At 29.1% G+C, this 72,089-nt stretch overlaps 3 protein-coding genes across 3 annotated transcripts; 1 reads left to right on the forward strand and 2 right to left on the reverse strand.

Annotated features, from left to right (window-relative positions):
- Positions 1-21,780: 21,780 nt before the first annotated feature.
- LOC103501442 (phosphoinositide phospholipase C 2-like) lies at positions 21,781-26,119 on the forward strand. Its single transcript, XM_008465017.3, has 9 exons — positions 21,781-22,354; positions 22,619-22,815; positions 22,902-23,037; positions 23,142-23,399; positions 23,487-23,725; positions 24,491-24,608; positions 24,899-25,051; positions 25,148-25,234; positions 25,378-26,119. The coding sequence occupies exons 1-9, from the start codon at positions 22,037-22,039 to the stop codon at positions 25,669-25,671; spliced, it is 1,800 nt and encodes a 599-aa protein (XP_008463239.2). The 5' UTR covers positions 21,781-22,036; the 3' UTR covers positions 25,672-26,119.
- Positions 26,120-35,676: 9,557 nt separating this feature from the next.
- LOC103501443 (putative serine/threonine-protein kinase-like protein CCR3) lies at positions 35,677-38,523 on the reverse strand. The gene has a single exon (XM_008465018.3). The coding sequence runs from the start codon at positions 38,191-38,193 to the stop codon at positions 35,782-35,784; it is 2,412 nt and encodes an 803-aa protein (XP_008463240.1). The 5' UTR covers positions 38,194-38,523; the 3' UTR covers positions 35,677-35,781.
- A 16,941-nt stretch (positions 38,524-55,464) lies between these two features.
- LOC103501444 (uncharacterized) lies at positions 55,465-58,945 on the reverse strand. The gene is made up of 6 exons (XM_008465019.2): positions 58,357-58,945; positions 57,527-57,655; positions 57,319-57,439; positions 57,127-57,208; positions 56,025-56,178; positions 55,465-55,907 (listed from the first exon to the last, which is right to left on the reverse strand). The coding sequence occupies exons 1-6, from the start codon at positions 58,633-58,635 to the stop codon at positions 55,779-55,781; spliced, it is 894 nt and encodes a 297-aa protein (XP_008463241.2). The 5' UTR covers positions 58,636-58,945; the 3' UTR covers positions 55,465-55,778.
- Positions 58,946-72,089: the final 13,144 nt, after the last annotated feature.

The raw sequence follows: 72,089 nt of genomic DNA on the forward strand, positions 1-72,089 counted from the left end.
TCATTGGTATTCCCACATTGATTAATTTTAATTGTGGAAGCTCCTTCTTATACTCATTGGTTGATATATTTAACTTTATGTATATTGTTTATTAATATATTAAATATAACAAAAAAATGATCATTCTTCTCAACAATGTCATCAACCAAAACTAAAGTCTATCCCCTTCCCTTCCATCTATTGTCTCATGTATATAAGTATAATGGCTATGAACAAAACATTTACACAAAAAAGGTTATGGGCATTCTCATATGTTAGCCAGGTTATGGGCATTCTCATATATTAGCGATTCTATCAATCTATAGAACATAAAAAGTCGGGTAGACATTTTGTTTTAAAAAAAAGGTCACATATTATACTATTTATAATGTTACAATGTAAATAGCTTAAAAACATACCGCATCAGTAATAATGTTTGTGTCCTCAATCACGATTTCGCACATGTATCTCATGACATAATATCCACATTCAACAGTACCTACTTGTAAAGAACATTATAACACAAAACCAAATAATGCATATCAGATTATGTGCTAAATTAAATTGTAAACAATTTTATAAATATATTTACCTTTACCGCTTTCCAGAATGTTGTTTTTCTAGTCTTTTTCAAATTCTTCTGAGATTCGAAAATCTTCAAGGCCCTACATTTCCTAAAGTATAGTATAAATTAAAATGAACTAATTTCTTTAGCAATTAAAAAAAAAAAGAAACATAAACATAGTTAGCTTACATATTCGTTACGTATTTAATATCATCTCGGAAGCTTGTTCTCAACGAGTCAAGATGGTACACCACATCATCATATGGATTAATGACTACTAATGACCAATGATCCCTAAATGAATTATATATGCAAGTAATTAGTATTTTGGTACTAATGCAAGTTTAAATTGACAAAAATTATACTTATCCAGGAATACTTACCCAGGATTTTAAGGAGCAACAACCAATTGATCTTGTTTGGAAGTCATTAATCTACTACAAAGGTTTCGAGCTCTAATCTCTCGAGTATTATGGCCAGGTGAAATAAGAGATGGATCTACAAAAACGTACTTTAAAACCTTCTTCAAATCAATAATGAGTGAGTATAAGTAGCTACAATAAATTAATTGCATACATCAACCTACTACAAATTAAAAAGTGTGAATATATATATATCATAAAGAAGTAACATTTACTTACATAATATAAGCCACCATTGATAAAGTCTTAACTTTTTGCATGTTGCAAAAATCAATAACATCTTCTGCCAAAACGTAACTCTTTCGAGGTATACCAAATAACTCAAGAGGTAGTTGAAATGAAAAACTAGATCCATCAACCATTACCCTTTCAAAGAATATACTTCAATTGTATTGGTAGATTGGATGGTTCACTAGTAACTTCCACCTTTCTTTGTCATCAGCCTTGAAGCTTTTATCTAACACAAGTAAGTAACAATATAAGAACTCATATACCTAAAATTGTTTATTTACAATCCACCTTCACATTTACCTCATTATTTGATATCGATGGCCTAGTAGCAATCACTTCCTCCTCTTCTGTGACCTTCTTCTTTGATGTAAGAGATATCGATGGTACACTAGTAGCAATCCTTTTCTTCTCTTTTACCACGTTTTCTAAAACTTTCTCCTAAATCCATCAAGATTTTCAAAAAACAAGTAAATCATATAGCTTCACTTTGATAAACAATTAATATTGTAACTTTACTTTAGAAATAAACATTTTACCTTCTCCTGGACTTTACTCTTAGAGCAACTACCATGTTCTGATGTTGGGATGTTTTGAACTTTTTGTTCCAACTCTCGAATACATTTACGAAGTGCTTCATTTTCATCAATAATTTGTTGGGTTGTATCCACCTTGTTTGACTTTCTTGGCTTTGCTTTATGAAAATAAATAGTAGGTGTAATGAAACCACTCACACCACGTACTAGACTACCATATTTTGGAGTACCCAAAGCTTGAGACAATGTATCATTAGGTGATTTATCCAAAATCTCATCCTAAAAAAGATTAACTATGACCAATAATACTTTAGAAGTATATTCATATGATTTGGTGCAAATGTAGAATTGAGAAACTTATTATTTCATTGGCAACTTGTTATACATCTTCGTTTATGTATCTTCCATTTTTTTCGTCCGAGCTTTTTTCCACATATTAGCCCGTCCAAAATCCTGTTCTTCGAAAGGACCTTTTTTCTGCATATCATTAAGCACGCGATAGTTAAATTTTAGAATATCTGTAAAATACAATAACATTCTTAATTACCATATCCTCGACAAGATTCGCATAGCCTCGTCTTGGTATATAAGTATATTTACTCCTCTTTCTTCGATCTTGTTCTTTCCTTCTTACTTTCTATACAAATTTTACGTAAAAAGATTAAAATAACAAACGTGGTTTATGCTATGATTAATTTGATTACAAGACAAAAGGTTAATACCTGAAATTTTGGAGACATTCTTCACCTGACAAACTCTTGCTAAACAGGTGTATCAATTATGAGAGAATACAATGAAGGTGGATCTATCAAGAATTGTGGTTCATCTATAAAATGGATAATATAATGTGTCATCAGCAAACTCTTGAATTGACAAAATGAAACTCCAGTCGTTTTCATAATGACCTTCTTACTTCGACCATCAACTACGAATGCTCCCTAGACAAACCAAACAATGCGTAAGAAAAAAGAACCTATATGTATTAAGTATCAATATATGCATGATTGGCTACCATAGTTGTAGGATAGCCACAACATAGTACAACTAAAACTATACAACAAGTGTATCAATATATGCATGATTGGCTATCATAGCTTCAAGATAGCCACAACATAGTACAACTCAAACTAAAAAGTAAGTGTAATATTTGCACGATTTAAAAAAGAGAAAAGATTATTACATACCTCATCCATTTTGCATATTTTTTTCTTTTAATTCAATCGACACTACCTTCCAAAGTGCATGTGTAATGGGGATGTGATGATGCACACAATATCCAATGAAAGATTGTAGCTTGTGCCCATTCTCGCCAATTGGTACTCCATTTTCGTTGTAATCAACTACCGTTTTCTCCTTCATACTCATAATTCTTGTAACATCATGCATCAATGTTAGTCCTCTTGTTTTCTTCTTCTCGTTCTTTGATGAATCAACTTGTTTCAATTGATCCGTATGTGCATTATCCAAACCTATTTCAACCTCGTCCAATCCAAGTATTAAGTCCCCATCAGTTGGTAGTTCCATTGTATAAGAATCAATCTAAGAAAAAAAATAAAGTTTAGTTAGCTAAGTGTAAGATGCAAAATATTCATAAAAATTAATAAGTAAAAACTCACCCAAACATTTACTCATTAGCAATCCATGTGCCTTCACAATTAGCTCGTACATATGTAGGAGTGTTCTCGTTTAAATCAAGTCTAGATTCAATATCTAATGTAGCTTTAGGCATTCCTTGACAATTTAGAACTGTATATCCAAGTTCGTCATCATTATATTGATCATCGAAATCTCTTTGTGGTGAAGTAAGAACAATAGGCCACCGACTATCACTTGGATGCTCAACAAAAAATACTTGTTTTACTTGGGTTGCAAGTATGAAAGAATCGTTCTTATGCTGTACTCTACTTAAGTCAACTAACACAAACCCAAGCTCATCAGTTTTGATGCCACCACTTTTTTCAACCCAATCACATTTAAAAATGGAAACCTTTAATAAATTATAATTAAGTTCCCAAATCTCTTCTATCACACCATAAAAGGACATTTCTCTGATTATAGGATTTTTATCTTTTGAGCTACATACATGCATTGTTTTTACAACTAAACTCACTCCACTATTCTGTACAGTTTTATTTTTGTCATGCGACTTTGTGTGGTAGTAACATCCATTAATAGCGTAACTATTGTAAGTAGTCACAACTGGATTAGGGCCATGAGAAATCCTCCGCAAGTTATCTGAAACCTGAACATCTCCTGTTGCAAGTTCTGTTCCAACCTAAGTGACAACGACTTGGACAATTATAATATAAATGAGAAAGGATAATGTTACATACCTAATTTCATGTTATACGTACCTTTTCTCGTAACCAAGATATGAAGGTTCGATTGTGTTCATCTTGAATCCATTTCTGGTTTTTTGATCTACTTTGGTGTTGTCGTTGCAATGTGATCAAATGTTTCCTTTTGAAGTGTAATTACTTTTAGTTTCATGAATTTGAATCAAATAAATGGATTATAAACAAAAGAACTTACTCTATATATGGTTGCACATCAGCAGTATTCTCCAAAACATATCGATGAGCTTGATGTAAAAGCTCTCGTTGAGGTATGCTAGTAACTCCACTTGACAATGGTCTACCAAGTTCTAAATTTTCTGAATTGTCTGAATCGTCTCTTAACTTTTCACAACCAAGTCCAATAGGATCTACTCCACATAAAAATTCTGAACAAAATTCAACAGCTTCTTCTAATATATAACCTTCAGTAATACAACCCTCTGGACCATGTTGATTCCTCACAACGTTTTTTATAACCTTCATGAACCTTTCAAATAGATACATCCATCGCCAATAAATGGGCCCACAAAGTTTTACTTCTCTAACAAGGTTGGCAGTAAGATGGACCATTATCGTGAAGAATGAAGGAGGGAAGTACTTCTCTAGTAAACATAATGTAATCAAAATGTCTTCTTGCAGCTTCTTTACTTGTGTAACATCTATAACTTTGTTACATATAGAATTGAAAAAAAGACACAGACGAGTTATAGCATATCAAACATGTTTTGGAAGCACAGATCTGATGGCAACAGGGAGCAATTGTTGTAAGAGGACATGACAATCATGAGATTTTAGACCATTCAGTTTTGAATCTTCTATTGACACAAAATTCCTAACATTGGATGAGTAACCCCGAGGAACTTTCATTTCTGATAACGTCTTCAAAAGAAACTGTTTTTCTTTCTTAGTAAGTGTATAACAAGCAGGGGAAATGAAATTTTTTTTAACCCATTAATAGGAGTAAGCTCAAGTCGAATCTTCAAATCAGCTAAATCACATCTAACATTCAAACTGTCCTTAGTTTTTCCTGGAATATCGAGAAGTGTACCTAAAATATTCATGCAAACGTTTTTCTCAATATGCATCACATCTAAACAATATCTAACATGAAAATGCTTCCAATAAGGGAGTTCGAAAAAAGCAGACCTCCTATTCCAACAACTCTTAGTACTTCCTTTAGAGTGTTTTCTTTTCTTGTTTATTTTTCCTTTTTGAAAATCAAGATCTTTAGTTTTAATACAATCTCCCCAGACAAAGTTTCAAGAATACTTTTAAGTTTACGCGGACCATTAAACGATTCTTTTGATGATGAAAATGATGATTATGTGGTAGAAACTTTCGATGCCCAAGGTATGCCATTCTTTTTTCCATATTTCAATCGTATTGAAGATGTGTGATCTCCACAAATTGGGCATGCCTTATACCCTTTCACACTACATCCACTAAGATTTTCATATGTTAGAAAATCATTAATCGTCCATAATAGAACAGTTCTTAGGTTGAATAGTTCCTCATTATAGGCAACATAACATTGCACACCACTTTACCACAAAAGTTTAAATAATCAATCAATGGTTATAAGTATATCCCAATGTCATCTCCAGGTTGTTTTAGACACAAAATCAAAATTGATAACATCATGAACTTTCGTTTCATACACAACCATGGGAGAAGATTATAAATCACCATCACAACTGGCCAACAACTGTACTTAGAGCTCATATCACTATACAGATTTATTCCATTTGCTGACAACGCTACACAAAGATTCTCAGGTTCATAACTAAAATTTGGCCACATGGTGTTGACTAACTTCCAAGCTGGAGAGTCAGCAGGGTGCCGTAATTTATCGTCAATTTCTCTTTCATTACCATGTCAAGTTAAATTTTTAGCACATTCAACACTTCTAAACATCCGTTGAAATCGTGGAATAGGTAGAAAGTACCACATTATTTTAGCAGGGTAAAGTTTATTACCACGTTGTTTTAATAAGCTTATTTTATTAAGTTTATTTTAATAAATTTATATAATAAAAGGATGGAATAAATAGTATTTTTATACTTTTTATTTTTTTTTATTTAACATTTTCAAAACATTTTTAAATAAAAATGTAAACTATACTTGTCGTTCTTTTCACGTCAAGTGAATATTACCTATACTTGATGCGACCACAATGTCAAGTAAACTCTGCACTATACTTGACGTTAATAAACCGTCAAGTACAATATATACTATACTTGACGCGAAATAAAACGTCAAGTAAAGCTAATGTAAAATAATTTAAAATTTTTATTTTTCTTCAAACTATACTTGACGCGTTTTTCGCGTCAAGTAAATGTCCACTATACTTGACATGGATACAACGTCAAGTAAACTCTCCTTTATACTTGACGCGGAAAAAACATCAAGCAAAAGCCAACGTAAAATAGTTCGAAAATTTTCGTAAAAACTCCTCTTTTTTTAGACTATACTTGACATTTTTTAGTTTTTCTAATAAAAACGTCAAGTATGTAAAAGTAGCTAGTGTCAAGTAAAGTAGATTTTGTAGTAGTGTCTGCACAATTCACAGCAGAGCCACGTAACGTTTTAAAGAGAGCGCGTTCCGCGACTTAGCCGTCTAATAACTTCGTTTCTGTTTTGCATTTTCTATTCCAGTGTTGATCTAGCTTGCCATTGTTGTTCTTATTTCTACATGAAGTTCGGTGAATGGTGACCAAGCCATGAGTTAAAAACCGAAGTGCACCAATACTTACAATAAAATTGTATATATATATATATATATATATATATATATATATATAATTAGTTTAGTTTTATTTTGTTTGATTATTTTTTTGGAAAATTCATTTTTGTAACCACTTCTAGAAAGAGTTTTGTAAGCACAAAAATTATTATATAAATTGAGAGCTGGTTGCTACTCTTAATTCTAATATATTAATATAACTAAATTAGAATATTATGTGTTAATATTTTACATATTTTTAACTCCTAATCAAGGGTCTAAACCTAAATGAAAACACGTGGAGGACAGCTTGATGAGAAGCAAAATAGCATTAGATGCTGCGACTTTTATTTTTATAATAAATATGCTTCCTCATATAATACTTTCATACTCACATTGCAGCCAACTGCCTAATAATCACTCTTTTTATCCATTCTAATTTTAAATGAGAAATAATTACATAAATGTTTTTGTTTTTTAATTAGTTGAGTTATAATTCCTTTTTTATTTTTTAATTTGAAAGAAAATAAGTTATTGTGAATTCAAATTCCTTTCAACTTCAACTAGGAGGACAATGTAAGTTTCTAATATCTTTTTTTCTTTTGCTTCTTTAGTTTTAATCCTATTTCATTTTATTTTAATAAACAATAAGTTTTTCTTTTCATTCTTATTATTCCATCTAACTCATGTACTCTCAGGTTCATATTTTATTTATGCTTCATCAATACTTATATATGTGTATGTATGTATGCTTCCTTTAGCATTTTACTTTGTATCTCACTCCTATAATTGAGAGTCTTTTTTTTTTTTTTTTGACTACTAGGGGTGGTTTGGGAGAAGGAAAAGAATAAGGGGGAAATGAAAAAGAAGAATTAGGATTATGAAAAAGAAAGTATTATAATAATTCTTGTTTGGGAGAAGGAATAAGTGGGAATGAATATGACAAATTTTTTTATTATTTTCTTTTTTTTAAATTAGTACGAAAGTATTTTTAAAAAAAATTCATATTGTAAATCCAATATACAAATATTCCTATTTTATTTACTAAATTTGATTTTTTTTTTAATCAAAAAACATGTTCCATTAGTTTCTGTAAATACGATGTCAATTTTGAACATTTTATACGCAAGTTTTCTGTGCCAAAAAATTATTTGATACGTTACATGTGAAAGAAATTACATGTATTTTCTTTAAATTGATGTTGTAAGTGCAATATCGAAAAATTGTATATCGTTAACAATCAATTTAAAAAACTTTGTTATTATTTTTTTTAATTCTTACAAATGTATATTTTTTAAATTGATATTATAAATCAAATAAACAAATATTCATTTTTTATTTACCAGCATTTGAAAATTTTATTGGAAAATATGTTTCATTAATTTTTGTAAATATAGTGTAAATTTTGAACGTTTTGTACATAAGCTCTCCGTGCCAAAAAATTAATTGATGCATTGCATGCAAAAGAAATTACATGTATTTTTTTTTAAATTGATGTTGTAAGTGCAATATCAAAAAATTGTGTATCGTTAACAATCGATTTAAAAAATTTAATTGTTATTTTTTAATTCATACAAATGTATTTTTTAATTCGTATTGTAAATCCAATATACGAATGTTCATATTTTATTTACCAAAATTTGGAATTTTTATTGGAAAATATATTTCATTAGCTTTTGTAAATACGATGTTAATTTTGAACGTTTTGTACGCAAGTTTTTCGTGCCAAAAAATTAATTGGTGCGTTACATGCGAAAGAAATTACTTGTATTTTCTTTAAATTAATGTTGTAAGTACAATATCGAAAAATTATGTATTGTTAACAATCAATTTAAGAAAACGACGACCAACGTAATAGCATTGAAACAAAATGAAATATAGGAAACAAATGTTTTTCTTTTTTAATGCAGTTAAACGATGAGTATCAATTATATCGTACAATTCTATTTTGAAATATAGTATTAAAATAATAAAAATATTAATAATAACAATAATAATAATAATAAATTTCTTAATTTAAAATGATAATTATTATTATTATTATGGGTCTTTTCAAAAATATAAAAAAATCGTAAAATATTTACACTCTATAAAACAATTTCCTTTTCTTTTCCTTTCCTTCTCCCAAACAAGTCCTAAGGGTATTATCGGATTAAAAAAAAATAATAGATCTCATGTAGCAAGGGCTCTTTTTAATAAATCTTATTCATTTTTTGTTTTGACATCTTTCTAAATGCAACTCTAAAAGTTTCTATTTGATCAATATCCCAATAAACAATTGGTTTATGACTCAATTATTAAATTGAATCTCTCTTGGGCCAATGATGAAATAGTAAAGCTCCTTATTAAAGACCCAGAATCAGCACTTAAGGAAACAACCTCTCTACTATCCCAAGAAACATGTAGGAGTGAATTTCATCATCATGTACCTTATGTTCTCAACTATCTATCTGATCTTACCCTGAAATGGGAAACTTGTTGAGCTAGTGTTGTTGAGCTGCTCTCACCTATGTAGATCTAAAGATAATTTCGAATAAATAAGAGTTCACAGTTAACTCAGAATTAAGATCAAGTTACCTAAGTCATAATATTTGAAATAGTTAATTTCAAACAGTAAACGATGTTATAAAGTAAAAGTGATTATTTCATGACCCGATCTTACACAATCTCATTGCATGAGATGTCTTATCTCACATGTCACCACATGAACGATTTAGGATCACATCGTTTGTACTAAATTAAATGTAGTGTGTTGTATCTACATTGTCTACAAAATAAGACTCTTCTAACCTTATTTTTATATTATAGACTATGTAGACTATAAACTCGAACTCGATCCACTTTTATGTCATCACTTATAGTTCAAGTGTTCATACTATAGTCAAGGAACCTTAGCTTACTGGATTCATAACTATAAAATACAAATCATATATTCAATAACTATTTATCAAACAATACTTCAATAACAACCTTATTGAATAACAAAAAAAATATTTAATATTTACAAATCACGAGTTTTAGGACATAAAAGCCAACAAATTGAATTAAGAATATAAACTTTTCTTTATCGTTCATTGGATGTGATAATTTAGGTAAAAGTTATTTTAATATTTATAATTTTAAAGATAGAAAATGATTTCAAACTATTATTTGTGGTTAGAACGAAAGTGATTTGAAATAAAGTCCAATAAGATTTTTTTGATTGAAAATCCACAAATGAAAAGAAAGTTTATTTCACTTTACTATTTTGCCTTTAGAAGATTATGGGTAATAACTTATTTTAATAAACATTGATGATGTTTATATCAAATTAAACTTCATATAATTATAAAATACATGTATAGATATTATACAGTAAAAGAAAAGGTTATTGAATTAATCTTACAAATGTCATTACATTGTTAAAGAAAATTTAAGAAAAATGTTTAAATTGAAATAAACCAAACAAAAAAAAACAAGAAATTGAAGACAAAATTCTCCCTCGGTGTTGCCTCTTTGTCAACAAATCTGAAAAAACATGGTATATATATATATATATATAAAAACAAATTTTAGAAGAGATAATTCAACAAGTACAAAAGCAATTCTGTTTATATTTTCGAGGATCTCCATGACTTAAGAGGAGAAAAAAAGTAGAAAAAGAAAATTCAAATAAGAGGAAAATAATTATATTGGAGTCTATGGATAAAACCAAATATGTTATATAAAAAAGATCCTGGGTAAAATTGTAAACTAATTTTGGTACATTTCAAATTCATCTAAATCTGACCAGAACTAGAAATTTTTTCTTAAATTCATGATTTGAAATCCAAACTTTATCGAAAAATTGATAAAAGTAGTACAATTTTTGTTTTATATTTCAAAAGTAGCATACTTTGAGAAAATGCATAATTTTGTTTTTCTCGACCCATCTTGGCCGACCTAGACATCAAGATTCTTCACAAATTTTAAGAAACTCTATCAATGTAATTTCTAGGTCCATCTTGGTTGAGATCAACACGGAGATTGTGCGTCTTTTTTAAATTTGAAAATAAAGAATTTATCAAATGACCAAAATACCCTTGAAAACCTGAACATTAGATATTCTCACAAAACACTAAACCTCATACATTGTGCTCATTTCGACCGAGACGTAAACAAGTTTGCTCCCAAAATCGAATGAATTTCTCTGATTTTCACTACGCGAAATTTGAAGAAGTCATCATCGAACTTAAATCTCTTAGGGTGAAGTACTTTGAACAATTCCATAGTTTAGGGTTTAGTTTTTAGTTTATGTTTTCAGTTTTTAGTTTGAAATCAAAGGCAGACGGGGGACTTTGTAGTTGGTATTATGATGTAGTTGGATGTAAAACATTATTTTAAGTTAATGCATATTGGTTTCCTTCGATGAATCTCGGTGTTTAGGAAAACTGTCTTTGGACACACTTCTTGGATGTAAAGTTGGTGTTCAATGGACCTTTGTGCCATTACATTTTATTGAGAGAGCACTACTGCAAAAACAGACTCTCTTGACAGTTTTAAACTGTCAAGAATCATTATTCTTATTCTTGACGGTTTAAAATCGTCATTGAAGCCAATGTCAAGACTGTTAAAGTTCTTGACGGTTGGTAAAATCGTCAAGAATAGTGAACGTTGACAGTTTTAAATCATCAAGTATATAAATTTTCATGATAGTTTAAAACCGTTGAGAGTACAAATGTTCATGACATTTTAGAATCGTCAAGAATATGAGTATCCATGACAAAAACCGTCAAGAATATGAATATTTATGACATTTGATAACCATCAAGAGTACGCTTTTTCATGACATTTAAAAATCGTCAAGAATGCAATTGTTTATGACATTTTAAAACCATCAAGCATTTTTCTATTTTTAATTATAATTCAATTATATTTTTGTTTTTGTATTATGCTCCCATTTGTCCTGTATAGCGGTCCAACAATTGTTCCATAAATACATATAAACGACAATATTCATCAAATATAAAACCTTTCACCATATCATTTCCAAAACTTTGCAAATATTCCTATCATTTACAAAACCAATATACAATTCCATCAAAGTTTCAAAATGGCTACAACAACAGAGTTTCATAACAATTCACCTATCATCACCCCTCCATATGAATAATTCACCTATGAACAAATAACCTATCAACAAAGTTTCAATATGGCTACTACAACAAGAGGTTTCAAAAGTATATCCATCAACCCCCTCCATATGAACAAGTCAAAAAATGCCACAACAAAAAGTTTCCTGCTTCAAAATCACAAATAAGTCGCAACCATATATATGAACCCAAAATATCAGCCAACTCAACCCGCACCTCATCTAACTCGCCCTGTGAGTATGGCTTTCGTGTATCAATCTGTAAACATGAAAAATAAATGAATTAATATTCATGAAATTTATTATACCCACAAAAGACCAAAGTTGATGAGCTTCATATATCATCATCTTCACTTCTAGAGGTAAATAGGAAATTCTGTAGAGCATAGAGCTCCCACTATGAATAACAAAGGGGAGATACAAAATGACCACAAGAAATAACCCTTCTCCTTTTTTTTGTTTTTCCTTTTTTCTTTTTTTGTTTTTTTTTTTTTTTTTTTTTTTTTGGTAATCATCAAGAAGCTCTCCCTAATTGCATGAAGTGAAGTATGATACAAATATCGCAAACGCATACACTATTACTTCCTTAGAAACAATGTCGTATAATGAATTCCAAGCTACAATCCTAGATTTTGCAAGGGAAAGAAAACAACTCATCCTCACAATACGAAACCAAAAAGTGAGGAAAGTTCATTATGACCAAAGCTTTCTAAAATTTAATTGCAAGAAAAGAAAAGGTAAGTTTATACTCCACCAAAATTATAATTTATAAAAGAAAATAAAAATGTAGATCACAACCTCAGACTTTAAGCACTACACGAAATAACATATACGGTAGATAACGAAAAAGACACAACAATTAAGGTTTTTAATTTTTTTAACTACTCAGGAATGTATCTAATCCAAATACGCCTGACTTTTAAATAATTTGGATACAAAAACAAATTATTTATGAGGCATCAGTAGAAATTAAGAAAATCATCCCAAGTTTTCCAATTCTGCGTTCTCCAGTTCTATAATCATAGTTTCGTACTAACAATTGCATAGAGTCAGCAAGCTTACATGGATCCAACAGTAGGGAAAAGTGATAATCTGTTTTGAACTTCGAATATTTCCTCTTCCTTCAATATCTGACATTGAACATTACAAAAAGAAATGATTTCTCATTATCGATTAAAGGTAACAGTCGTAACTAATGAAGCTTAATTAAGTAATCCTCAAGTCAACTATTACCATATATAAACCAGTAGCATTGGAGTGTAGGTAAAAGTAATAGAAAATGTCCAAGCCATAAAACAATTAAAACTCAAACATAAGCACAGCCTACTTTAATGTTATGAGCTAGAAATCAAACGCAAGAATCTGTAACTCCTGATTCCACCTTCATGTCAGATTAATGATAGCCAAGCCTAGACAATGAGGTGGAGTTTAAGTTATTTAAGAGTTGATCATAGTTAGTTAAATAGTTAACAAAATGAGTTGCTTGTCTATGTGCAAAAAATTAAAGAGGTTTTTACATCATTTATTATTTTCACCTAAGTTGTTGTATTGATTAGTGACAAATCCAAGTCTAGAACCTATTTCAGGTTTCATAAACATAGAACAATTTCTAGAATATGATAAAGTTACACCTATTTTCCAGATAAAATATAGTGAGATGAAGAAAGATAAAATAGAGTGGATTAGGAAATCAGATCTTAAAAGTTAAAAATACAAGACATATGAAGATGCCTTACGCTTGTTGGGATATAAAACGAAATCTGGTGCCAAAACCTGCAACAAAGAGTTCACTCAAATCATATTGAGCCTACCATCTTCAATGGGTCACTTAGGATGGATGATGTATAAGGGAACAAACCAAGAATATTCCTTGCTACATGATCTCCGTCCCTACTGGATCAACAGAGTAGTGAAGAGGCACTGTCTTCTGGATGATTGGTTAGAATTTAGATTTCCACATCTACTTTTGAAAAGAAAACCGATTAGAACATATACTATAAATACAACAACTACATTTTCATATTCAAGCAACTTCTCAGACGATTCAAAGAAAAACATAGCTAATACACATAATTTGAGGTCAAAACATTAGTAAGTTTCGGTGCATACAACTATTTTTTATTTCAAAAAGAAAAAAATAAAATAAAAGAATTGGTAGAAAGTAGAATCAGGAGGCAGGAGAAGTTGTGAAACCCTGTTGGTGTATTAGAACTCAACAATGAAGGAAAATATTTTAAATATAACTCAACAATGAACTCAACAATTTTCATAAACAATATACCTCTCAAACGAAATAACGTTCAACATTTTCTCATTGATGAATGGAAAAAACCAAAGCTAATCCTCAAAACATCATCAACCGTTACAAATATGTCTTCAGCTTATTCATTTTGAAAACTGTCAAGAATTTTAAAAAATTACTCCCCTCCGCCTTTTCATAAAAATTCTTGACGTTTCAAAACTTCAAGAATTTAATCGATATTACTTGATGTTTTTAAAACGTCAAGGATAAGTACATATCATTTGACGTTTAAAAACGTCAAGAATGTCGAATTTATAAAAATTCTTGAAGTTTTTAAAAACGTCAAGAATTTAGTAGATAATACTTGACGGTTTTAAAACGTCAAGAAAAAATGCATATTACTTGACATTTCAAAACCATCAAGAAAGCTGAAAATTGACTACCCTCCGCCTTTCATAAAAATTTTGGACGGTTTTTCTTTTAAATCACCCCTTTCTTGACGTTTTTTTTTTAAACTGTCAAGAAAGACTCTTTTTCTAGTAGTAGAGATTGATGAGAAACGGGATAACATAATTAGTTTTAAGGTATACTGGGTGATAAGGTCTCCTTCGAGCGAGAGAATTTTAACATAACAACGAGGTTGAGATATAGGCCTAGACGTGAGGTTGAGTTTGAACAAGACAAGGTCCTTCAATTAAGAAGCTTTTATATTTGGGGGATGGGACAAACATGAATACCTGAGTTGGACAAAGATTATACCAACATAATACTTTATAACTTGGGTTGAGGAAGACATTTCTGTGTGATTCTAATTTAGTAGATGTGGCCTACAAAAGAAGAAGAATTTGGGCACTAGTGTAGTACTCGTTACAAAACCTTCGATGCTTATGTCAATAGGAGATTTTTTGGTTGTAGCAAGGAGTTTTATCGATAAGAATGGACTTTTGTTTTTTTTGTCACAATGATATATTTATAATAAAATTATGACCTAAGATGTTTATATCAGAGTTCTAAGTCAAATTGGGTAAATTATGATGTCAAATGGGTCGTACACATATCTAATATGTCCCATTCATCAAACGGGAATGTTCAACCTTAACCTCAACTTTGGGTTCAAATTAAGGAGGTTAGTTTTGGCATTTGACTCAAACTCTCCTCTTCTTAAGGTTCTCAAGTAGGTTGAAGCATGTCATATTCATTAAATGTTGAGGGTTGTTCTCAACCTCATTTTTTAATTTGTTGAGTCTAAGGTCAAGCAGGCCACTTTTCGCTTGACCCAAACTCTTCACTTCAATTTTTAATTGGGCCCAAAGATGTAGATTATGGCTAGAATTTTGACATTTTCTTGATTGGATAGTTTACGAACTCCATCAAATAGATTGTGTTATCTAATCTAAAATTTATGTTTTAGTTCTTCAATATTAATTAAATATATTTGTTTAAGTTCTCTAACTTTGTCTCTTGAGCTATTTGTGTGGTTGCTCCAGTAGTTATTTCAGATTGTTCTTGTCACAAAAGTTGTTATGGAAGTGGCAGATATGTATATTACTGCATAATATTTCCTTCTTAATATCTTATTCTGCAGATTCGATTAGCAGAGATGTTTTCCTTTTCAGTGCTATACCAATTTATTTCGAAGATTTTTTCTTCTTCTCCATGGTGTTATTTAAGCTTAAGAATCATCCCTTGTTGGGTTTCCACACATATTGTTTTATGAGTTTGATAACGAAGCTCTGATAGTCGACTTTTAACAATTTGCGTGTTATGTCTGAAGACGTGAGCCTTTCTTTGTGTATGGTGAAAAACTCCAGCACAATTTCAACTATGATTGCATTGAATCACAAACCAATATATACAACTTTAGAGGGAACCTAAAGTTGAATCATTCGAGAAGGATTTATAAGTCTTAGGAGAATTATAAGGCACATTCTCACGAGTACACTTAGAGGCTCAAACGAAGAGAATTCACAAGAAGAAAAAGGAAAGATAATCTCAATTGAGAGGGAGTACTTTTACATACTTAGAGGAGCCTAAGTTTACTTTACTAGCTAATATTTAGATTACTTAGGGAGAGCCTAAGTGCACAAGAGAGGAAAATTCTCACAGCTAGGAGAAGCATGAATGTTTAAATGAGTTAGGCTCTACGATTGTTATTGTAATCATCATTAACTACAGATAAATATAACGTTGTAATCACTTAACTTGATTATATTGGAGGATTATCTTTTATGGACACATTGTCCCCCAGACATAGATGTTGCATCATGAACTGGTTACCAGCTTTCATTTGTGATTTGTGGTTCTCTTGTAAATTTATGCTCGTCTCTGTAATTACTAGAATGCGTTATATGACATTTCTAATTTATGTGAAAGAACCGCATTCCAAAATTTCACACGTTGTAAATATTGATTTAATTAGTAATATTTTGATTTTTCAATAATTTTCTTTTACTGAAATTTTGAATGGTTATATTTAGAAGAATATGAAAGAGTGGAATGCATAGCAATTAGGATAGAAATGACAAGATAGGAAGCCACTAAAATACAAAAGTATAAGACAACTATTAGAAAAGTGAAATAAATGGAATATTGCACTTTAAAGAAAAAAATATGTTATATACAAATTTAACAAGAGTTCAAAGTTGTGATTAGAAGATGCCTTCAATATTGAAATTAGGTTAAAAATCAAACAGAATCTTGAAAATTCATTAGTGCAAAAAGATATCTTTGATTACTTAGATGCTTTCCTTGGGGGATATCTCAAAGAAATTCAATTACAAACACACACACACACATATATATATATATATATATATATATATATTAACAATACTTTAATGCTTCCTAGATTGCACCATTTCTTTTTATCTTTCTTCTATCACAAATAAAGAAATAAAAGATATTGGGAAAAAAAAAAAAAAAAGAATTTATCATCTAACAACTATAATTTAATTGTATGATGTGATCTATAATGTACTAAATATATATTTTTCTCTATTCTCTACATATTCATCTCATAGAAATCTTAATAGTCTCACATTAAATAAATGGCACTGAAAATAATATAGTTTTAAGAATATTAGTTCTCCTTGTTGGTAAGTTTGACTAATAGAACAGGATTTTTTTTTTCATCTCTTTTTACTTTCTTCAAACTTATATCATAAGTATTGTTTTAAGAATATAATTTTCGTTGCTAACAAGTTTGACTTATAAGTTTAGGATATTTTTTTTATTATTTTTTCCTCATATAAAAAAAATATTTTGATACATTTTGAGGCAGAAGCGTATTTGTGCATCACACTATAGTTATAAATACGAAAAAAAAATTGAAACAAAAATTTTTTATATGAAAAAATTATAAATAAGACAATTTAGTGGGATACGGGATATAATTTTTTTTTTTATAAAATTAAATTATAATTTTTTTTTTATAAAATTAAATTTTCTTTTATAGAAATTATTTTTCTATTTTAGCCCAACTTATTAGAATATAACAAGTTTTAAGACGATTATATTTTGTTGAATATACATAGGGGCTATAATAGCCCTTTCTCATACCCTCTTGTACAGAGATTTAAAACAAAACAAAAAAAACCTATATGTTCATTTTGGTAAGGTTGAAATAAAGAAAGGTGGAACATGTACGAGAGGAATTCTCCAGAGGTTATTCAAGGTTAGAATTATTTTCGTTCAAAGGCTCTTAACTGCAAAGTTCTAATGGGAGCTCATGGTGCAACGGTGGTACGTATTCTATTCTTACTTGCAAACATTATTTTTTTTAATTGGTTTTTGTGAATACGATTATATATAAATAGTTTTTTTTAATTTAATATAACGAGATAAAAAGATGTGGGCAATAATATACATTCACATTAACTGAGTTTATACGAGGTGACATTTCTTTTCTTATTTGAAGTATAACATAATGTAACCAATATTAATTCCGAAATACCTCCACAGAAATTTAAAGAAAAAAAACCTATAAACTATGAATCCATTTGATAAAAGTCTGTTTGTTCTTCCGCATCTCAATTTTGTAATCATGGTTCTAACGTTGGTTAAAGCTTGAATTCTCAATCCAAAGTCTAGAAACAAATTGATAAGATTTGAGTAGAAAAGTGTGTTGTTTTTTTTTTATTATTATTATTATTATTATTATTATAATTAAGTTTTTTAAAACGTTTTTTTCTTTTTTAATTTTCAGAATTTAATTTTGTTTTCTAAAATATTCTTAGAATGGGAAGAACATAAACAATAAAATATTGATATTCATTCTGGGTTGGGTTCTTACCACCAGTGATTGTTTTCTTTAAAAAAAATTGGGGATGCAGAATTTCATCCTTTAATTGAAAACAATGCAAAGTTATGAGAAATTTTGTTCAATAGAAAGCATGTTTTGGATAAAATGAAATGTGAAGGATGGATCCTTCTAAAAAGCAGTTTGATCCTAATATTCAAGCTAAGGTTTACAGAAGCGTTCATTAAATATATTAGAAAGATTTAAAGTTATTTGATAGTAACTTTGATATATATAAATAAGAAGGTTGTTATTAACATACCACCTTCCTAGAATAGAATCAAATCATAAATAACCTCATATCAATCTTAATTTAAATTTACTAAAATTCTAAAATGAAAGAGAGATTAAAAAAAAAAAAAAAGGAAGATGGGAAGGGATAATGGTGGAGGGAGAAAGAGAGAGGAAGGGATGAAGGATGAGAGAGAATTCATTTTTATTTTTTAATTTTAAAAATACGTAACCATAATTATTAATTATAAAATAAGTAGCTAATCCTAATCCACTAGTAATAAAAAAAGGAATCGTAGTCTCAATAATTAACTAGAAGGTCGTGATCAATTCACAAAGTTTTGTCAAATAAATATGTCTTAAATATCTTCAACAATTTAACGAAGATGTTCTTTGTTTACCTTCATATTTTTCCTCTAATCTTCTTCCTCTTTTTCAAACAATCTATCATAAATCTAACCTCCGGTTTGATATTGTTTTTCTTTTCTATTGTACTTTAGTGTTCGTATATTGTATTTTCTACCATTGTCACTAATTTAACATTTTATAATTTTTCTTAGATTTAATGAATTGCATTTAGTATATTTATATTAAATTTCTATATCCTACATTTTTTTAATTATAAGAATGTATTTTGACCGTATCAATATCTTAGCTTTTTAGAGATTGACATTATCATATATTATATTTCTTATTTGTCTATGCTTCATAGCCCATTGTTATATTAAAAAATTACCTTTAGAAAACTTTCACTAGAATTCACCCACTAATTTCAATAAATGTTAATGCTAAGTAAGCCACTAAATTAATTAAAATGAATATGATAGATCCAAAAAACTGAACCAATTATCAATTTAATTAACAACTCCAGGAAAACTTACCAACTAATTAAAAAAGGAAAAGAACACTAACAAAATTATACTAAATCTTTTGATTATCAATATTGAAAATTATAACATTTGGTTCCATTCTATTTGCTATTTGTTTTAAGCAAATTGCAACATATAGTGCCTAATCTAATTTATTTACTTTCCAAGTTTTAATTCATTTTTAGCTAAATTACATTTATGTTTTCTGTACTTTATATGGTACTACTCAACTCCTAAAACTATCTAAGTAAGTTAATATAATTTTGTATAATAAGTATGTTTCTAAAAATTGTGTTTTATACACTTTTCGAAACTCAATTTATATTTATATTGTATTTAATACCACATTGTCCTATTCAATTTTTCATTTTCTTTTTAATAAAATAAGAAATTTTGAAATAATGTTGATTTAGTTTCTACTATTATGAAATATATACTTTACTTCTTGCCACTTTGCTAAATTCTTCTAATCTAAATCAATCTATAAACTAAAAAATTTCATCATTTTCTTCGAACAAAATTTCTTAAAATCAACTAGAAATCTCATATTTCCCTAACAAAACCAACTTAGATTTATTTTGTATGGTTGATAATTCTCAATTATCACTATGTGATCTTCATAAGCTAAACTTGCAAACACCAAAATAATAAGAGAAGCATCAATTTTACAAAGTAAAAAAAACCTTCTCAACATCCACATTCATTTTTGCATTTCCTTTAAAGTATATATATTCACTTCTTCATACCCAGTTAAATTAAAACAAGTATTGAGAATCAAAAAAATCATGTGTTAGTTTGATATTTTAAAAGTAAAAAATTGTTTTCCAAATTCCATTTTGTAATCCACAATCAAACTCAAAAGCCCTTTGTTTAAATCCGAATAGGGTACATTCGAATTCTTCCTACTTTACTTCGATATCTGTAAATTTTAAACTATTCTTACCTCCAAATTATAGAAATGCTTCGGAAATTAGAAAAATCAAATATATATAAAAGGAAAAAAAAAATCACCTAAACAATGTCATATCACTTTTTAGTTGGTCAACTAAAAATCTAACATACAGATTGTTTAAAACTATTTTTCAACTTGAAGGATTAAAATATTTTTTCAAACTTCAAACACCAAATTAACTTCAACCAAAACCTCAAAAACAAAAATATATTTTGCCCAATCTTTGAAATAATTTTATAAGTTCGTGCAAAACACAAACTCGTAAAGTCCATAAACAAAAGAAAAAAAAAATAGTTTGATAGACTTTAATTTTCACGTTATAAAATTTAAATTATATTCATATAACCATATTTAATCAGATTAAAATATTATTCATGGAATGTTAAAGTGGCATTGCTCACATTAGATTATTGAACATCTTCTTCACACATCATATATTTAATATATATTTTAATATTTACCACAATTTTTTTTATATCCCAAGTTTGACTCTTTAAACCCTCTTTTTCAATACATTAATTCGAGTTTGTTTTTTAGTGTTTTTGGTAAAAATTTTACACGTTTTCTTTATTTATTTATATATATTCATGTAATCTCTTTTAAAACCACGGGTAGATGTTAATAGTCTTCTATCGATGTCTATTAGTAATACCGATTGATACTAATAGGAATCTATGTATTTATTATTGATAGAAGAGAATTACACTATAGTTTTTACAAGAATTACACTGTTTAACATTGTATACAATCTTCCACGAACTACCAAAATACAAGAATTACACACTATGATTTCGCCAAACAGTACTCGCTCTTTAATTGTATGACGCTTCCATTTATCAAAATGTCAACCAAAGTTCATACAATTATTCAAAATACACTTCCAATGCTATTCTTCTTAAAAATTATATAATGTCAACATTAAAAAAGTTAAAAGAGACGTATAATATAGAATTAAAACATAAAATAAACTAACTTTGTAAGTTAACAAAGGTAAACATAAAGCCCTTAGACGACACATGCTAAAATAAGTATAGCTAAAGTGATTTGCGAATATACTAGTAACTATGAAATTTAGAGTCATTTCTTTAATACTAAAAACACTATTTGGTAAGTTTGATTCTTCCGTATTCAAATTTTCATACAAACATAAAAAAGTGTGGTAATTAAAGAAAAAAAATTAAAGGACTAAAAGAGTTTATAGATTAAATTTACGTTGATTATCTACTTAAAATTTAATATCATTCCAATTTATTGGGTAAAATTAGTCGAGCTGGACACAAGTGAAATTTAAAAGTGAATGAAGTGTAGTTTAATTAAATAAATAGTTGAACCAACCACATTATAATTGTTGCAAGAGAGTGGGCCATATTTCTTCTCTTCTTCTTCACCATTATTCTCTTCTCTTCTCTTCTCTTCTCTTCTCTTCTCTTCAAAACGCATCTCTTTCCGTTTCATTTCTCTCAAACTCTCTTCAGATTTTTCCCCTTTCGGTTTCTTCTTCTCCTTCTTCTTCACTCCTCATTTCCCCCTCCAATTCTTTTCCCCCCATGTCTAAGCAGACCTACAGAGTGTGTTTCTGCTTCCGCCGGCGTTTCAAGATGACCGCCGGCGAAGCCCCCGACGAGATCAAGAAGCTTTTTGACGAGTATTCCGAGAATGGTATCATGAACCCAGATCATCTCCAGAGATTCTTGATCGATGTTCAGAAAGAGGTTAATACCACCAGAGACGATGCTCAGAACATGATTGAACGTTGTACTAACGAACTCAAGCATTTGAATATCTTTCATCGCAAGGTTCTTAATCTTGAAGCCTTCTTTAAGTATCTCTTCAGCGATCTCAACCCTCCTCTTGAGTCTCTTGGGGTAATTCCTCACTCCTCTTGATTTTTCCAACTTCCTTTACTTATTGTCTATTCAATTGTGTGTACAATAGAAATCAATTAATTGCTTAGTCCTTTTTGTGTTCTTGCTTTTATTCAAAGGGATCCTGGATCTCTCTCTCTCTCTCTCTCTCTCTCTCTCTTTGTGTGTTGTCGGTGTGTGTTTTAGTACATCAAATGTAATGTTTGTTTTTTTAGCTTTTTCAATCACTGAACATGGAATGGAATACATTCTCTCTTTTTTCAGGTGCACCATGATATGAGTGCTCCCTTGTCGCATTATTACATATATACAGGACATAATTCGTATTTGACTGGGAATCAGCTCAGTAGTGACTGTAGTGATGTGCCTATCATACAAGCTCTACAGAGAGGAGTTAGAGTAATTGAATTGGACATATGGCCAAATTCTTCAAAGGATAATATAGATGTTCTTCACGGCAGGTGTTCTTTCTTTTCTTTTTCAGTAATGGTTACCTTTTGTTTTATGCTTTTCTTTGATAGTTCCTGATTGGGAGATTGCTTTTCAGGACACTTACTACCCCTGTGGAGCTTATTAAATGTTTGAAGTCTATTAAAGAGTATGCTTTTGTTGCATCTGACTATCCGGTTGTAATAACATTGGAAGATCATCTTCCTCCTAATCTCCAAGCTAAAGTGGCAGAGGTGAAGTAGTTTAGTTTTTTTGCGCTTTCCTCCTCTTTTTGTTGGTGTGTGTGTGTGTGTGTGTGTGTGTATTAAGACCTTTTAATTTTTCTGAATTGTTGCAGATGGTTACGAGTACATTCGGAGACATTTTGTTCTCTCCTGGCCCTGAATGCTTGAAAGAATTTCCTTCTCCTGAATCACTAAAGAAAAGGATTATTATATCAACCAAACCCCCTAAGGAGTACCTTAAGACCAAAGATGTTCCTAAGGATGGTGAGAGTGAGTCACAGAAGGAAAAGAATTCTGGGAATAATAAAGAAACATCAGCATGGGGAAGGGAAGTGTCAAGCTTGAAAGGTGGTACTGTGACTGACTACAAGGTGTGTGATGGATGGTGCCTATGAGTTTTGTGATCCTTATGTTTTTTAAAACAGCTTTTGATCTTATGCTTGGTTTCTACATCACAGCAAGATTTGGATGATGACAGTAACGATGAAGAAGATACTGAGGATGGAGATCCCAAGTCTACAGAATCTTCCCACTATATTGCTCCTGAATATAAAAGTTTGATTGCTATTCATGCGGGAAAGCCTAAAGGTGGAATTGATGCATGCCTCAGAGTGGATCCCGACAAAGCTAGACGCCTGAGCTTGAGTGAGCAACAATTAGAAAAGGCAGTGCTTACTCATGGAAAACAAATTGTAAGGTATGAACAAATCGGTTTTTCGGTTAAAAGACATAAATAGTATGTAGTGTCTAGTTAATGATCTTTGACATGTAGGCATATAAATGTGCTCAGTGAACATATATTTTAATGGCCTTACATTTTAGGATGTCCAAATTCTTGTGAAATTCTGTTAGAAAAGGAACCTCCTATTATTAATTTATTTAATAGAAATGGTAAAAAGGGTAATTAAGGAAACATGGGTAGATGGTTGTTTAAGAATTAAGGATTTCTTTGTAATTGGAAATTGTGTGGAGATTTTGAGAGAGGAACAGACCTCTCGAATTGGCTGAGTGTGTATGGTGGCATCTTTACTCTACCATTCATAAATGAAGTTCCCTAGACAGAATCAAGTTCTTGTGTTTATTAGAAATGGCAGAGTCAGTCTGTATAAAGCCATATTCTCTTTCCCTGATTGAGGAGCGGAAACTCTTGGTGTCTAAATGCCCTAAAGTTCAGTGGCTGTGTAATTATATGGATGGATATGTAGGGTTAGGATGGTTCAGCTTTTGTTGAACTGTGCACTGCTTTAGGGGTTCGTATTTAATGTGATCTACGATGTTTAAAAAGAAACATTTCCTCAATTTTCCTTTTCCTTTTCCTTTTCCTTTTCCTTATGAGAATAACATCGTTCATTGTTCTGGAGTTTATATCTTCAGGTAGTTATATGTTGCCTCTCTGGAGTTTGCTCATTCTCGGGCCAAATTTTGTTACTTTTCTTGAGTTTTGTCTTCTTACTTTCTGTAGGTTTACTCAGAAGAACATTTTGAGAGTCTATCCAAAGGGGATCAGATTTGACTCGTCTAATTATAACCCAATGATTGGGTGGACTCATGGCGCTCAAATGGTTGCACTGAACATGCAGGTCATTTTTTCTTCCTCCTCTTATTGAATCAGAGAATTTGTTATAGATTGTTTATTTACAAAATACCTTTGATTCATTGTTCCCCATTAAGCTCTAGCAGTTTGAGATGAAAGATTAGATAGGATCTTAACCTCTTGCTAGCAACCTAATTAGATAACATCGTATGAAACTAAGGTTCCCCTTCCTAAACATTTTTCTCTAGTCAATTTATATTCACAGATCTAATTCTCTTAATCTCAGCATTTTGTTGATTAGTCACTGAAAATTGGATTATCTGTAACTTATAATAGGGCTATGGGAGGTCACTATGGATAATGCATGGTATGTTCAGGGCTAATGGTGGTTGTGGTTACGTTAAAAAACCAGATTTTATACTGAAGCCTGGTTCAGATGATGAGATCTTTGATCCCAAAGTTAGGTTGCCTGTGAAGACAACTTTGAAAGTAAGTGCTCCACAACTTTTTTATCCTTCTCATTTGTCTGTCCTTCAGTTTCCTTTGACCATACTGACGATGTTGGTTCCGTTTGCTGTTGAGAAGGTGACTGTGTATATGGGAGAAGGGTGGTATTATGATTTTCATCACACACATTTTGATGCTTACTCCCCACCAGACTTTTATACAAGGGTATGTTAACGATAGACCTTTTGGATTGATTTTCTAAACGCTTAAAAACACTTTCTTATTCCTTTTATTTCTAATTTTTTTTATTCCTTTTATTTCTAATTGTTTTTAGATTAAAAAGTTATAGCTTAAACCTGTTCATGTAGGTGGGAATTGCTGGAGTCCCAGCTGATACAATAATGAAGAAAACAAAAACATTAGAGGATAACTGGGTCCCTGCTTGGAATGAGGAGTTTGAGTTTCCGTTAACTGTTCCAGAACTCGCTCTTCTTCGAATCGAAGTTCACGAGTACGACATGTCTGAAAAGGATGATTTTGGGGGCCAGACATGCCTGCCTGTTTCAGAACTAAGAAGAGGGATTCGAGCCGTTCCGCTCCATAGCGTCAAGGGAGAGAAGTACAAATCTGTCAAGCTTCTGATGGGGTTTGAATTTGTTTAACGATTCAAGGCAAGGCAAAACAAGTTCCACTGCATTAATAATCATGTACAGCTTCAAAATTTAGTAAGCAGCTTTTGTGTTCCTCCTCTTCCTCTCCCCCTTCTTGATTCTGTTTTTATTATCATCATCATTATTATTTGTGTCATTTAGTTTTTCTTATTTTGTGAGGATGTTTTTGTTTAGCCGAGTATCAATCATGTGTAGAGAAGCTAATCCATATTATCCATGTCCATTTCCTTCAATGTTCAAATGTATTGTTAAATAATGATCTTTCTCTCCCCTTTTTTTGTGGGACTGTTTCAGTAGATGTCTGTCCAAAACAGTTGTTAGTGACACTGCACAAATTTGTATGGTGAGATTCGAGTTCATAGAAAAAGGTTTCTTGGATTTTATTGTAGACATTTGTTATTATTGTTCAACTTTATTAAAAAAAATATCCTCTTTTTTCTTTTCTTGGTCTCTTTTTGGATAAGGTAGCTCAATTTTCCACCACTCAGCATTGTCATCTCCCAACATTTAGAAAAAAAAAAAAGAGAGATAGATGGCTCTGATAAGCTCCAAAGGTTTATGGGAGTTTCATTGTTTTGCTACTAAGGTATAATAATCTAAACAAACAAAGAGTTGATTTTTCCTCTTTTTTTTTAAAGGAAGGCTTAAATGATTGATGAAGTTGGAAATTATAAACTATTATATTAGTACTTAGTAGTGTAGAAATATATTAATATATAGTTTGACTTGCCTTTTTAATTCTCTTAAATTATAAATTATTTATTTCTTCATGTTTCCACTCTTCTTTGTGTTGAATAAATGTGAAGTTATGTTATGCATTTATAAGGGAAAAAGACAATTCAACAATATAGGTATAAATTATTCCTATTACCAGTTATTTTATTATTATAACTAAAAATTGGTAGAATTTTTCCTATTACACGTTTTTCTTTTTCTTTACATGTTTAAATTCTTTTATTTCAATTTTCATGGAAAAAGTTTTAGGAATGTAACAACAATTTAGACTACTTTCACACTATATTCAACTACCACCCTAAAAACAACTTTTTTTTTTAGTTCATTATATCATTTTATGATCTACCTTTATCTAATATTAACCCTATCATTCTCAATTTTTAATTACTTCAATTTACAACAATGTAAAAATCTAATAACATAAAAAAACGTCGAAGGTGAGAAGTTTTGCATACTTATTTATTAAAAATAACTATTTTATGTTAATTATATTTAATCATAGAATTTTAAAAGTCACATAAATCTCAAACTTGATCGTTTTTTCATCTATACTATACATAAATACTTAAAAGTGGAGAAATGTTTTCCTCTCGTTTGTACCCTTGCTAAAAGCTTTGTTTTCCAAATATCTTTTTGGTTTAATGGTAAATTCATTTTTTATTTTATCTTTTTTTTTTAAAACAAATTCATATGGACTCTCTTCTATTACTTTATTTGTAATAATATATACGGTTTTCTTTTAGAATGTGAAAAGTTGAATTAAGAAATAAAATATGAAGAATGTAAAAAGTTTGAAGGTTTTTCATTTACATTTTCAAAATGAATTAAAATTAAATATCTTATATTAATTCTAATTAACAATATAAATTTAAAGAGTTGAAATCTCAAAAGTTTTTGTAATACTTTTTTAACTTTCACAAGGCTCATTTGATTTTTTTTCTAATAACATTATTGGGTATCTTCTTCAAATCTTCTATATTTGAAAGTCTATTGGTTTGAAAAATGTCAATTCTATTGTTTGATTAGAGATTTGAAGCCTTTTAACAAATCATGGAGAATTAAAGTGATAGTTCTTCGAAAAACAAACGTCCAATCTTGCGGTCAAGAAAAAAATTTATCCATTTTGAAACTCATTTTAGTTGATGAAGAGGTCTATTTTAAAGCTGTTTTTTTTTTTTCAATTATAATTTTTTTAATTCAATCATTGTTTTCACAATTAATTAAAAATTAGTATTATAATTTTTTCCTAAAACTTTTCTCTCTTTCATCATCAGGAAGGTAAACGTTAAAAATGATATTTTGTTAATTGCAAAATGTAGAAGGGTTTATGATAAAGAAGCGATCGGTTATGACAAATTATGAACAGTTCAATGAAAGAAAGTTTGATTGTTAATATTATATTGTGTGTGTTTACTTTCATATTCATAATAATTATATATGTTCTAATAATATGGGATAATACAATATAATATTCTACTATATTTGAATATACAAATTCATACTATGTTATTTATACAAATTTAACTTTTTTATATACTAAAATAAAACATATTAACTAGTAGTTTAAAAATGTAAATAAAAAAAAAATTGGACAACTATGTTTCTCACCCTAATCTCAATGGTTACAAAAATGTCTATCAACAAAATTTGAATAACAATTTTAAAAAAACAACATAAAAATTAGGTGCATTTTCAAATATAGCAAAAAATTGAAACTATTTACAATCAAATTTTTCGTAACACATTTTGAGTCTTTTTTTTCTTTTTTTGTTTTTTTTTTCTTGCTATACTGAGTAAATAGTTTCAATTTTTTTCTATCAATAAGATAACCATTAATAAACATTCTATTTAGTGGTGATTATATTTCGTGTTTCTAAATTTACAATTGATGTTATTTCTATTTTAATAATTAGTTGAGTTGAAAAGAATGTGAAGAGTTGGGTATTTAATAGACTTAAATTACATATTTTTTACTTGAAGAATTATTATAGATAGTAAAAAGAATGAAGTGATTTACGAAATATAGTAAAAAGGTTTAAATGGATCAACGAGAGTTTAATGAATTTTGTTATATTTTGTAATTAGTTTTAATATTTTACTATTTTCGAAAATACCTCTATTTATTTTTTTTTATAGATAATGTTAAAAATTGAGCTTAAATTACATATTTAATTCTTAAAACTACTTCCAAAAGTTATTGAGATTCATTTAAGAAAAATCTATAATAAATTTGAAAAGTTTTGAATCCCAAAATTTTTTGTTACATATTTTCTCCTAGGATTGTTTTCGACAATGATTTAGCTTTCTCCTTTTGATTTTTTTTTTTTCTGTTTCCGGTTTATACGTCTGTTAGTTTTAATCATGTACAATAAAATTTTAGAGACGTAGAAGATTCACTTTAGACTTAGAAGATTGCATTGCATATTGATGTAGCTTATTAAGTTATAGAATTTAAAAGAGTAACGTTGCTTTGAAATTTGATATAGTTGTATTTTGAAAAATGATTTGATTTAAAACACCAATCACAAGTGAAACACACATTTTTGATAATTGTACCAAGTAGATGTATAATATCTTGTGATGTTTTGAATGTATTAGATAAATCTCATTGACAAACAAGGATGCTATTTGCTACCATAAATATATTAGATTATGACATTCAAAATAGGAAAAATTGCATAAATTATCCATGAACTACGATGTTACTTAGTTACAATTACACCCTTAAACATTAGATTTGATGTCCGATATACTTTGTTAATGGTTGCAATTAGCCCTTTTTAAATTAACCTTAGCTTTATTTCTTTGATTAATTATAATAGGACATTTTAAAATTAACAAATGAAAATAAAGATTCTTTCTTGTCTTTGTTTTCCTTTCTCTCACTTCTTTCTTCTCTCCCTTCACTATCTCTCCACACTTTCATCTTCATCTTTCTCTACTCCATCTCTAGGAAACTTGTGGTCGATTTTTGCCATTTTCAAACATAGTAAACTATGAGGAAGATGGAAGAAAAGAAGGGTTGAAACAAACAAAAAAGGAAGAGAATGAACAAAGAGTAGAAAACAAAAAGGAAGAAAAAAACAAGAGAAAAAGAAGAAAGAAGGAAGAGAGAAGAACAAGAGTCACGAGTAATTAAATATACTATATTGTAGTGAAAATCATAGCATTATATTTTATGGCAATACTATAAAATTTGTTTTCTTTTTCCTTCAAACTTAATTGTATCTCTCACTTCTCTCTTCTAACTTGAATTGGAATTTCTAAAATGTATGAATTGTTTAATTTATTTGTCTTCAAAAGAGGGAGTGAGGAAGATGAATATGGAGAGAGAAGGTGGAGGGAGAACACAGAGAAGAGAGAAAGTGATTTGAGATGAGAAATAATTTTAAAAGAGGTTTTTAAAAAATATAACAAAGCGGCAAAGTATTTACGTTGTATAGAATAATTTCGAAAATGAAAAAAGCTCATAGATTTACTGTATAAAATACTAAAAGTATCCCGTCAACTACGCCATCAAACCTTAGTACACGATTTTTTTTAATTCTTTTGCTACACGATCGTCTAGATTTTTTTAAACGGTAATTTATTTTTTCTACACGATCATTTACTTATTTTACATGATCTTTGCATTTGGCTACTCCAATCTAAATAATATTTTTTCAAAATTCTTTATACACGATCTTTTATTTTTTTTCTAAATGATCGTTTATTTTTTTTTTTGTTACTCCAATCTAAATGATTTTTTTCAATATTTTTTATATACAATCTTTTTTTTACACGATCCTTTACTTTTTTATTTTTTACACAATCGTTTACATTTTGCTACTCCAATTTAAATGATTTTTTTTTATATGGTCGTTTGATTTGGTTACTCAAATTTAAACGACGTAAAAAAAAGAAAGAAGAAAGACATGGAAAAAACCACAACGAAAAAAAGAGGAAAAAAAGAAATACGATGGAAAAATTAAACGACGAAAAAAAGAATGAGAAAAGAAAAAAGACGATGGAAAGAAATCACAACAAAAAAAAAAAGGAAAAAAGTGATGGAAAAAAATCGCAACAAAAAAAAAAGACCATAAAAGAAATGGGGAGTAAAACAATGAAAGAAATCGCGAGGAAGAGAAAAAGAGATAGAATGAAAAACTTGAAATATTTAAAAAATGACTAACTTTATGGATTTTGTTAGACGTGTTGTAAATATTGGTTTTGTTACATTTATGAAAGTTTCCCATTTTAAAGTGTCTAATTATAATTAAAGAAATAAATGTTAATTTGAAAAGGGTTAACGGTAGCAATTAACAAAGTATAAGGGCCGGGCATGTAATTGGTCGTATCGAATTTTAAAGATGTATTCATTTTTCATTCAAAATGATTAGTACATTTTTTATAGGTACTAAAAAAAATCCCTTTAAATGTATTAAAATAAACTCATCCAATAATTAAAATATATCAAAAGTTGATTATTAATATTTCACTTTCATAGTAATTATAATACTTTTTTAAAATATTAAAATTTTATCAAAAAGAATTAATGAAATTATCTTTTTACTTAAGGAGTTATTTAATTTCAAGGAGATATTCATCTTTCTTTATTTTAGGAATCTTTTATAAATATTTTTTTGAGATTATTCTTGAAGATATATATATACACTACGAAACTTGTAAGACTTAGTACGACTTACGGATGTAGAAAGACGTTTCGTGCTGCTAATCGAAAATACTGTTGCAGAGCTGTGAGCTAGAGAAGATAGTACAATTAACTATCTATGGTCTCAACACGTTGATCTATGATGAGTAACATGAAAGAAGTGATGATCAAGATATTACCTTGAACTTAGGGGGAGTCTGAAGTCATCTTCCAGAATATTCACTCATATGTTCAAGAGAGCCTGAATTCTTAAGTCATATACATGAGAAGATTGTCTCTTATTGTATTGATCTATATTAACTATTGTGAATCTTAATAATATTACTCATCTAAGCTATGTGCAGCTCCTAGATGTAAGTGATATATTTGCCAAATTAGGTTACCAAAATTTCTGTGTTATTTAATTTTGTCGTGCTTCTAGCTATTAGAACAGTTAATTACTTTAGAATTAACTAAATGTTTTATTGATTATCTCACAACTTTTTTATATTATAATGTTATATTCAAATTTTGAAAATTTTAAAATAATTACTAAATTAGTTAAATAAAAATTATACTAATCAAATATAAAATTTTACGAAACTTAATAATATTGTTAAATGAAAATAACTAATATTTTTATAATTATATAAATAATATATGGTCCAAATTATTAAAAAACACGCATTTTACGATAACAAAAAAGGTACACGTGTTAAAACTACTTCGTAAGTAAAGGTTCGGTATGCAAATTTAAAGGATCCAATTCGAACAAGTTTCAAATTCAAACATCAAATTTGATTAAAAGTGTATCACACGAGAATCCATTATTTATATGATTCTTTGATAAAAAGGAAATAAAAAAATGGTATGTTGCTACCATTTTGAAACGATTAAAGATCACCGAAATAATGTCTAAACTCAATCACATGTGGTAAAATTAGAAACACTAATACTTATATAAGTGACTTTTCGATGGTTATTTTTTATATTTTATGAATATTTTGACGATATAATAAAAATTAAATATCAATTCATCATTTATGTCAATATCAAACCTTTGAAAACATGAAAATATCTATAGAAATTCGACATGTCTACAAAAACTTAATATTATAGTTATAAAAAAACATTATATTAAGTAACATTAACTATTTGATATATAATGTTTGTGTATATATACAGAGAGATAAAAGTTGATAGATAAAAAGATTCATCGGAAATTCTTTAAATTTGAGCTCAATAAACTTGAAACTTTTTTTAAGATAATAAGTTATTATTTTCTTAAAACAAAGTGTTAGACGTATTTAAATAATATGTATAAGTAAAGTGTGGGCTATGTACGTGGATTAATAATCTATCACATTAGGTTATTTTATTAAATTGAGTCATATTTATTTAATTAAGGTTTAAGATTTTAATTGAGTATGAACTAAATAGGTAGAAGCCTATTCTTAATTAGATTGATTAGTATTGAATATGAATCCTAATTGAACTAGTATATAAAGAGACTCGGGGCTATGGTCCTCACTATACCAAAAAATAATAAATATTTGGTCTTTCTTGTATCCAATCAAGAGAAAGATCCACTAACTAAGTGCATTTGAAGTTTTGGTTGAGGAAGAAAATAGCCCATCATCAATTCTCCGAGATGGAGTCTGGTATATAACTTATTCTTGATAATTTGGCATGAATGATTTTAAGTTAATTTACTATATAAATTTAAAGTAGGGTTTTTTGAAAAATATAACAAATTGGAAAATCATTTATACTATATAAAATAATTTTGAAAACCGAAAAAGCTCACAGACTCATTATGGGAAATACCGAAAACGCCTTAATCAACATACGATTAATCGACCACACGCGCGCGTGTAATTCTTTTTCTAAACCATCATGGTACGCAATCGTGTAGGAAATGAAACACGATCTTGTAGTTCTTTTTAACAATGGGGAAATTGCTTCAAAATCTAATGATCGTTTAGATCAGATTAAAGTGATATTTAAACGATCTTGATATTTTGGCGGAGGAGTTGTAAGAAAGAAAGAGAAGATGAAGAAAGAAATAAAGAAAGAGAAGATGAATAAAAATAGAAAAAAGAAAATCTTAAAAGAAATCTGTATTTTATTTACCCAAAAGAAGATGAACGGAGGAACAGAATAAATTTGAAATAAGTATAAAAATAGAGGAAGAAAGAGCCAAAAAAAAATATGAAAGAGAAGATGAATAAATTACAAAGAAGAAGAAGAAAGAGAAGTGATGAATCGTTCGCCTCATGCGCTTTTTCATTTTGTTATAAGGACAGTAAATATTTTGGTGTTTTGTTATATTTATGAAAATTAACTTATGCTAAGAGAAGGTGGGATATATAAAATTTTTAATTTTTAATTAAAAGATTTGTAGGTAAAACTGTTGGTTTTATTTTATTTTGGATAATTTATACTTTGCATGTATTTATTTGTAATAAGCTGTTTTTAGTTTTTCAATTGTCTTTATACATAAAAACCTTTCAATTTTTGTTTTGGTGTTTTAATTTATTCTCACAAATGGTCTTTCCTATTAATTAACTATGGAATTCACATCAAATTAGTCAACATGTTTATGAGCCTCCCTTTTACTTTTCAATTAATATCACTCAATTGTTTGCTCTAAAAACCTTACCCACATTACAATTACTCTATTTATTTTCTGCATTGTATGATAATGGTTTTATTTTTATATATTATATTTTAGAAATTATACTCATTTCCTTGTAATTTGTTCATAAGTTTTTTTTCTTTCCTAAAAATCTATTTGATTTCTGAAAATATTGAAAACAAAATCTAAGTTTAAAAAACTTTCTTTTATAATTTTTGAAGTTTATCTTTATTTTCGAAAACATATTCTAAAAAGTGGATAATAAAACAAGAAAACTATAAAAATATAAATCATTAGGTTAATTTAAAAAAAAAAAAGAAAAACAGAAAATAACAACATGAAATTAAGTAGAAAAAGAAAATTATTATTGAAGTCTTTAATAAGCATTTGAGAGGTGAGAACATAAATCTCACATCAAAACATCATCAAACATTTGAATATTGTATCAAATACATCTAAAAGTTAGATTCATATATATGAATTTATATCTCTTTGACATAAAATCCAGATCTACTATTAGTCCTAACCATATTAATAAATTACTTTAGCCTTATGAACTTGCTCAAAAGCATATGTTGTATCTTTCTTTCTTTCTTTCTTTTTTTTTTTTTTTTTAAAAAAAGAAAATTAAAGAAGAACCTAATATATTTTATTAGAGAAAAGAGAAGAAAAGGAAAGGAAATTATGTGATATTTTAGAAGGTTGAATTTAATAGAAACATTATTAGATGCCAAAAAATTCAAAACATTGGACCCTCTAATGCATCCCTTCCATTGAGACCTCTTTGAATTTGGTTTTTAAAATAAAGAGACCAAAGGTTGTTCACCTGCCCTCAACATTTCACCCTTTTCTTTTCCTTTCATTATCACTTTCTTCTTCTTCTTCTTCTTCTTCTTCTTCTTTAATATCTAATTTCTCTTTTAAAGTTTCTAATGTTTAAAATGTTATACTTTTTTGTTTTTAAATTTTTAAACTTATATCAAACTCAAAATTTAAAGGCTCAAAAACTAACATTTCAAGGATTTCTTTTTCTTTTTCTTTTTCTTTTTCTTTCTTCCTTTTATTTCTTATTCCTCTGCTCCTCATTTACTTACCAAGCACACAATGCATCCGATTCAATATTCACCGTCCGATTTAATGACTTTTATGAGACTACAACGACTCAGCCACTAACATTGAAGATCATGCCATACACCTGTCCTTACACTTCCAATCTTATCTTATCTATTTGTGTTCTCTAAGTCAAATTCTTCAATTTTGCAGTTTGGACCACTTCTCCCTCTCTCTTCATTTCCTACAAAAATTTCATCATTCCTTTTTTAGGGTCAAATTTTTTGGGAGAATATATAGAAAGAAGGGCTCAAAGCCAATAAGGACCCTCCGAAAGCACATGGGAAACATCTACAATACCCAATCTCATTTCACCTTCAATCTTCAATTTTCTTTCCTTTTTGTGTTGCATTGATAAAATCATTGGCTTATCTATGACATCTTTTCAATATTCTTTAACTTTCTTTTCTGGTTTTTAAACTATTATTTTTTATTGATCAACATATTCGGAATGGTCCCCTGTGATCTTGAGCTAGTGGTTTGGTCGAAATCAATCGTACTAGACAACGATGCACAAGCATAGTGAAAAGATAGATTCCTATTCACATTTTGAGAGTTGTATAGTGTAAAAAAATGATTTGGTTGGCTGGGTGGCTGTTTTCAAAACTATAGTTCTATGTTTGATTAAAAAACATCAACTTTTTTCACCTATGAGTTTACCCAAATGGACCAAGAACATAGTGACAGTTCTGTGATCTCGAAAGGAAAGTTTGATTACGAATGACAATCATTCGAACAACAGAGATGCTAAAACATAGTGAGAAATAAATCTATACAAATTTGAGAGTTGTACAATGAAAAATAAAAGTGATGTTAGTTAGGTTCAATGTTAGATGGAAAAATCTCTACTTTTTTTACACTAAGAATATACCCAAAAGAATGATGAAGAAGAAAGAAAAAAGAACAATGAAGAAGAACAGCTCAAAATTTTTGTTTCTCTTTGAAATTTTTTTTTTCTTTTTTTTCTTTTTTCTTTTTGAAGAATTTCTTACTCTGAAACAATGGAAATTCCACCACTAGAGATGCTACCATGGCTATCATCACAGAGATTCAAAGCTCGTTCCAAATTAGCAACAATGTCGGTCATCGTCGGTCGATCTTTCCCTTCCAAATGCACACAATGCATCGCCGTGTAAGCCACTAGCTCCACTGCCTCCGCTTCGTTGATCTGCGGTGGTCCGACTCTTTGATCCAAAATCTTCTCTAATTCTCCCGCCATAATCACTGGCACCGCATAATCGACCACACTCACCGGTGTCCCTCCCTGTTCCTCATCCTTGAATATAGCTCTCTTCCCTGTCAAAAGCTCCAACAACACCACCCCAAGCCCATACACATCACTCTTAGCAGTCAAAACATTCAATCCATAGTACTCAGGATCGATATAACCAACCGTCCCAGCTGCCTTCGTCGGCCGATAATCACGATCCGACCCTGGACTCATCAATGACAACCCAAAATCAGATACCCTGGCCGTCCAATTTGCATCGAGGAGAATATTGGATGATTTAATATCTCTATGGATGATGGGAGGGACTGCATAGTTATGAAGATATTCAATCCCTCTAGCTGCATCTAAAGCTATTTTGATCCTCATTTTCCAAGAATTTACAACACTACTAGCTTTCTCAATGTTGTTCTTGTCATGAAGATGATTATAAAGTGCGCCATTTTTCATATATTCATAAACCAACAACCTCTCATCCTTCTCTTCACAATACCCAACAAGCCTAACCAAATGCTTATGATGGAGCCTAGACAAGAACGCCAATTCTGAATCAAAAGCACTCTCTTTCTCCTGGAACTTCTTAGTTTTCTGCCCCGTTTCACCTCTCTTTATCGCAACTTCCCGACCATCGTACAGTTTCCCTCGGTACACGACACCGAAGCTCCCCTCACCAATCTTATTCTCAGGTGAGAAATCATTAGTAGCCATGGCAAGCTCCGCTAGAGTAAATTCTTCTGCTCTATCTGCGTGCTTGGACGATGTACCACTCCTCTGCCTTCGCATTATCCGTGAACCTTGACGCCGTATTGTCGACGACCGCGACGGAGGGCTGTTGTTTGTGTTTGACGTTGTCGTTCCACCATTAGAACTAGCAGCTCTAGTGATGGTAGGCTGAACAGAGTTATGTATCTTCTTATTCCCAAAACAAACACCGGTCCACAAACAGTAAATAATTGTGCAAATCCCAGCAAAGGCCCCAACTGAGCCCACAATACCAAATGCCAACAAACCTTTTCTCAAGGCAGCTGGCGGAGATGACGGGGTCGTCCCCGGTGGCGACTGTGGAGGTGAGGAAGGCAATGGTTCCGGCGACGATGGCGTTGGAACAGTAAACAAACAGCGATTACAGACATTCCCAGAGTTAGAACAGAGGGTTTGAGATAAAGGATAAACCCCACAACTACAAGAAGATAGAAGAACACAAGGACCAGGAAGAATCTTAGGAAGAGAAAGTGAAGAAGGACTTGAAGAATTATTGGACCAACCAGGCCCCCAACAAAGAACAGAGAAATTACTCGTTGTTAAACCACAAACAAAATCAGATCCTGAGGAAATTAATTCAAACGAAGTTTCACGAATCGAATCAATAGAAAATCCCAAGCCACCCCAACAAATTACCGATCGATTCGAGACTAAAATCCCACAGCTATGGCGTTCACCGAGAGCTAATTCAGAGAACTCCACGGAAGAATTTGAAGGAAAATCCAACTGCCCAAAATCATTATTCCCTTTACAAACTAACCCACCAGAGATATTCAATCCACAAACATGAAACCCACCTGCGACGATACTCAACATTGAAATATTTCGAAACCCATCTTCGATTTCGGTTGCAATCGACGAATTTCTACCCCAACATCGAACAGATTGATTCCCTTTCAAAATCCCACAAGAAAACCCGTACCCAGAAGAGATTGAATCATATTGAACAGAAGAAAACTCACCTCTCGCGTTGTTACCATCTCGCCAGCAAGTTACATTGCCGGCACCAACCACCGTCGCGCAGATTTGGTCGTCGCCGACTGCGAGATTCTCGAGAAGAACGTTGGGGTTATAGTAAAGTCTTCTCCGGGTAAACGCAGCGTTGGTCGAGTTGAAGCCCCAACAGAGTAGAGTGTAGCCGCCGGACCTTATACCGCAGAAAATATTCCGACCACCGGATACAGCGGAGAAGGATACATGGGGTTCGATAAAAATGGTTTGACCGTCACGGAAACACAAAATCCTTTGAGTCGGCTGCTCGGCGACGATGCCACAGACGGTGCGGGAGCCGTAGCTAACAGCAAGAGTAGAGGCTGAACCGAGAGCTTGGATCGCCGGGAACAGGGGAAAAACGACAGCGATGAGAGTGAGGACGGCGAGGGCGAGGGGGGGAGAGGATAAAGTCGTCATTTAAAAGAGGAGAGAGATAGGAGAGGGGTGTTTTGTTGGGTTGTGGTGTGATGTACTTCATTGGGAGTAACAGCCATGAACAGAGGAGGGAGAAAGGGGAAAGACCAAATTGAGGGAGAGGGAGAGAGGAAATGGGTTTATAGAGTGAGAAAAGGGGAAAAGAAAATGGAAATCAAGAGAGAAAAAGAGAAAGGAGAAATGGAAATGGAAATGGAGTTTGGTGTTTCCATTTTCACCGGAGAAGAAGCTCTGAAACTACGGGAAGGCGAAAAATGGTTTTTAATTGAAGACTTTGAAAAACAGCGTGTTTGTTTGGCTGCCGTTTTACTTTCAAATACGTTTTACATTTCTACGGTTTCCTTTTTCGTTTCAATTCCATTTTCTTTTTAACCAAAGGCTTCAAAATGTTTTTTTTTTTTTTTCTTTTTAATTTTTTAAAAGTTTTAAGTTTGAGTTCTCTCTCAAACAAATTAAATTTGTTTTCAATTTTATATGCCTCTTTTGAATTGATAAAAGAAAAAGACATGTTTAAAAATATGTTATTTTCAACCATTCCAATTCACTTTTTTCATAACTAAACACTCCAAACAAAAAAAATTAAAAATTAAATTACACAATTCTTTTTATAGATTTTTTTAAAAAAATTTACATCTTATTTTTAATTTAGTGGATAGATTTTAAAATTTACACTTTTATGCTTCTTTTTTACTATTTTTAATTTTAGTACTATGCGTACTCATTAATTTAAAATAACTTGAAAGTTATAATTAATAAATTATTAAACTTAATTTTAAGTTTTTATTTTATAATTATTTTAAATTTTCGATTATTTTCAAATACATCAAAATAAACAAAAATATTTATTAAAACATAGCAAAACATTACGATCCATTTACAATGAATCACAATAAACTACATTATGTGTTCATTATAGACATAAATAGTAGTCTATCTTGATTTATTATGACCTATCACAAATAGATCATAACATTTTATTATATTTGTAAATATTTTAATAAGTTTTATTATTTTAAATAATTTTTTTAAAATTAATTATTAGACATTAACACTGAGGTGGGTACTTGCTTAAAAAATTGATGTTAAAAATATAAATTTAAATCTATAAACAGAATTGAATCAAAAGTCAAATTTTATCATTTTAAAACTTAATAACTAATATAAAATATAAAACTTATAAAAGATTTAAAATTTAAAAAGAGTTAGAAGTTTATGATAAAAATTAATATAAATAAATTTATTTTAGTTATCTTTAGAATCTAGAGTTTAGTTTAATGAGATTAAAAGTTATTTGATGGAACATTAATATAATTTTAAAAAAAAATTATTTTTTTTATTCAACGGTGAGAAGGTTCAAATTTTTTAACCTTACAATTTGTCTTCATGTGTTTATATGTTAGCATTATAAGTTTGTTATTTTTCTTGTTTTAGTGTCATTTATATAGTACAAAGATAAAATGATTACATATATAACATAAAAGTTGGCGAAAGACTAAAAATCCTACTTCCAACCACTATTTCACACATTTCCTCTCGATTTTCTCATTATCACTTATAGCAACTATCTATGATAACCACTGATGGCTACTTACGGTTGCTATTATTGATAGCTACATCAATGAATATCACTGATAGCTCCTATTAGTTGTTAATACCTTATAAATTGATATTGTTGATAGCTACGCCTAATGATAATTCTCTATTTGCCTTTATTACGAATGGTTCATTCCAATTTTTTCAAATTAAAAGCTATTATTGAAATTTAAATTTTTTTTCTAAAATTTTTCTAAAAGAGTTGTTATTTTTTAGTATCGAAGGATTTTTTTTTTTCTAATACAAGTATTTAGTTCTTAAATTTTATCGATGGACCTTCTTATTTTTCAATTTTTTTTAGAATAGGCGTAGTTGATATTTAAATTTTCAAAATGTACAATGTAATTTTTGTTATTTTAAATAAAAAAAATTATCTTTTATCTCTTACAAAGTTATATAGTAAATTTATTTTTTAAATTTGTAAATGAAAAATTATTAAAAATATTTATAAAATATAGTAAAAATTTACGGTTTTTGTTGTTGATGATGATGGAAAATGTTGTATATAATAATAATAAGTTAGAACCAAGTCTAAGTAAAAAGAATTAAAGAACAAAAAATGTAATTTGGAGAAGTGCATCCACACTCCAAACACTGTTATAGAAAACTCAAAAGAAGAAAGTGTAGTTATGATTAAAATGTAAATTTTTGCACCAATCTATTCCTTTCTTGTAACACACACTCTCATGGAATGGGGATTTTCCTTTTCCTCTAAAACAAAACCTCATGATTATTGATGAAGATATTAATTTGAGTTTTTTTTTTTTCTTTCTAGATTAAATTATAAATTTAATGCATTAATGTAATACAAGGAAATTAAGTATATATAATGATTTGAAGTACATTTCAATTTTACACTTTCACAATAATCTTCTTTTATATATATATAATATATATATATATATATATATATAATATATATATATATATATATATATATATATATATATATATTAATGGTTTTAGTTTGATTCCCACTTTTATGTCAACTATTTGAATTGCTTAACTTTGCATCAAAATCAATACAACCATTTTTAACTAAAATCAGTTTCCATTTTCTACTCATTTTCCTTTCAACTAAATTTAAACCATTTTCTACTAACTTCCCTTTTGAAATAAAATGAATCATGATAGATTCTGTTCTACAATAATATATACATCTTATCAATCAAAAAGAGGATGTGAGTATTTGACTTATTGTTACCACCCTATAAAGAGATTAAAAAACCAAATTTTAAAAATATATTGAGGTAAATCCATATTCAACTTAAATATAGTTCAACTATATTATTCACTTAAAGATTAAATGTTCAAATCTCTCGAACCATTTATTAAATGATTAATTTTCTAAAATTAAACTTTTCGTTTAAATTTAGTATTTAGGGTTCTTATTAAAGCTTTGTTTGATTAAGTAACTCGTCTCGATTATTGTAATGATATGTTTTATATTGTTGGAGTTTTTCATTTTTATGAAAAATATTGTCAAAGTTTGTTACATCAAAATTTAAAGAGGTGTTTTCAAATATAGTAAGATTTCATCTTCGATATTGATGGACATTGATAGCTAGATTCTGAAGATTCTAAAATTTGCAGTATTTTGTAAATATTTTTTGTCGTTCTGTTTTTATAATAATTTTAAATTCAAAATAAGATTCCTTTTGTTATCTTTTTTTTTTTTTAAAAGAACGTTTAGCTTTTTCTTCAACAATCAAAGCAACTATATAACTAAACTATCGTATAGGATGTCTTATCGACTAGAAAATTGGTAACTGAATCTCTCCACTCTTAGGATGTGTTTTGGTTGATTTTTAAAGTGTTTAATTTTTAAAATAATTTATTTTAAGATAAATGGAGTTATTTGGTATTGATTTAAAAATAATTTTTAGAAAAAATAAGATTATGAAATAAATCATTTTAGGGAAAACGCATTCAACTAAATTTTAAATTTTTTAGAATAAATATTTATTTAATGTTTAACAAAGAATCCTTCCCAAATGTCTATTTTTCTTCCTCTATTTTTTTATTCTTTTTCTATTTTTTCACTTTGTCGTTCTTTTTCTAAAAAATATTTTGAATATTTTTTAATGTGTGTTCGTATACATTTAAATACAGAGATTTGCAAATGTTCTTCTTTTAGCTAAATCTACTTCGCCTTAACATTTGTGAAAGAAATCATGAGAATGTTAATGAAGAACATGATCGTTTAGTTCGTGAAATGAAGATGAATGAAGAACGTGATCAAATTGCACATCTTCTTGTCTAGTTGATATTATTTTGTTTAGGAAAAAGTATTTATCTTATTTATATTTTGTTGTTGGAAATCAATTATTTTTCTTTATGGTTATGTATAGAAACCAATTCATAATATTTAATAGTCTTTTCTTTTATGGTAATTTGACTTAAGTATAAATATTGTCAGTATAAGACAAACCAAACACAATTTTTCATATAAACATTTATAAATATGTCAAACCAAATACGTAAGTGTTTAGATGTTAAACTCATTTTTTTAAAAAAAAAATTAAATGTATTTTTAAAAATACATTTTTTTTCCGCAGGCAATCCAAACAGTTGGTATTAGGAAAACTCCTTTTTATCTTTCAATTATAAAAAAATTAAATAAGTTTGAGGTTGATTCTCACACGGTTGTTAATAAAACAATATAGAAAATCATTATTATGATGATAGAAGAAAAACCCATCACATGGGCTGAATTTATGAGTTTGTTTTTGATTAATTTTTTTCTTTTAATTATGTGCCATAGTAACCATATTTCTGTAGACATCCAAATTATTTTTCCCATTAATTTAATTTAATGCCTTTTCATTAGATTGTAGAAATAAATTAAAATACCAAAAAAGGAAAAAGGAAAGAAAAAAAAGAACAAAAATAAAAGAATGGTTACTAAAGGCTTAGGTAAGACAGCTAAGGCTTTGTCATGCGTTACGACATAAACAGCTCATTTAATTACGTACTTTTAATTCTTCCAAATTACATTTAAGATTCTTCAAAAATGCATCTAATCTCATTCATCATTCCACATTTATTGTAATCGGTTTTTTCTTTTTCTTTTCTTCTTTTCTTCTTTTTTTAATTTTAAGGATTAAAATTTTCCTCAACACAACCCCATGATCATCAAGTGAATCCAAGCATAAGGAAAAAAAACAAACAAACAAACAAAAAAGAGATGACAAGGGAAAACACAGGTCTCAAAACAGAAAAGTTAGAGTCTAATGAATATATACTAATAAAAAAATAATTGAGTTATGTCTAACATGTCGCCATGCAACTTTATAAGCATTGCAAACTGTCCTACATCTTCAAATTTACCTATAATTGGAAGCTAATGTTAGAGGAAACATGTCATAAATAGTCTCATTCGACAACTCAAAAAAGAAGAGCGTAAGTAATCTTCGAAAGAAAACTCTTATTGTTCTTTTGTGTGTTTAATTGAACTATACACTTTATAAGTTTGACACTTTACTAATGCAAAGAATCACTGCAAGATGTTTTATCTATCTAGACATTTTTATTTCCCTATGCATACCATTTTGTGGATATTGATTGGTGCTTCGAGCCTTATTTATTTGTTTTTCTCTCTCTCTCTCTTTGGGAGAAGAAGCTAGAGCTAGTAAAACATAGGGTTTTGCTTTTATTATTAGTAGTTTATTGATGCACATACAACTATATTATTTTCATTAGCTAGGCTTACAACATAGATATAATCTCTACTTTTATTTTGAGATTAAAGATTAAGAATAATGATGTAATTAATGTTTGGGTACAAGAGGTATCTTAAAGTTGTTAAACCCAAGAGGCCCCCTTTTCTTTTATTATCTCCATGATTAGACCTTGGTAAAATTGACATTTTCTAATTATGCTTCAAATCCATTTACTAACATTTATTATTGAAAATTCCTAGTCGGTGTTGAGAGTCATAGTGACAGTAGCCTAAGTGTCATTTAAACACTTCTTTTAACAAAAATTAGAACGTTTTTTTAAATCAAATGGATACTTGAATACTTTTTAGGAGTTTTTAGTTCAGTTTTGAGAGTCCTACTGACACTTACGCTTGCATTTTGGAGCTTTTGGGAATTAAAAGTGTTATATAGATACTTTTAGGAACATCATAGTTGGGTTTGTACGTCAAAATCATGACTCTTAGGAACTTCAAGGTAACTTTCAAACAAGTTCAACTTGAAAAGACGAAACTAGACCATGATAAACAAGTCAACATTCAAGCCTATGAGAGACCCACGATGATTGACAAATGCATATAAATTTTTCTCACAATTAAGAAATGTATATATAGTTACTTCTTGCAATAATAGGAGTTCTTACCCCTAATCGATCTGTAGTGTTTTTTGATCGATATCTTTTCCTTTTAGGATTTTCAGAGTACATTAGGTTTCTATAACTTTCTAGACTTTGGTTGATTCTGAACACCGTATTTTTGGCTCATGTATTATTGCTTTCGACTCCTTTAAAGAAAACTCACCAAACTATTCTATATTTTCTCCAAGAACAAAAGTTCCTCTAAAGAGCAGGTTTCTTCCAATCAAGCCTACTCATAAAAAACGTATTTTAATTTAGAGTGGGATTCACCTTGAGAAAAGATCAATGATCTATCCTAGAGAGCACCTTAGTTCGTTGGTTTCATTCAAAATTGTGGTCACTGTCTACTTTTTTTTCAAATTAATTATTATTTTACTTTTGTTGTTTCTGTTGTTGTTTTTCTTTTTTTTTTTTTTAAATTTCTACTTTGATCTCATTATGTTACATTTTACTCCTGACATTTTGTTTAATGAGTTATGTTGATTCTTTTCAACTTATGGGCTGGTTTTCTTTAAAGGATTCGGTCAACGTGGATACCCTTAGAATTTATGGCTTGAGTTTTATGTTAATTCATCATGTTGTTTTAATCTTTACATTGTCTCTATTGAGTTTATGGTTATCTTGTCAATTTAAATTGATTATTTAATTTAACTTGCTTGTGAAGTCTTAATGGTAAGAAGGTTAAGATAAAAAAATGATTTTACATATGAATGTTGAATTAAAATTCTAGATATAGCTAGGGTGATTGGCATGTAACCTTAAATGATTTTAAGGTTTATCATAGGATTATTTATAAATTCCATGAAAAGGTCTAAGATTCAGGTAGTGATCATAGACATAGGATTTTAATTATTTGGACTCCTAAAGAAACTTGTGAACAAGAAGTTTTCAATAAGAAGTCTAAAATTCAGTTAACATATAAAACTTTGTACCATCAACTGCAAATTCAATTTCTTCTCTATGTAATAAAATAATTATTAAAGACATCTTTATTTTCTGTTTTTTACTTTTTAAAATTAATTTTTATAAAACTAAGTATATTGGGTAACTAATTTAGTTTTTATATTTTAGAATAAAAATAAAAAAGATATCAAAAGAAAATTATCAGGTGTTTAATATGGTTGAATATAAATAGTAAAGAGAAAATATTGGTAAAAAAAAAAAAAAAAAAAGAAAAAGAGAGAGGAAAAAATGGAATAAATAAAAAAAACTGTTTTTTTTATTATTATTATAAACTGTTTCACTATTTTTTTTACGAGTGATTAATTTTTATATTTATTGAACTTAAATCACTCATTTCTTTTTGTATTTAAATGACTAAATTTATTGTTTATTAACCATTTACTAATTTATCTTCTATTTGAATTTTCAAAGTTGAAAGTCTTTTCTATTTTAAAAATAAATTGCTTTTAATTCTTTTTAATATATAGTTTTTGGTTGGATGGTCAATTCAATTTTTAAAAAATTTAGAGAGATTTCGGTGTCAAATCTTATGCTTTTTCTTTTGAAATAAAAAAAAAAAAAGAAAAAGAAAAATTGATGGATGTGTTTGAAACCAATAAATGGATGTCAAAACCTAATAATTACTTATTAACATTTTAATATATGCTCAAATTCTTAAGTTATACACCTCTACATCAGTTATTACAATTATTACATTTTAAACCTTAGCTTTTGGACTAATTTTGTTTTGATTTATAAGTTTTTGAACTTTTGCATTCTAAATAGCTATCATTTCACTCTTTTTCTTTTTTCCTTCGAGAATCATTATCTTCGTTTTTAATAATTCTCAAAAATCTATTATTTTAGTAAGTATGATAAATATGTATCAAACCTCAAAAATTAAGAACATATATTGATCTAGAAAATAGATGTAAATTTTAAAGGTTAAAACAATGCTTTTTTTTTTTTTTTTAATCTGCACTCGTTCAAGACTTGTATAAATTATGAATAATAAAAGGTATGTATGTATGTAGTTGTTGAATAGATTTTTAAACATAGAAACAGCAAGAGATCATATAAAAAGAATATAGTAGTTGATGGAAATTGAATGGGAAAAAGAATAATAATAATAATAATAATAATAATAATAATAATAATAATAATAATAATTGAGATTCAAATTTGAAATTCAACATAGGGAATCCCACAAGTTCACAAATATTGGTCAAAAGAATTAAATATGACAATAAATAGAGAGGTTGCTGTGGAAAGTGAAAGGAAAATGATTTTGTTATAAGCAATGAAACAAAGACTATGTCAAAATTCTTCAAATATAACAAACAAACACTTCACATTATTCCACAAGTTTCAATGTTTTTCATTTTCCCTCTTTTTTCCTTTTTCTTTTTTCTCACACTATTGTTTTAAACAATGTAATATAAATAAAATAAAAACGTGCATTAGTAGAAAATCTGAAACAAAAACAAAAAGTAATTTGAAAACAATTTAATGAATGCATTCCATATCGATGTGTTCGGTATACATGTTTAGTAATACAAATAAGAAATTACAAAATTATATAAATAATTATTTTGTATTATGATATCATCTATAATACATATTTTAATAACTTTACTTCACGTTTTATATTTGTGAACATCTTTATTAATTTTTAATATAATCTAACCTTTTTAAATTAATTTTTTTTTATAAATTTAAATAATGATACACTCAAAACATAAACTCTTACATAATATGAAATACAAACTTCTTGTCTATTTATTTACCTCCAAAATTCATCTCTTCCATAAAGTTATAGACTTTGGATTTCTAATTTAAACCTATACTTCACTATTCTTTTTTGAATAATGATGCTTTCTAAAACCCATTTGAAACTATTTATAAAAGTGATATTGTAATCCTCAAATAGAAACATAAATGTCATTGGATGGATATAGATGTCAATACCTTTCACAACTTTAACACACAAAATTAAATTAAATTAAATAACAAAAAAAGAAGAAGAAAAAAACTTTACAAAAAGATCACTTAAAAAGTTTATAATCGGATGAGAATCCAAAACTAATTATTAGTAGAGAATTAACCATATTATTCTAAACAAAAACAAAAGGATAAACTATTTATGTTTGTTTGTTTACCATTTTCAAATTATATTTTTTATATTCATTAAAAACTCTACTCACCATTTTCTAATCAAATTTAAAAAATAGAATTAAACAAGTTTTTTAAATATATATTTTTTTTTCTTTTTTATATTTGTTTAACTTAATTTTTGAAAACATCTATTAAAAAATAGATAATAAAACTTAAAATACGGTGAAAATTCATAAAAAAAAAACAGAAAACACGAAAATTTTGAGATATATTTGTGTTAAATATGTATTAATATGTATTTATGGATTTTTATGAATACATTAATAATAAATTTAAATAATAGTCTTTTTCATATTTAATAATATTTATTAGTTGAAACTTGAAGAGATATGATTAACTTACGCGATTAAAGCTTTTTCACAATGAAAATTGTCGTGATGTGATTGCGATGTGAAGCAACCGACGTTCTTGATTATTTAATTTTAATAAATAAATAGGTTTGGATTTGCCACCAACTATATTAAGGTGTGATTAGTCACCGAAAAATACTCGTCTATGTAAATTCAGATTTAGGTTCATGAATCAATTGTGTATAGGAAATGTTAACATCCTACGATACTCATAAAAATGGTTACCAAAATTTTATCTTTTAAAACTAAATTATTCATAAAACAAAATTTAATTTTTTTTTTTTTAAGGTTTCATTGTTCTGAATTCACATTTAAGAAAAAAAGTTAAGCATGAATTGATAATTATGAATGACATTAGAGCTATTAGAAAAATAACATTTAATTTTTTTATCTCCATCCTAAAATTTCATTTATGTGAAAAATTAATAAATTTCAAATAAAACACTATTTAATCACATTTTAAAATATAAAATTGTTGATATATTTTATTTTAAAAAATTATTAATTAAATTTTCAAAATGAAAAGTTTCATGTATTTATAGAATCTAAATTGTAAAATTCCTAAATAAATATTATTCTTTCCCTTCTCAAATTTTTTATATTCATATGGCAAAAAATGAATTTTTCATACATAGATATTGGAAAATAAATAATAATAATAATAATAATACAGGTCGTAAAATAATATAAAATAATACAGATGGTGAAATAAAAAGTTGCGAAATAATAGCTGTGAAATAAATATACCAAACCTAACAAAATTCATAAAAGTCTAATCAATTAATATTCGATAGATTTAATAAATTTAAACAAAAAATTAACAAAACCCAAATTAAACCCTAAATCTAATAAATTTGATTAGGAAGCAGAATAAAGAAGGCAGGGTAAACTTAATTTTTAAAAAACTGAAAGAGATAGTAATTAAAATCAATTCAACAAAAATTGACGAAAACAAATTTGAGAAATAGAGGGTAATCACCAAATTCATTTGGAAGTAATCCCTATCAACCTTGAAATGGAAAAGGAAAGAAGGAAAATTCATACAAAAAAGAATTAATACATCTGATCCAATACCAATTTGAGAGTAAAATAACATATATAAAACATGGAGAAGAATATAGAAAAATCATAACATAACACACATAATGGAAAATAAAGAAGAAAGAAGAAAATTAAAAATGTGAATATTTGAATTTGATCATGTGAAAATTTTAATTAAAAAAAAAAAAAGAAAGAAAAAAACCTTCCCTTTAATTCTCTTTGAGTTATAATAGCTAATTGAGGATATTATAATGAAAAATGAAAGTCTATTTCAATCAACACCAATACACATATTCTTCTTTTTTTGCTCTTTTTTTGCTTTTATCGATCATATAATTTTCTTTTTCTAATGTGAATTAGAATATATATATATACACACACACGTTTATCCAGATTTGCACACTACTGATGATTATATATATATATATATATATAGCGTATAAATCAGTTTAGCTCTATATTTTAAATTTAAACTAAATTAGAGACTTTTAAAATCTTGGCTTTTTAAATATTCCTTCCTATATATTGTTGCATGATAGATTAATTACATCCCATATTATCTTTATTATATTATTCTCTTTAACATTCTAAATAAATAAATAAATAAATAAATAAATAGCCCATGGACCCACACCTCTATTTTCTTTTTATTTTTTTTGTTAATTTCCAATACCTTAAATATTTTCACATATATCTATATATATATGAGAGATGAGAGATGGAGAGATAAGAGAGAAAAAGAAAAGTGTTATATGGTTGATAGACCCAAATGATTGTTTAATTCATAGGTAAAGAAAAAGGTAGGTTTAGAAACAACACATACCAAAATATTATTATTATTGTTGGGAGAATATCATGTATATATATAAAAATCAAACACAAATAATATCTTTTACAACTCAAGATAAAATATAAAAAAAAAAATTAAAAAGAAAGAAAGAGACAGAGAACTCTCTCCAATTGAAATGAGATACTTCTCAAAATTAAAAAATAATAATATGCCAAAACATTACTTAATTGATTAACTAGTTGATCATATTCCAACACAATTCATCAAATGAAAGATTCAAAGTACCATAAATTTAACTCCATTGGTACTCAAAAAATCGAGTTAACTTGATATTTCTATCGTATTCTTGGTATGTATTAAATTCATCCACCTTTCAATTGTATATTATGAAGAATTATGAAGTAATAGTTAGAAACTTTTTTCTCGACCTAATTCAATTTCTAAATGTTTTATCAATTCTATTAGATTTTTTGTGGGCCCGCATCGCATGGTTGTTTGATTTGTTCAATGTTTTCCTCTTGATTGGTTGACGTGGCAAAAAGCTTCCTCTTTTATGAAAGTTAGTGAAGAATATTCTACTTTAAAAAAGATATCATTTGGGTCTTTTATGAAAATATTTCTTTCTTTAAACGTAGAAGATTTGTTCCTAAAGTAGACTTATGTTTGATCGAGTTTTGGTAATCTTTTAGGGTTGTTTACCTTGGTTGTGAGAGATATTGTCAGCAGCGTGTGTGATAGAAAAAGTGCATAACAACATCTCAATTGTATAATCAGAAAAACATAACCCGAAACGTGTAAGTTTTCATTCATTGGCGCAGTTTGTAGCTGCTGCTTTTATTGTAGTAACAATAAGTATCAAAGTTTTAGTATTTAAAATTCAAGCTTCAGTTGTATGATGATATAAAGAACTTTTGCTTACGTCTCAATGTTGGATGTGATTCAAGGGAGTTCCTTCAGTATACTACCTTAATTTGTTGATCGATGAGAAACTTCATTAAGGGGGAGATTTTGGTTAGCCAAGTCATCTTTGAAATAATTTAGTGATATATTTACTTTCTATAATATTATATCACTAATAGTACTGAGTGAAAAATAGTTATGTTAAACTCTGTACTAAACATTATAAGTGTATGATTATGATTAATATATCAAAGAAATAAAATCTCTAAGTCGGGTCAAGGATCTCTCAGACGTAGATGTTGTTTCATTGAACTAGGTTAACAATGTCTTGCGTCTTTGTTGTTAACTGTGGATTCGTCTCGAATGTTGTTGTTGATTCTTTTACTGTTTTATCAAATTGATGAAGCTTTGTGTGGCATAAATTCATCTCCTCCATCAATTTAATATTTTAAATATATAAAGAGGCAATATATATATATATATATAAAATTATCTTTTGGAATTTGAAGAGATTAAAAAAGGAACATTTTAAAGAGAAAAAAAACATTGGAAAGGTAGGACAACACATGAAAGTTAAAGGATAGACTTGAGATCTATAACAAGTAAATGGAATCTTGAAAAATGCAAATAAAAACAGCTAAAGAAAACATAGTTAAATTATTGTTTTTTTGTAGTTAAAAACGTAGCAAAAATAGATGTGAAAAAGAATGATTCAATATATTTTTTGAGAAAAGAGAAAAGAATTAAAATGAGGTGTTGTGAGGAGAATGATGGATATATGTTTGAGAAGATGACAACATTATCTATACATTTCCAAGTTTTATTATTTATTATTTATGTTCATTATATTAATTAATTCTTCACCAACACATTATCTTTATGGCCTCTTTTATTTTTCTCTTTTTCTTTTTTTCTTTTCTTTTTTGGTTTTGGAATTTGGACATCACTTCCTTTTTTATTCAACAAAAAATCAAACATATATTTTTGTTTTAATATGTAATATTTTTAGTCAATTGGAATTTGAAATTTGAAATGTTGTTTACTTACAAGATTTATGTTCCAAATATTGATAATGATGTGTATAAATCTATGTTTGGATTTGTGTCTTATTTAAAATATACTTAAATTAAATGTTAAATATATAGTAAATCTATTAATATCATGCCTCTATGAATTTCTCATTTTCTCTTCTTCAACGATGAAAAATGTAGAAGAAAAGAGAGAAAATATTTATTTTGAAGGAATATATATCCAAATTGGAGGAGAAGGTTTTTGTTGGGTTTTGTCTAATATCGTTGTGATTGGATATTAGGGTTTGAACCTTCAAGTTCAACCTAAAAGAATGAATATATATCGATTATTGTTGAAGTATTATGTTATTTGAAAAAACGAATTATTATATTTACGTTATAATTACTAGAATTATGAGAAATAATAGTTTAGTCTCTATCTTTACAATTAATGAAACATCTTTGAACAAATCAATTTAACTTCAATTATTCTCATTGTTAAGTTATCAGAGAATATACTCTTTTATTCTTAACTCCGTTAAAACCATCAATTTAAACCTATTCTTAAGTTACTCTAACTGACATTAATGGTTATACTACAACACTTCTAACTTCTATGTCGATAGTTCAATTTCTCCATTTCACGTATTGCGAAAAGAAAAAAAATATCAATTGTTATTTTTATCAATATCATGAGTTAATAGTTAGATTCTTTACAAATATATAAGGAACTAAAAACGTAGATGAGGAGATATGTGATTATTAAAAGTGGATTTGAAGTTGTTAGAAATAAGAATGAAAGAGAATTTGAAGGAGACAAAATTAAAACAAACAAGGGGTTGTAAATTGGTTTGCTTTTTTTGTAAATGTGTATGAATGATGGTTTTAGGACAAAACAAAGTTGTAAAGTGGTCAACTTCACTCAACCAAAAGAACTAACTATTGTATGTTGTCCCTTTGTTTGGACTTTTGGGTTACAAAACTCTTCATACTTTAGCTCACTACCCACTTTTTGTCCCAAACTCATTTTCTCCTAACCCCCTTTGCTTTTCATTATGTTTCTTTTCAGGTCGCTTTAGTTCTTAACCTTTCATATAAGTAGTCTCTTCTTCTTATTATTATTATTATTATTATTTTTAATGATCTATAAGTACTCAACTTTTATGTTTGTGTCTATTTTGTCCTCTAAAATTTTTAGGTCTCTAATAAGTGTTTCTTCATTTTTTTTTTCTTTTTGTTTGAAATTCAGAATGTTGGCTTCCTTCTTGTTTAAAGTCAATTATATTTTTATTTCTATTATCTTTCTTTACTCTCTTTTTTTAAAAGAAAAAAATTGTCCCTAAATTTTCTCCTGAGTAAGATAATGATTTAGTTATGTGTACTTTTGAATATTTTAACAATTTAGTTTCTATAATAACCATATCTTTGTTATAGTAACTACTACGTAAAAATCCTCCAATTATCTACCCTAAACATTATTTCAAAACCTCTTATTCATTACATGATTTCCTATTTGCTATAATTTTTATTATTTGACATTCATCATTTCTTTTTAATTCTTTACTACCATTTTTACTATTTCCTACTCAAACTAAATTAGTTTAGGCATTAAAAACATACTACTATAGCTCAAGTTAAAATAATCTTTCAATCACAAACTATTATAATCAAACTTTAATAACCCTAAAACTATACTAACTAACTCCTTACCACAAACACCCCTAAATTGTTGCTTTCAGAAGAATTTAGAGACCAAATATATTTTTTTCACAATCTAACATTTTGAAAGTTTATGTTAGAATTTTTTTTCCTTAAAAAAAAAAAAAAATCTTTTAAAATTATAATTAATCCAAGTTTTCTTTTTCATTTGTTCTCTTAACTTTTTAAATTTTCAAATCTATCCCCTTTTTGTTCATTAAATTTTATTTTCTATATCTGTCATATAAAAGGTAACCTTGTTGATAACAAATGACTTAACATATAGATCATAAAAATAATAATAAAAAAAAAAAAGATGTATTATTATGTGTCGTTCTCTTACAAATTATCTTTTATATATATAATGGTGAATTTTCTTTATTTATTTATTGTTAAATTTAATAGTTTGTGAAGTGAAAGATTAAAGTTTCTATAAGTTTGAACTATTTACAAATATTAAATATAATATTGGATTAAAAAAAAATTAAAAAGCGATGGAAAGTGAGTAATAGTTGAAAGACCAATTCTTGATTTTAAGAATAACTTTATAAAGATGTTACCATTCGTCAAAATCAAGAAGACACCAAACAAAAGCTTAGCTATTGGTAACCAAACCAAGCCCACTTACAACCAATGAGAATCTTTGTCATTTTGGTCAAACTTTCAACTTTCTTTTTCTTTTTCTTTTTCTTTTTCTTTTCTTTTCCTTTTTTTAGATAAATAGACTTGAAAAGTCAACTCAACCAAAAACCTCATTTAATTGAATATAATTTTATAACACAAAATCAACAACAAAATTCAAAGAATTGAATAGGTCTTGGTAGGTCTAAGTCCTATTCATTGATCTTACTCATTCCCTGTTCATCCAATAAATATTGAAGGACCAAAAAAAACCAATCATTAATTTCTTTTTGAAATAAGGATTCAAACATCTAATCTAAAAAATTGAAAGTGGGTTTCATGAATGATATGTTAAGATTAATGTACACGCTTAGTTAGTCGTTGAAGTTCAAGTTATGGTGAGACAACCAATTTTCTTGTCAAATAAACTTGAAGTAACAAAAAAACGTTTTTCCACCTATTACCACTTGGGACATCTTTTCACATGAGTTGAAAGAATTTAAAGATCAATGTTTAGTAAAAGAGAGTGATTAAAATTGAACAAACAGACCAAAAATAATATTTAAAGTTTATGAGTTTGAGTCTATAAAATGTTTTATAGTATTAGAGGTGAGATGAGGATTCAAAGGTTTAGTTTTTATAAATTAAAAGAGATAGTATGGTTAAGAAATTGGAAATCTTATAAGGTGAAATAAAATTCACTTCTTAAAATGGCCAAAGCTGCAGATGGATGACAACACAACAATGCTTTAGGATACTATTTTGCTTTCATCTTCAAACTCAAACTAGAATATTATTATTATCATCATTTGATAGCTGTTACACAAAGATATATATATATAAATTGCTTGCGTATTCATTTAGTTCGTTTAAACAAGTCTTTGAAGACAATTAATATTGTTCTTATCAAAATCATACATTTTAAAATAATAACCGTATGGCATTTCGATTCTTGTACTTCTAAATTTCTTCCATATATTTTTAATAAATCTTCATTAAATCTTTAAAGTTAATTTATACCGAAATTAGTTAAATAGCAAAAATAATTTTCTGACAACAACACACATGGAAAAATGTTTTCAAAATTTATGCTAAAATTCACACGATAACGGCAAATAAATCAAACGGTCAATAATAAACAAAAATGGAAACTAAGGTGTAGAACGCATTCTCACGTATTTAATTTTTAAAAAATAAGTCATTTTAGAAAAAGAAATTTAAACAAAAATTTTCAAAAAAAATTTAAATAAAATTGGACAAATGAAAATATAGAACTTCGGCTAAAATATATATGGATCAAAATTTAATGAACTTCAAAGCATAACCTAAAATGCTATTTTAATCTTTTTTTTTTTTTTTTTTTTTTTGAAAATAGAGAAACAAAATATTTCAACCTAAATAAAATTATTCGCAAGAAATTTTTTAAGCAAACCCCTAAAACAATTCTTCAAGGGCTGTTCAAGGCATTAGGTTAGTGATTATAATTTATAATTTTAATATGAATTATAAATGCGAAGAGAAGATGGTTATGAAACAGTAAACATGATAAAAAAATAAGGGTTTTCAAATAGTTTTAACGAAGCTAGGTGTGACTTATAATACATGGAAACTTCAGTTATTACAATGAGATAACCAAATATTGAGTGAATAATAATAGATCACTACGTCCCGGACAATTTAAGGCCCAAACATCCTAAGTTTTTAAGATATACAAAACCAAAAAAAAAAAAAAAAAAAAGGAAGAAGAAGAAGAAAGAAAACATGGTAGAAACTACAGTAGTTAGAGCAACCAAGGGGGTGGCGGAGAAACTCAAACTATTTATTGGTAAAAGGTTGAAGAAATTCCTACAAACATATCCAACAGCATTGCATGAATAAATTACAAATCAGAATTCCTACACAATTTACAAATTTTAACACTATATATAATTTTCAAACAATGGGATGAAACTATTTGGGATCATATCCATGATGTACAACATGGTGGAGCTATACAAAACTTCAAGAATCAACATCTGACTTATGAAGGTGCTGCCCTTTGAACAAGCTAACTATGTCAACTGTTGACATGGTGCAGAGAAGAAGAATGTACCTTTTCTCTTGCACAAATCTTTATTTGACGTAGGTTGGAATTCCATGCTTCTGAAACCATTCAGGCATATGGAATCTTTCGTACAGCACCGGCCTGACGTCGTTCTGCTGCGATAGGTGCTCTAGAAGTGGAAGAATGACATCTAGGAGCTGTATGTATGTGGAGAACAAGCAACAGAAATAGTTGGTCATGAATTGAATTGTTGTCAAAATGTATTATTGTTAAAGGAACTGGAAGTTTTCGAATTTTCATGATTTCCTTCATACCTGTGAATCGTGTGGTTGCCCTGCAGAAAATGGAATGCAAGGAATTCCATTTAGAGGTTGGAGTAAAAAACTGAAAGGATTGTTGTCAACGATGACTATTCTTCTTAGATCCTTTGATAGGCAGGATAGATCCTTCACGTGATCTCGGTATTCCCTGTTACAAGGAGTAAACAGTTCACTTAGTTTGAACTTTTGTAGAAGGTATGTGAAGTTTCATCCTATTCCTTCCAATATTTCAAATCCTTTCAAAATGACTAGGCTTATGTAATTAAAAACATTATGACGCTTAAAACATTCAACATGATCTTAGAAAACGGTTATATGGACTCAATGTAGAATTAAGGAATTAATGGAAGTGATTTCAAAACGGTTAAAAACGCTTTTTGCATATGTAAAATCATACCTTAAAACACGTTTTTAGTCATTCATAATCATTTTTGAGGATATAAAAATTGTTCTTAGAAGTGTAAAAACAAACAACTAATTGACTTTAAATAATTAAATGCATGTTGAAAATGATTTTGAAATAGCGAAAAATCTACTTTGTTGTGCTTAAAATCATTATGGAACACGTGTTTAATTACTCAAAATCAATTCAACTTATTAATTTCACACTTTTAAACACATTTTCATATTATTAAATTTGATTTTAAATAATTAAAAGCATTTTTGCAAGTCATTTTGGAAAGGACAAAGTGATTTTGATCATTTCAGAATCAATAGTAAACACACAATAAATACACCCTAACAAAAGTGATTCAACAAAGAATAAATCTGTAGAAAAACCGCTTGAATTTAGGAACAGAAAATGACTCAGTTCCTCAACTAACTAATCAACCAAACTAACTTATCATAGCCTGCATCAGTAAATAGTGAACTTCAGGATATAAAAACAAATAGTTCAACAACTTTTACTCAAAACTCCTGAATGATTCAAACTTGTTTCTGGAAAGGGCAAGTTTGATTCCTTGAGATTGGATAGCTCGTTTAGTATTATATCTTTATAGACAGAAACTCAGCTGACCCCAAATAGAAGTAAAAATAGAAAATATTTGTAATGCTGACAAAATAAAAAGAAGAACATAGCAGAAACAGTACTTACGTGCTAATCGTTGAAGGCCTGTACAGTCTAAGACTAAATCGATTTTCTTCATCTATCCTGTCGACAAGAGGTCTTGCATACCCTGAGGTATAGACATAGATGGCATCCTTCAGATTCGAGTTCTTTTTTCATTCAAAGGTAAAGAGAGGGTGATCATTATTTGATAATCTATAGAGGGTAGAGTCTACAAACCTTCAAGACCAGCTGTGAAGAGTACAAGATCTGCAAATCCACCTAGATGTTTTAAGAAATCATGCAAACCGGGCCGCTCAAAGACAGTAACATAGTTGACCTTAGGCTTCCCTTCACAGTCCTTCAAACAACACCATAACCAGGCAAGAAAGTTGAACTAAAACTCAGAAAAATAAAATATTACAAGGTTACTGAAAAAGGAAATTACCTTGTCTGAAGAATAGCACTCGAGTTCAAAAGACTTCAATCCAGCTTCTATTGCTTGACTGCGAATAATAGCAGGCAAAGTAGATGTTTCATATGCACATATGAGTGTTTCATCCAAGTCGAGAACTATCTGTAATTGTCCAACGTCAGATATGGAATCTTGGGAACAAAATAAAAGGAGAAATTCAAGGAAAAAAAGAGGACCCCAATACCCACCCAAAAGAGAATAAAGCAAGCAGAAAAGAAGACACAATCACCCATGTGGCTTTATGGAACTCAAAGTAATTTTTGGAAACCATTTTTCAACTTCACAAAGCATCTCAACAAATTTCTAATATTGGAAATTCAAATCATCAACCATAACATTGGGTTCTAAAACAAAAGAAGACAGTTCCTTCAAATTGCGATAAGCATTTACAGAAAGTTAGAGAGCTAAATTCTTTCATCCATTAAATGAACTATAGCCAATGAAGTTGAAGTTTTCCTTAACCCAATTTCACTAAGAAAAGACACAACCCTGCTTCACCACATGAAAATGTTATCAATGAATTTTCCCACACAGGCAAAGACCAAACCTGTTGAACCCTACTCCTTCTAAGTAAGATAAAATCAAACTTAAACATATATCGAAATCACTGTCGTAAACCCATAGAAGGAGGATAATGCATAATCCCAATAATCACAAAATTGAGATAACCTAATCAGCACAAACACACCAAAATTTCAAGAAAGGTCAAACACAAATTGAATCCAAACACAAACACTTGGCAGAACCCATTCATAACGAGTAATCAACAAAAGAAAGATTTAAAAAAAAAACATTGAAAATACCGTCAGTTTCTCCATAAGCCCATCGGACTCGTCCTCGTCTTCAACAGAAGCAATATCAACAGCAGAGGCAGCAAGCAACTCATGGTCAGGAAGTTCAACGACGGGCAAAGGTTTAAAAGACGGAGAGGAAGAAGAATGAGAAGAAAGAAGACGAAGGTGTCCAAAAGCTGTGAGGATGGAAACAAAGATCTGGAAGAAGAAAGCCAACCAGTTCAAGAGGGTCTTCCAGACCTGCAGAGTCCCGGGCGAGTAGACCTCCGGCTGAGTCAACTCAGCCATGGGAAAGGTGATGAGAAGAGAACCGAATGTTCAGAGGAAAAGGTGAGATATGGATATGGATATGGATAGGAAAAGGAAAAAAGAAGTAGGGTTTGGAGTGGGTAGAATAGGAGGGGAGGGGGGGGGGGGGTCCTGGCGGCGGGGGCGGAGGAGGGCGGCGGGAAGGGGGGGTAGGGAGTTATATAAAGAAAGGAGAAGTCGGGAGCGTGGAGAGGTAGGGGGTGGGGGATGAGAGTGGGGGAGGGAAAGGGAAAGGGAAAGGGAAGGGGAAAGAGGATTTAAGAAAGTGAAAGAATCGGCCAATGAGAAAAGACAATTGTAGTAGTGCTCTTCTTTAAGATCATGTCATTGCTAATTATTGAGATGATGACTCACACTCCGATTCGCTACTTCCTATACCACTTGAAACCACCCCCCCCCCCCCCCCCCTTTCTTTTTCCCTTAATCTTTTTATATTCTTATATTTTCATTATCAAAATCTTTTAACTCTACCTCCAAATTTTACTAATTTTCTTTTATGGAATGATTTAATATTTTCCAAAATACCCTAATTTGATTTTTAAAAAAAAAATGCATATAACACAACTTACTGTAAGATTTGAAAAATTAGTAGAATGTCGGTATAATGTCATAGATGCACTAAAAGACCCAAAATAAGTTGGAAACTTTTTATTCTTTTAATAAAATCTTGGTGGTCAATATGGATAAATATTGTATTAATTGTCAAAAAGTACAATATTAACGTTGTGACCATTTCTCTTTTATTTTGCTAAATTATAAAATGATGTTCTTTAATTTTGTACTTTTATTAATAATATATTTTATTTAGTAACTATTTACTTTTTATTTTTAGTTTTTAAAATTAATCATAGAATTTATTTGGAATTGTTATGATGCGAGCTTAAACAAACGAATTAGTAATTTCAAAATTAAAAACAAGTTTTTAGCAACTAATTTGTTTAGTTTTTAAAATTTGACTTTGGTCTTAAAACATTTTTAAAATGTAAACAATAAAACTTTGGATATAAATTGATTGGAGTAGAAATTGGAGACTTAATTTTCATAAACTAAAAACCAAATTATTAATAAAGAGAATGTTAAATTTTTCTAAAATTATCTTGAACTAAAAATCAATAGTTTAAAAATATACTTACCTTAATTTTGAATGAAGAACTTTTTTTAAGATAATTCTTTTAACTAAAAAAAGAAATTCATTGGTATGATCAGTTATCAAACTCAAACACTATTCAATTATTACTCCAATTGTATGAATGTTATATTTATCAATAAATTCAACCAAAAACCGAGACATAATGTACTAAATAATAATCTATTAAAAAACACCATGTGTGTATATATGTGTGAGACACGATTTAAATCCAAGCAATTTGTTTCTTTTATTTATTCATTTTAGAATTCTTATCCATAGTAATGATCATCACAAAACATATAGTTTTGTTCTACAATAATTGGAGACGGAAGATCGAACTTTCCACCTTTATAATAAAAAGTCATCACTTATTGATAAGCTAATCTTACTTAAAATCAATATATTTTCATTAATCAATTATTCAAAAAGTTAAACATATAATATAAAAATTATCACAATTAAAAGTCCAAGTCTTGAAAGTAAAATTCAATCAAAGCAAAAGTTTAGGATAAAAAAAAGAAGAGTACCTTATAAAGTAGGAAAAGTTTTAGTTAAACTTATTCCAAAATAATATATAAGTCAAATTGATTTTATACTTGCTTTCATTATTCTTCCCAATATATATAATTTGAAGAAAACAATATATTCTATTTTAGGAATATTGTATTGGTGTTGATATTGACATTCTCATGTTTACTTATAGGTTTGGATAAGAACGTCTGGATAAACTATTGGGAAAAGAATTAATATTACAAATACAATGAAATCGACACTGATTTCATTCAATCAAACAAAATACATATTAATCCTATTTAATTTATATTGAATTTGTATTGATTAAAGCAAAGTTGCATATTTAGTTAATTTCCATTTTAAAACAACCAATCCTATAATGATCATAGTTATAAAAAATAATAATTATTATTTTAGATAATAAATTAGAGCATGTGGGAACCCATCATTCCAAATTTGACAATTTATTATTGATTTTTGGGTCGTCAAAGCCTCTTAGTAATAGTCGTCCACATACATGGATTAAAGAAAACTAATTTGTTAGTTTATGTATTAGTCAATCATTTTTTAACCAGTGTTTTTAAAAATACATTATATATAACAATTTCGACAACGAAAAAAATATTTACAGACCCACAATAAAAAAAAACACAAAAATGTTTCGTTAACAACGTCCATACGATCATTTACGTTTGTCTATTGTTTGTTACATGCACAATGATTTTTTCAAGATTATATAAAATTTGGCTAAATGTTTTTTTTTACATGATCGTCCCAAATCTAAACGATTTTTTAAATACTCTTTCGTACACAATTGTTTAGATTTTAATACACAAATAAGGTAAGAAAGACGATAAAAAGAAAAAATGGCAGAAAAATTAGAAAAAAAGAAATAGACGAAAAGGAATGGCAAATCTTAAATATTTATAAAAAAGATGCCAACTTTATGAGTTTTTTTTTTATTTTGTTAGGTAAATATTTTGTCGATGGAATATATTTATAAAAATTAACCTTTTTTATTTATTTGAAAAGATGTATTAAAAAAGAGAACAATATCTCATTCTTCCATGATAATCTCTTGGGCTACTTTTATGAACACCAAAATGGTCAACTTATTTACAAATATAATTTCGATATATTTTGAACATTTTATTTCTTTCTATTATTTGTTTCGTTTATCTTGTAACGAGGTGGAATAGAACGGGTAACTGACTTGAGTATCAAATTTCTCGGATTATAAAGAACTCTAGGACTACTAAAAAAATCTTTTGGGGTTTAGTGGATAATAATTGTCTGAGTTTAAATGTTGAGTTTGTAATCATTCTTCTTGACTTGTTTAGAGAATTTGCCTTTAAGTGGATAGTTGAGTTTAGTTTAGTTTTATTATTATTATTGTCGTCATGTGTCCAAGACAATGGGGAACGACCAATTGTCTCAAAACAGTTAGTTTTAAAACAAAATAAAAAGAAATCGCCACCAATTTTTTTTAATCAATTTTTAAATAAAATCATTAAAAAAATGGTCTGTGAAAACTAGAGTTGAGTTTAAGAATCATTGATGTATAAAGAAAATGTTAGCATCCACAACACTCATTTAGAAAATGATAGCCAAATTTAAAATATTCAATTGAAAATATCCTTTAATTTCTTTTAAAATTAATATCTTATTTTACCCCTCATTACCCAAATATTTGAAGTAATTGCTTCTAAATAATTTGAAATAAAAGAGTTTTATGAAAGATTTTAAAACTTAGAAAATTTTAAATTAGAAGAATTTTAAAATATTGAAAATTTTAATAAGAAAGATTTATAAATTTTAAATAGAAATCAAAATAAGGCTTAATAGGAAAATTAGATACGTAAAAACAATAGTAAAGAAGCATTAGAATAAATTAAGCAAACATAAAATAGAATATTAAGATTTTAAGAAAAACATATTGGATCGATCTCGGACTTCTAAAGAATCGATTTTCCGCCTCAAAATTCTAGAAAATCGGACTCCTAAATTTCCTAGATTCTATCTACGGATTTTTTCTAAAAGAAAATTAATTGCAAATATTAAAAAAAAATAGACAACTAGCAAGAATATATTGAATAGGTCATAAAGCAAAGAAACACTTAAATAACTATAGGTACAAAGATAAAAATGTAAAATGTAAAGTAATCTATAAGTAAAATAAAATAGAAAATAAAATTACTAGAAAAAAAGAAGAAAGGAAGAACAAATAACGAGTAAAAAAAGAATAAACAAATAAAATTATTATAAAAGAAAAGAAAATGTAGAAATAATTATAATAGAAGAAAAATGGAGAAATAAGAACTAGAAAAAAAACAAATATGGAGAAAAAAAATATAATATTAAATAGTATATGAAAAATAAGAATATAAATGTACCAAATATGTTTAATAAAAAATTATATATAAAAGAGAAACTCGCAGTATGATAAGAAATAAATGTAAAAGAAAGAAGATGGGAAAATAAGAAAAACAATAACTTAAGAAAAGAAAAAAAAATGTTGAAATCTAAAATACTAAACTCTGGAGTTGTTTGAAGTGTGAATCATTGGGTCCTAAGCACTACCATACACCTCCAATTAAGTTAGAATTATTATTGTAGGTTGGATTTTTGATATCATAGAGAGCTTTTTGGAGCAAAATGAAGATTTTGGGATTTGTTAGAAAAGAAAACAAAATGGATGTTATAGATCTTTTGTTTTTTTAAGAGGTGATGAAAGGTGTGTTTGGTTGGGATTTTGAAGTGTTTAATTTTGTAAAAAAACTATTTTGGAAACAATTGTAGTGTTTGGAAAATTTAAATAATGTATTTTTTAGAAATTGATTTACAAAACAATCCATTTTAGAGAAATTCTTGAAAACCATATTTTTACGTGATGAATTTTAAAGCGATTCACTAAGAAATTTAAACCTTTTTTTATGAAAATTACAAAAATACCACTATTGGTTGTTAATAAATTATTATTATTATGTTTCATCCTATTTTTATTGGTTGTTAATAATAATGTCCTTGCAAAAATGCCTTAAATTACAAAAAAATATAATATTATTTAAGAAAATTTATTATTATTATGTTTTGTTGTACGAGATCAATTATAGTTTTTATGATTATGAATAGAAGTATCAAAATACTTCTACTTCTAAAATAAAATTTAATACAAAAAAATAATGCTAGATTTTAACTTTACTAATTTCAAAATTTTAAAACAATTAGTTTCAAGATATCGTGCAATTAATTTCAAAGTATATATTTTTTTTAAAACAATCAAAATATATGTATTTTATTTATGAAGTTAGGTAATAGTGTTTAGTAGTCTTTTTATAGTAATTTAAGTTAAGTATAAATATTTTTTTGTATATGACAAACCAAACAAAATTCATATATAAACACTTGTAAAAAAATCTAATAAAAAAATGTAAGTATTTAAATTTTAAACTCATTTTTAAGAAAGTGTTTAAAAGGAAATGTATTATTGAAAAACATTTTTTTCATAAACAAACCAAATGCACCCAAAAGACTAAGAGAAGTAGTGACTATGGAGATTAGATGTTTGGATGAAGAAAAAGAAATGTGAAGGTTGTAAAAATCTTTTTTGTTTTTGTTTTTGTTTTTTTTTTTTTTTTTTTTTTTTTCTGTCTTCCTATGAATGGAGAAGAAGAATGGATTATTTATAGCAAAAAAAAAAAAAAAAAAAAAAAAAGCTTATTCAAATGGTTAAAAATTCAAAATGGATAGTTTTTTTTAAAAAAAAATTAAAATAATACTAACGTTAGCATTTATTTCAAAATGGCAAGCCTTTAACAACCAAAGCCTATTTTAAAAAGTTACCATATTTAGTAATTCTCCATCTATTTTTAGTTAGTCTAACCAATTGATTTAGTTACTTTAATCAAACCCCACAAATCTTTAAAAGTAGTTAAATGTAATGCTACAAAATTAAATTAACATAATTTTAGAGTTAATTATCTTAGTTTTGTTTAATTAGTTTTGTTGAATTCATTTAATGAGAATTATTTGATTTTGTTGAAATTGGAATTAATTAAGGAGTTTTTTTAAAAAATATAAAAAAAGGGCAAAATATTTACACCTTATAGAACAATTCCAAAAATAGAAAAAATCCAGAGACCCACCGTATAAAATATCAAAAATACCCCGTCAACCACGCCATCAACAACACACGCCTAATATATTTGCGATCGTTTAGATTTGGTTATTGTTTGATACGCGATCATTTAGATATGACTACAATTTATACGCGATCGTTTACATATGACTATAACATGATCGTTTAGATATGACTACAATGCGATCGTTTAGATATGCCTACAATTTATACGCGATCGTTTAGATATGACTACAATTTCTACACGATCGTTTAGATATGACTACAATTTATCTTTTCAATTCCATCGTTTAATTTTGTTACACGGTCGTTTAGATTTATTTAGACGATCATTTACTTTTTTTTTTACACGATTTTTTATTTTTTTTACAAGATCGTTTACATTTGGCTACTCCAACCAAATGATTTTTTTCAAGATTTTTTATATACTATCTTTTTATTTTTTTTACAATCATTTATGTTTTTTAATCGATCGTTTACGTTTGACTACTCCAATCTAAATTATTTTTTTTCAAAATTCTTTATACACGATCGTTTACATTTGGCTACTCCAATCTAAATAATTTTTTTTCAAGATTCATTATACTCGATCTTTTAGATTGTGCTATTTGTACACAGTCGTTATAGATTTTGTTACCCAAATGTAAACGATGTAAAAAAAAGGAAAAGAAGAAAGACGATGGAAAGAAATCGCAAAAAGAAGAGGAAAAATAGGAAGACCGATGGAAAGAAATCGAAGCGAAAAAAAGAGTAAAAAAGAAAAACGATATAAAAATTAAATGACGTAAATAAAGAATTGAAAAATAAGAAAGATGATGGAAAGGAATCGCAGGAAAAGAAAGGAAAGAAGAAAGACGAAACCGCAAGGAAAGAAATACAAAATCGAAGGGCAAGACGAAATAGTAGGAGGAAGACGAATCACGAGGAAGAAAATAAAGATGGAATAGTAAACCTGTAATATTTAAAAAATGGTTAATTTTATGAGTTTTGTTACATGGTCTGTAAATACTTTGGTATTTTGTTACATTTACACAAGTTTTCCATTAATTAAATATTTGTTGAATGAATATTTAATTAATTAGAGGTTTTGGCTTGTGGTGTTTGTTGAAAATTTGATTAAATTGTATATTATGAGATTTAAGTAAAGCTGTGGATTTTTGGTGTTGTTGAAATTGGATTAAATTAAATAATTTTGGGAGCTTATTTAATTAAATTAGAGAAGTGGATTTTTGTAGAGGTTTGAAAATTTTGTATATGTATGGATATAACTATTATGGAAAATGAAAAAGGATAATTATATTTGTTAAAATATAATTAGTTAAGGAAAAAAATATGGTATTTTGGAGAGAAGAAGATTAAGATAATTATATTTGTTGAGATATAATTATTTTAGGAAAGATATTGTATGGTGGAAAGAAGATAAAGATAAATTATTTTTTAAGGGTAATTATTTTGGAGAAAGATATTTATTAAGAGACGAAAAAGGAAAATAATTATATTGTGGAAAAATATAATTATTTGTAAAAGAATAATTATTCTGGAAAAAGAATAAGATTAATTATTATTGAAGATAATTAATTATTTTAGAGAAACATAAATATTGATTGAGGAGAGAGAGTTGTTTTGATTTGACAAGAAAAAAGATTATGTATTTAATTAACGAGAAAATAATAATGGTTTAAATAAATATATATGTTTATCTAAGGTGAGAGAATAATAATAATATTAAAGAAGTATTATTATTATTATTAGTAATGGTTATAAATGTTTAAGATTTTGTGCATTTAAGAAATTTATTGAGGAAAGATAATGAGAATAAAAATATATGTATATTTTAGTATTATATATATATGGAAAAGGAAATAATAATAACAAATATTATTGTTATTATTTGGTTTTATAAATAACATTGGAATGCTTAAGTTCGAAAAAGAAAAAAATTCCTTTTATCTTCTTCACTAAGATAAAAGTCGTCACCTCACTAGTTTTAGTTATGATTGGTCGCTTTGGCAAAACTTGAAGATTTAAGTGATGAATTTTTCCATCAAGGTTAAAATGATTTTTCATCTCCATTTGGTTAAGTTTGGTAAGTTAAGGTAATTAAATTAGTAATTTGTTGGCAAAAATTATTAATTTAATTTTGGATCTAATTGGAGTTTATTTAAAGGTTCAATTGACTAATTTTTTTTAGAATCTTGTATTTTTTTCCAATCAAGGTTGAATTGGTTTCAACCTTAAATTTCGGATAAGTTAAATTGGGAAATTTTAGATACTAGTCATTGATAAATTTTATTAATTAAGAATATTAAAGTTTTTCTCTTACTGTTTAAGACCTGCTTTGTAACGCCCAACAAATTCGATTTTTGTTCATTGTTATTAATATTTAAGTGTGGTTATGGAAAATTTAAATTTATTGGAAGAACCTTATCATTTTGAAATTTCGATTAATTAAGGTTTGGAATCGTTATTTTGTTTGAGATAATAAGTATTTTTATTTGGAAATAATTGGGGAAGTTTTTATTAAACTAAAGTTGGTTGGTTAAGGGAGAAATGTGGGGACCTAGTTGGGGTTAATAAGGAAAAATTTCAAGAGATTTGGAGACTTAGGAGATGGTTGGTTTTCAAATTAATTAAATGAAATAGAAAAAAAAGAGGATATTTTCTTATAAAGAAGCCTTGGGACCCGTGCATAAGAAAAACAAAAAAAAAAAAAGAGGAGCAATTAAAGTTTTTCTTGAAACCCTAGCCGCCGACCCGCGCCGCCAGTTCAAGCACAAGCGCTCGGGAGCCAGCCGCAGTAGAAGCCGAACCACCCTCCCAGCCGCGCCGGACGAGTCAAGCCGCCGCACGCCTAGGAGGAGCTACGCACGTCGTGCCGTGTCTGCAGCCGTCTCTCGCATCGCCCGAAGCTGAGTCAGCGTCACCTTCGCGCGTCCGCAGCCAACCCGTCAGCCAGCCGAGTCGCGCCGCTTCGATCCAACGCAGCGCAGCCGAAACGCTCGTTTGCAGCCGTCGCCGAGCGAAGCCGTAGGTAGCCGGACCACCAGCAGCCGTCGCGCCACCCGAAATCCGGAAGCCAGCGCCTCGCGCGCAAAGATCCGACCCGACCGAAAACCCGCTCCGCGACCCGAACCGACGCGTGCCTCCGACCCGAAGCCCGACCCGCGCCGCGTGCACCCGTGAGCCGAGCAGCGCCCGCGTGCGAGTCGTATGTGCGTAGCCTCTGCGCTGAGCCGAGCCGAGCCGCGTCTGTCTGCACCACGAGCCGCGCCTGTCTGCGCCGCGAGCCAAGCCGATCTTCAACCTCCAAGCCGAGCCGATCCCTGTTCTCTTCCCAGCCGAGCCGCCAAGCCTATTTTGGCTCCTCCCATCCAATTTTGGTAATTATATTAATTATTTTGGCATTACCCAGTAAGATTCAATGGTTTGGGCACTAAATAATTTAATTCGGAATTAAATTAGATTATTTTCCTTAAGGGACGTCTTGGACCAAGTAACTGCTGCAGCGTGGGATTCTCCCTCGGCTTAAAGGAAAATAGCGCAACCTTGATTTTGGGGTAAGTTGCTTCAAACGACTCTTGGATCTCTGTTCCTTGAAGGTTAGGTTTAATTGTTGTCTTTAACCATTTAGGGCCCTGCTGCTTGGGAAGCACACCTTCTCTTACTTTTAGGACTCGACAACCAAATCTCCAGGTAAGAGATTCTACTACTAGCTCCATGTTTAGAATTATGAGGTCACGTATACCTTCAAATGTGCATGTTGAGGACTAGACTGTACGATGCATGAAATCAATGATAGTATGATGCAAATGATGATATGGTTATATTATAGCATGTTGTTGTGATGACGAGAACTGTTATGGCTGTACGACGGGGTGTCGAGATGGAGAGTGTAATGATGATTTATCTGTTATGTTATATGATGACGCCATGTGTATGTATACTGCGATTAGGGTACCTGTTAGCTTAACCTGTTAGAGTCGTACCTGCATGGGTGTCCTTCGGGATCACCACCTATTTAGGACTGTGCGGTCCGACGGGACACCAGTCTAGCATGGATATAGATATGACTCGAGTGACTCGACGGGGTCCTCGCATCCCGATTGTCCTAGGTGTCCCCCGGGGCACCGAAGACCAGAGTTACGTTCCTACGGGAGCGCATATTGCACGTGTTCGGGAACGTGCCAGAGATTTGGTACCAGTTACAGGACTCTGACAGGAAGTTAACAGGCGCCTAGTGGGACTAGTAGTGGGTCCCTTACTGAGTATTTTATACTCACTCTCTTCATGTCATGTTTTCAGGTAGAGGACGAGGCAAGGGCAAAGGCAAGCTGGCGAGCGACCCGAAGTGACCGTGGCGAGCCATAGGGACTCCTGCTTCCGCTTATTCTTGTTTTGACTTTAGTACCTGAGTTTGAGTATTCTTCATTATTTACCATCTTTTATGTAGATAGGGCCCGAGTAGGACTTTAGAACGCATTTCATTTTCGCATAACTACCTTGTTTGGATTTTCATAAATAAAATTTCTCAAACCTTATGCGTTTTACTAAATTTTATGACTTAAACCACTTGTTCTATATTTAGTAATGACTTCGATTCAGTATAAGGAGTTGGGTCGTTACATGCTTTAATTGGGAATTTACTTTCAGCAAAGAAATATTTTTAGCTAATCTCCGGATAAGAGATTCTACTATTGGATCTTTGAACTGAATTTAAGAGATTGTATGTATTTATGGTTATGCATCAATGGTAGCTAAAATGAATAATGTGATGCTATAGATGATGATTGATATTATGTTGATGATGATGACTGATATGTTTAATGATGTTTATGATACATGATATATTAATCACATGCTTAAGGATGTTATGATTAATATTCATGTCATATTATGATGTTTATGATGATATTACATGCTTTGGATTGTGGTGTGTCTGTTAACTTTGTCTGTTGAGCTTTTTACCCCACATGTATTGTGATCTTATCTATGAGGTCACTCGCATTACTAGGGGTGTTTCTACCGAACCACTTGCATGATTTAGGGGTATACCTACGGATTACATGCACGGTTAGGGGATAGTTATATTGTGTATACGTGGTCACTCACACGACTAGGAGAGTTTCGATGAGACCACTCGCACGATTAGAGGTGTACCTACATATACAAATATATTTATGGCGTGTGTACCTTCGATCACTTGCACAACTAGGGGTGTTCCTACGGGATCACTCGCTCGATTTAGGAGTGTTCATACGGTCTCGCTCCCCCAAGTGTGCTCCATTGAACACACAACATTATGAGTATGTTTCTCACGGAAAGTTAACAGATCACCTAGTGGGACCAGTAGTGGGTCCCTTTGTAAACCCAATATTTTCTTTGAATTTTTTTTTTAAAAATATGAAAGGAATAAAAGAAAATGGAAATGAAGTATATAATTTTTTTATATATAATTAATGGTTTTTTATAAAAAAAAAACATAAATAGAAAGGAAAAGAGAAAGTGAGGTGGAATGTTGTTCATTCGGTGCTTTGCTTGTAAAAAAAAACCCACACCGACAAGCTTCTTTCATTCCATTCTTCGCCATTTTTTCACCATTTATTCACCAAATTTCAGAGAAGTTTCAAATGGTAGAAGGCTGAGAAAGAAAGAAGAAGAAGTTAAAAAAAAATGTATGTTGAAGAAGACAAGGAGTTTGCAAAACAAACTTCTCTATAGTTCATGAAGCACATCTCTGGTTTTTTTATTGATTTCAAGCTATACAAAAAGAATTAAGAGGAATTAACTAGTTTGAAAGGTTTCTTAAAGAATTTACTTTCTACACAAACAGAGCATTTACCAGTTTCATGTGATTCAGATGCATTAATAAGTCTTAAGTCCTTAAGCTTTCTAATTGATGCAAAATTCACATGTCCTAGTCTACCATGTCATAAATCAACAAATTCAACTATGTAGGCGAAACTAGAAACATTTGTATTCATGGAAATAGTATTAAGTACAAAAAGACCATTGGACAAATGCCTTTTATCGACAAATTATCAGTTTTTTATGAGGACAATCTTGTCACCTTCTAGTACAATCTTAAGACCTGCCCAATTCAACAGATTCCTAGACACCAGGTTCCTACGTAGGGAAGAGACATACAAAACATTACTAAGAGATAGAGTTTTCTATAAGTTAATTTTAAAATAACCTTTCCTTTTTCGATTACTTCTACAGTAGGTGAGTTTTCCATGAATACACATTCTCCATCTGTAGTATCCTCGTAGTCATGGAGAAGTTTTCAATTGATGCAGAAGTGTTTTGAGGCTTCAGTATCGAGAATCCAATCAGTCTTGTTTTCTACATGTTGACCTCCATAACAGCTGCTATGACATCATCGTATTGTTTTATAAGATTGGCTTGAGGTGCTAGTTTCTGGTTTGATCTCCCTTTCCTTTGATTGACTTATGTCTTTCCTTTTTGCAAACATAACAAATTAGCTTCTTCTTCTTTATTTTCCCCAGGAGCCTTAAACTGTCTTTGTTTTGAGTTTTTCCCATTATCCCCTTTATCCTGCTTGATCATGTCTTTGTTAACAACAAAAGATTCGACTAAGTTAGCATTAACTGAATTTAAAGTTTTAGATGTTGGCTTATCTTTCAATCTGTTGGCTTCTTCCGTGCACATGTGATTGATCAGTTCCTAAAGTTTCAAATCCTTCTTCTTGTGCTTTAAGTGATTTCGGTAGTCATTCCATGAGGGAGCGAGCAGAACATTTGCTTGGAGTATTTCATACATCTTCATGCCTTCAAATAGAACATTTGCCACCATGTTTTTGTACTCATGTATTTGTTTCACAATGGGCTTGTCGTCTGTCATCTAGAACTGCAGCCACTTTCTAACAACGTATTTTTTCTGCCCAACATTATCTCCTTCATATCGAGATTCCAAAATGCTTCAAATATCCTTGACAAATTTTTGAGCCATGAACATTGGGTCCGACATGTAGTTCAACAGATGCCTGCAAATATTCTTGTTGTCCTTTTCATACTTCTCAAGATCAATCACTTTGTTCTTCTTCACTTGGTCAATAACAGTAGCAGAAGGTTCTGTGGATGATTCTGGATGAGAATGTGCTAGAGTGGTTGCTGGAGGATCAAATGGCAGATCGGTGGTAAGGACATAGTCGACTTCTAGCTGCTAAAAAAAGATAAATAGTTTTTGGGACCAATGTCAGTTGTTTGTTCCATCAAGTGGCTCTAGTTTGGACAGATCGGGTAGAATTTTGTTGGAGGTCTTGATCGATATTGTAAATTGCTTTCAGAATGTTGGAAATATGTAAGAATGTCATTAATAGGGAATTGTTGTGTTCTGACGAACCATTGCCTTGAAAGCAATTTCGATCGATCATGGTGCTAATCATGCGGTTTGTGAATGATGAAAGAAATGAGAAGTGACGCTCAATATATAGAAGAGGAGCTCCAACTGCATCTCGAGAAAGGCATCGGATGGACGAGCGCGTGGGTCGGCTACAACTGCCGTCCAAGTAATAAAATTATTTCCTTTATTCACGCGGTTACCCGAACCCGCCTGATCGAACGACGCTAGTGGCACGCATGTGGTAACAGGGTTATACTATCACCACTAACATATTTTGTATTTTCATTTCGT

This window comes from Cucumis melo, chromosome 10 (assembly GCF_025177605.1).
Source record: "Cucumis melo cultivar AY chromosome 10, USDA_Cmelo_AY_1.0, whole genome shotgun sequence".
Classification (NCBI taxonomy): domain Eukaryota; kingdom Viridiplantae; phylum Streptophyta; class Magnoliopsida; order Cucurbitales; family Cucurbitaceae; genus Cucumis; species Cucumis melo.

Excerpts from the sequence above, each read along its gene's own strand:
- LOC103501443 (XM_008465018.3), bottom strand. The coding sequence starts at position 38,193 with ATGACGACTTTATCCTCTCCCCCCCTCGCCCTCGCCGTCCTCACTCTC.
- LOC103501442 (XM_008465017.3), top strand. The coding sequence starts at position 22,037 with ATGTCTAAGCAGACCTACAGAGTGTGTTTCTGCTTCCGCCGGCGTTTC. Across the intron at positions 23,400-23,486 it reads GTACTGTGACTGACTACAAG|CAAGATTTGGATGATGACAG; the intron begins GTGTGTGATGGA and ends TCTACATCACAG. Across the intron at positions 25,052-25,147 it reads CTGTGAAGACAACTTTGAAA|GTGACTGTGTATATGGGAGA; the intron begins GTAAGTGCTCCA and ends GCTGTTGAGAAG.
- LOC103501444 (XM_008465019.2), bottom strand. The coding sequence starts at position 58,635 with ATGGCTGAGTTGACTCAGCCGGAGGTCTACTCGCCCGGGACTCTGCAG. Across the intron at positions 57,209-57,318 it reads CTTCACAGCTGGTCTTGAAG|GGTATGCAAGACCTCTTGTC; the intron begins GTTTGTAGACTC and ends TCTATACCTCAG. Across the intron at positions 56,179-57,126 it reads AGGCCTTCAACGATTAGCAC|GGAATACCGAGATCACGTGA; the intron begins GTAAGTACTGTT and ends TCCTTGTAACAG.